This window comes from Phalaenopsis equestris, unplaced genomic scaffold (assembly GCF_001263595.1).
Source record: "Phalaenopsis equestris unplaced genomic scaffold, ASM126359v1 Scaffold000504, whole genome shotgun sequence".
Lineage (NCBI taxonomy): Eukaryota > Viridiplantae > Streptophyta > Magnoliopsida > Asparagales > Orchidaceae > Phalaenopsis > Phalaenopsis equestris.
The window spans coordinates 522,103-576,993 of record NW_018164944.1 but is presented as its reverse complement, the minus strand read 5'-3'; the positions used below and the strand labels follow the sequence as shown (position 1 = coordinate 576,993).

The 54,891-nt window shown below is 34.1% G+C and overlaps 2 protein-coding genes across 2 annotated transcripts in view; both read right to left on the bottom strand.

Moving 5' to 3' along the window:
* Positions 1 to 13,034: 13,034 nt before the first annotated feature.
* Positions 13,035 to 40,019, bottom strand: LOC110028205 (COP9 signalosome complex subunit 1). The gene is made up of 6 exons (XM_020729959.1): positions 39,500 to 40,019; positions 37,716 to 38,036; positions 32,014 to 32,130; positions 31,779 to 31,864; positions 13,605 to 13,839; positions 13,035 to 13,526 (listed from the first exon to the last, which is right to left on the bottom strand). The coding sequence occupies exons 1-6, from the start codon at positions 39,917 to 39,919 to the stop codon at positions 13,350 to 13,352; spliced, it is 1,356 nt and encodes a 451-aa protein (XP_020585618.1). The 5' UTR covers positions 39,920 to 40,019; the 3' UTR covers positions 13,035 to 13,349.
* A 13,734-nt stretch (positions 40,020 to 53,753) lies between these two features.
* The window catches only part of LOC110028217 (cytochrome P450 87A3), a 4,698-nt gene continuing 3,560 nt past the window's right edge, over positions 53,754 to 54,891 (bottom strand). The window contains exons 7-9 of the mRNA XM_020729971.1: positions 54,533 to 54,639; positions 54,104 to 54,234; positions 53,754 to 53,855 (exon numbers count right to left, since the gene is read on the bottom strand). Of these exons, the coding sequence (XP_020585630.1) occupies positions 53,765 to 53,855; positions 54,104 to 54,234; positions 54,533 to 54,639 (329 nt within the window). The 3' untranslated portion in view covers positions 53,754 to 53,764. The remainder of the gene's footprint in view (positions 53,856 to 54,103; positions 54,235 to 54,532; positions 54,640 to 54,891) is intronic.

Here is a 54,891-nt window from a genome sequence, read left to right as displayed (position 1 = left end):
TATATATATATATATATTGGGTGGTTCACGTGGATTACACACTAAAACAAAAGTTTCTTCAATCGACAGCTGCCTTTGTAATGTTTAGCCACCTGAGTTTGTGCCACTAGTGTGACTCAAATTGGCTGGGGACTAATGGCCACGAAATGTTATTATTTGATTTATTTCTTTAATTTTTCTTTATTTTTCTATTCTATTTTTGTTTGCATTTGTTTTACAATTTGTGCCTGTTTCTTTCAATGCTCAAAAGGAAAATTTTATTATGAAGGAAATATTATAATGAAATTATTCGAATTAAATGTTTAAATATCATGAACATCTGAAGTATTATTGTTGAATCATGATCTATCAGTGAATCACAACTCAAGGGTTAGAGCGTATGGGTGGAGGGAGAGAGAGAGAAGTGCATAGTGATGAATAGTAAAATGTCTTGTTTATCTCATAAAATGGTCTCTTATTTATAGTGGATGGGGTACAATATGTAAAGTTACAATTTGACCCTACTTTAATTTTTATATTACATTATATTTTAGATATTTTACATGTATAAGTCTGTGACTCAACTACCTTTTGATTCAATAAGCTCAGCTCGGTGAGCTTCGGTTCGTTAAGGTTTTCATGTTCGGCTATGTTGAGTCAATGTTGTTGACCTGTCTTTGATAGACTTTGGGTCAGCATGACTAGCTTGATTGGTTAGAATTTGTTGATCGGTTGATCTAGTCTGAGTGTCGTCTTTCAATTCTTGGTGAGGAGCTCTTGTTAACTCAGTGATGATAGGTTATTGAGTGGAGGGTGAATCACAATAACCGAATAGGTAGCTCACTCTTTAGCAAGGAGAGTCAGAGAGTTAATTTAGACTTCTTATAGCATGGTTACCTCTTGATCCGTAATAAGAAACCTATGGGGCATCTCTGGAATGATTGATGGTACTGAGGAGCTGAGTTTTTCCTTAAGTTTGGTCTACCAAAAGGTTGGTTGCCGATTTCTATAGACTTTCTATGGTGGTTGGCTTACATGCCTATATATCATGTATTGATCTGATGGGTTTGGGCTCGGACTATTTGGATGTTTTTAGACTTGTTGGCTCTAGCTCGAATGGCTGCATTCGGTTGGCGTTGGTCTTGGTTTTAGTTTGGGCCATTACATCCATTTAGATAAGTAGGTCTACCAGTCTTGTGTCGATGGGCACTCTTGATGGTAGTTTTTAGGCATTTGAACCATTAGATCTCCTCAAGAATTGTTCTGGCACATTCCCAATTTACATATTTTAGTTCTCTAACTTTCTTACTTCTTAAAAGTGACCACCATGATCAATTTCATGCTTTAGAGTTGTGGAAAGCTAACAAGTCAAAATTTTGCATGACTTGTGAAATACTTTTAGTACCCATTACTATTATTGCATGAGAATCAACTTTCAATGTTGGCGGACGGGTTATAGATGCATATTGCTCATCATTGTGTACAAGCACCCATTCAAGTTCTTAAATGTGGAAAGAATTGATTTAGAAATCATTATGGAATTTAAAAGAAATCAATAATATTATTCTTGATCATTAATTTTTATATGTTTATATTACATTTATCTTTATATTGCATCATATAAATTTTACAACTTGAATGCATTTTTTTTTTGGAAAGACAAGTTGTCTTGCCAGAAGTATCTCTCTATCTCTCTCGCTCTCTCTTTTTAATTTTTATTTAGAACCCACAAATAATTGACAATATGATGAAAATGATTATATATCTTTGGAAAGAGCTACTACGAAGTTTTTTATTCATCATAAATCATAATTTGTATATTCAATGTGAGTGAATATTATCTACATTAATAATCATATAGTGAGAAAATATACTATATTCTTTTCTCTATATGAAACTAAAACATATATTACTCTTTTTTTTTTAGTTGTAGTAAATCATATTGTTTTCAATGGGATAAAAATGATGCAATCAATTTGTGGATTTGATGTACAATTACTTTACACAAAATGTTTCTTATCGAGGCAAGCAATCATAATTTTTTTTTTTGCAAATTATTTAAGTTGAAATTAATTAATAAGACAATAAGTGAATAATGATTTAGAAGGAGATATTTAAAGTTAAAGAGAGTGTCATAAAAGATTTTCTTTTTTTTTTGAGATTTCATAATCCTAAATGTAATGAGGTCATTTTATATGGAAATCACACAACAATTGCAAACATCATCAATGTGGATTGTCTTATTGTTATACTTTTAATAATAATATGTTTAAGTAAATGATCATCCATATAACTTTTAGGTTCAGTTTAGTTGTTCCACTTACAAAATTTGAACTAGTGTAGTTTTATCATTAAGAAGGATGTAGTTAATTAGTAAAATTCAAAGGTTTTATAGTTTATAATAGATAAATTAGTTGGTGCAATCAGATTTGTAAAAGTTTTTATTGACTTTTTATATATTAATCTCGATAGTTGTTTGAAATTTATCTCATTAATTAGTTGTTTATTAGCTCGTTCACTTGTCATACACAAATCTAGTTCAAATATTTAAAATTTTAAACAATTCAAGCTTGAATAATATATGAAAGGTTCGACACAACCTCATGTCAAACATGAACAACTTATAATTATACAAAGTCAAGTCCAAACTATGATAAAATCAAGTCGACTCTTCTTGATTACAGTCCTAGGTGCAGCCAAGTTGATACGGGTTGATGACTCCCTTCGAGAGATGTTGTTCAAGGTTTGATTCCAGAGCCAGTTGGAGTAGTCCCAGCACTGGTTGAAAGCGAGCAGGGCACAATAGACCGCCTAGCCAATTTGCGTGAGATTTGCAGGGAAGCAATTGATGGATGTCATATGTTCCTTCGATCGTTGGCTTGTCTTCTAAATGAGATAGAGAATTCTGATATGTCCTAAAGCATGCTTAATTTCCTTTATATTTTACATTTTTTTATGGATGAAATTATACTTTAAAGAAAAATATTCTTATGTTTTTCTTGTAGTGGAACGAAGTGGAGGTGAAAAGGAGATATGGCCTCAAGTGGTCTGACGACTAGGCTTCAGTTTCAGCCGAACCTCCCAAGAAGCACCAGCTATGCAGGGCTTTGGTGTCAGCAACTACCTGATAGTTTTTCAGCGGATCTTCCATAATTTCGCTGCAGCTATAACTGAAGATTGGTGATGTTTAGACGAAGGCTGGGCAGCCTATATCATCCACTTATCATTCGTTTTCTAGACCTTGACTAAATTAGATACCTAGATCAGGTATTGAACTTCACAGACATATTTGGCCTCTTGCAGTTTATGCACCTCCTCCTAGATTGGTTCTATTAGGGTAACATCTAAGGTCTTGGATGAAATCCAACATCTTATCCTTTAACACCTGGATCTGTTGGTTTGCAAACTCTCTTGTACACACCATGTTACCATCATCTTTATTGTCGTATTTTTCTTTATGTGTTGCTCATCTTTTTCTTTATGGCATGATCCATAATCATCACACCTTTAGGATGTTGAATCATGATGTGTCTGTGATTAGAGCTTAGGACTTGAGAGATATAGTGGGAGGAGAGAGAGAGGAAGAGGGAGAGGGAGAGGCAGAGAGAAGTGCAAAGTGATGAACAATAAAACATCTTGCCTATCTCATATTTATAGGGGAGAGGGTACCATATGTGATGTTACATGTTCTTATTTTCTATAATAGGGGTGTTACCAAAATTTTTATGTTTATTACAAGTATTGATCTATGGCTCAACTACCTTTTGACTAGGTCGCGTGAGTTTTGACTAGGCTGGCTCGATTCGTTAGACTCTACTGATCAACAAGTATAGTATGATTTTCATCCTTCGATCCTTGGTGAAAAACTCCTGTTGGCTGAGCAATACTAAGTTATCAGGCAGAGTGAATCACCGTAATTTGATGGATAGCTCACTCTCTAGTATAGAGAACCAGAGAGATGATTTAAACTTCTTATGGCGTGTTTATATCTTGATTCTTGATAAGGAGTCTCTGGGGTATACGTGGACTAGTTGATGATACTGAGGAGATGAGTTTTTCCTCGTGCCTGGTCTACAGAAAGGTTGATTGTTGGTTATGATAGGCTTTCTTATGATGGATGACATGCATGCCTATCCGCATTGTCTTGGTCGGATGGGTTTAAGCTCAAACCATTTGGATGTCTTTAGCCATGTTGGCTTTGGCTCAGATGGTTGCATGCTGTCGTCTTTGGTGTTGCCTTCGATTCTGACTATTATGTTCGATTAAAAAAAGTGGGCCTCTTAGTCTTCGTCTGGTGGGCCCCATTAGTGGTATTCTTTATCTTTTAAACTGTTAGATCTCTTCGAGATTCATGCTAGCACATTCCTGATATACAGTTATGTTTATTTACACATAATGTAGTTTAAATTTAATTAATTATTCATATTAAAATAAACAATTGTTTGAAAATAAAGTGAATAATGCTCATTTTATTTCGAAAAAAAATTATATTTTATATTCAACTCAAGGAAATTTAATGAATTTAAAATTTATTTTAAGTGAAAATTTAGGCATAATATGATATTTAATAGCTCAAGAAAAATATCTCCCATCACTATATAGATTTTAAACAAGAGAAAATGACATGGAAATATATTAATTTTTAATTTGCAATGATAGATAAATGCCAGATAAAAAGCAGCTCATCCTTCACATTTTATTACTTTTGAAAAAATAAATTTTCACATTTCGGAGGAAAAAAAAAGTGGGATTAAGGGATTTTAATAATTTGCATTGCTTCTCAACATTTGTTTTCACGGACGCAAGTCTTTTTTATTCGCATCCCTATTAGGGGTGTAAATGAGCCGAGCATGAGCGAGCCCAGACTCAGCTCGTGTTCGGCTCGTTTATATTTCGCGCTCAAAAAGTGTATTCGTGTTCGGCTCGTTTGCTTAGCGAGCCGAGCGAGCCGAACACGAGCCGTTCACGAACAAAGAGTCATTTTGACAACCCTAATCACGTTGTCATCAGATATTAAGGATTAAGCCAATATTTAAAACATCATTTGAATCTAATTTAATAATTTTTATTTTATTTTCTTCATTAATACTTTTAATTGATTATAACTCGTTGTACCATTGCAATTAATTAAATTTTTAAAAAAGAATCAAATATATATACATAATTGATTAGTAGTATTTCGAGACAAAACGAGCCGAACGCGAACAACACGAAGTTCGTGTTCGGCTTGTTAACTTAGCGAACGACCTGAACATGGGCTTCTTAACCAGCCGAACATTAGTTGTTCGCAAACAACAAGCCGTTTTGGCAGCCCTAATCCCTATAATTTTTTTTTTTTTGCAGAATTAAATTCTGAAATTACATTGGATTATTTATTCTTTTGAAGACTTCATTACATAAATAATCTTTTTTTTTTTTTCTTATTGGAAAGTTTAATCATTTATTAGAGTTCAGATGAGAGCTGCTCGTGATGTCCAGCTTGTGCATTTCAGGATAAGCAGTTTATCCTGAAACGCGGCTCCAAATAAGCTGGCGAAACACGACTCCAAATAAGCTGGCAAAACGCGCGAACCAAAAGATACGGCAAACCAGCCCTTAACTGGCAGTCTTGTTTTACGATTTGACCTCATCTATTTAGTTGTTCAAGGCTTCTGGATATGATTTATTTGTTTCTTCCATATTTCTGGAGTTTGGAAAGTTTAAAATATTAGTTAGTTGGTGTCAGCCAATAGAAATTAGATGACGATGGACTTCAAATTTAGTATAATATATAATAATTAAGGAAGATAATGCATAACAACTGTTTTAAAAATGAATTTATTCTTTTTTAATATTTTTTTTCTAAATATTTTATTCAGTAAAATTGGGGGAATAGAACAGCTATCATTTATTGGATCTCAACTACAAGGACCCAATTGAACTCGTCTTTATGATATAATATAATAGATTGTGGGGAATTATTTTATTATTTACAGCTTATGTGAGCCTGCTTAGGGGGTATCAATTCAAGTTGGATCGAATTCAATTTGAAAATGACACGATCTGAATAATAAATGGGTCGAACTTGTTGATATGAACCCAACTCCAACAATGTTTGGGTCAAGCCGAACTCGGATTTTTCGAGTCGAGTTCAAGTTTGTTGGCGTGTGTCGGGTAAATTTTTGACATCTAGGGATGTTAGTTTGGGTCGGCGGGTCGGGTTTAAATCCAATAAAAAAATGACCCAATTTGAATCGAGTTAACACAAACCCGACCCGAATAGTAACGGGTTGAATTCTATGATTTGAATCCAACTCGAAAAATACTTGGGTTAACTGAACCCAGATGTTTGGAGTCGTGTTGACGTGTCGGACCAATTTTTGACACCCAAACTTTCTATTGATTTTATTAATATGTTTGTAATATGTTGACAAGGAAATACAGATTTGTAGATATGAATGTTAGTTTTCATTAATATGTTACCAGTTTCACTAACAAGCTTTGTTTAGGCTGTGCATTACATTTTTAAGGAAATGATAACATAGTCATTGTTTTAGAAATATTTTTTATATTTCATTGTACTTGTATGGAAGATTATGGACCTGATTTGTTCGGAGGTGCTTTAGTTCAGAAGCCAGGAATCATCATAGAACCCAAATATATATACATATATATATATACATATATGTGTGTATATATATATATATATATATATACACTATATATACTTCACACAGTACATGCTATATAAATGTTTGAATCCTGATCATTTGTCTGTGAATCAAACTCAAAAAATTGAACACGAACATGACAGAAAGAGACAGAGGAAAATACACAATAATAAATAATAATCTGAATTTTTAATTACTTCTTTCTCATGAACCAATTCTTCTATTTATGAAAGAGGGGGTACAATATATTAAATTACAAGTTCGTACTAACTACTTTAATGGGGGTGTTAAGAGGATATTTATAGTATTTTATATATATAGGTCCTTGTTTCGGTCATTCTATGAATCGATCGACTGATATTAGTTGGTCCTGGTTCGACCAGATCTACTCATTAATCTTCGCTAAATTGGGATCACCACTCAGTCTTTGATGGTTTTCGGGCTAGCGACTTGACTTGGTCAGCTTGCATTTATCGGCCGGCTATGACACTCTTGATCTCTGGATAAGGTGCTCATATCTACATAATAATGTTTGGCTATTAGATAGAGGGTGAATTATCGTAATCTGATAGGTAGCTTACTCTTTTACGAAGTGATCCTTTAGAGATACTCCGTGTGGTTATGTGATGGCTAGTTCTCATTCCCTAGTGAGAAAATCTCAAGGGCGTCTGTGGAATTGCTAGGGATGCTGCATTTTTCCTTTGAATTGGGTTATGATGAAAGGAAGGTCAGTGCCTCCCCTTGGATCGATAGACTTGAGTTTTTGGTTCGAATAACCTTCAACCCCTGCTTAAGGGGGTACACCTGGTCATACAGGTCTTTCGGTATTCCGCTAGTCAATACTTAGCATTCTGATGATGAACACTTAGTTTTCTAGTGATTGGCCCTTGGTCTTCCGTTTGCGGGCCCTTTTTAATTGTACTATTTTTTTAATTTTTGTTTCTTGAATTTTCTTGAGATTTGTGTAGACCTGTATCTGACGTAAATAATTTAGTTCTCCAATTCTCTTACTTCTTGAAAGCGTCAGCTACAATAAAAATAAGAAAATTACATGCAAAAGTAGAATCACTTATTTCGTAATAAGAGTTTTAAATAATTGCACTCCCTAGATTTTTGTGCCCATGACTCTTATTAATAGGGTATGATTGACATATTTGTTGCCACTTTGCTCGTCTCTACTTGTTCTAGTGGGTTGGCTCTTAAAATTACTTCTTTGAGTGCCCGGAAGTCTTCAAACAATACTCCAAGTGCTGAGATGATGAGGAGTCCTTGAGCTGTTTGCATCGTGACCCCATCCAGAGGCAAAGAAGAAGTAAGATGGAGACAAGAAACCTGAGGGAAAGAAAGCACCGGAGGGACTGAAGGCCCCCAAAGTCAAAAGGAGGCCAAAGGACAAGATCCAGAAGAAGAAGCTGGCCTCCAAAAAGAGGAAGGCGACCAAACCAACAAACTCAACATACTTCAAGGACTCTAGATGGAAAAAAGGATTGGGCGAAGGATGGATGTAGGCTAGTAGACTAGGCTACAAGCACATTGACTTAACCTCCTCCAGTGACCTGTGACCAGCTTGATGATCCTTCTGTGCAGGAAGCTGATGAAGCCCCTTTATCTAGGGGCAAGAAGCTGCTGGTGCGTCATCATCGGTCGAGGGACTGAGGAGTGTGATCGCTCTGCCACAGCCTAGTGAGAGCACTTTGTCGCTTCAATGGATTGTGATAGATCGACTTCTGTGTTTGAGGAGACTCAGTTTTTGTGGTTAAGAAAATTCTCTTCATGTTTTCTAGCATTTGTTTTTTGATGTAGGAGAGGCAATCTAGATTATCAACTTGTTGTTAGGGGAACAATGGTTAGGGCCAAACTTTGGGACTAGTTTAGACAACTCTGGCACCATACCATAGCAAGGAGAATGTGCTCAACTGCTCGACCAACCCCTCTGCGACCCATGGAGACACGATCGACAGGTGGAGGATGTCCCCTGGGCCACTGGACCATCGATTGAAGGAGATGGAAGACCCCTAAGCTTAGATCATTGGATGTTGATAGAGGAAGAGAAAAAGCTGTGAGAGGAGCCGGCGGCGCTTCAGTCTGAGTGTGCGAACATCCAGGAGACATACTTGATGATCTGGGTTAAGGTTAAAGGCGACCGTGTAGACATGATTAAGTTTGGTGGTAAAGTTTTGTACAAGATGGTGCTTCAGCGAGTGCTTGTCTCGCCTGATGCGCCGAATTAGTCGCCTGTAAGTTATTTTTTTGGAATAAAGCTATGAGTTTTTTTATTATTTTTGAAATAAATTTTAGTTTATATAATTTTTTTTCTCTCGAATGGTGTGATACATTTTTTGTGATGCTTTAAAATATAACATCATTGTACTAAAAATATGCTTTGAAATTCTTGAAAATTCATATGCACATGGACTGTACAATTTCCAGGTCCCAGTTTCCTCACATGGAGAAAATTTGTATATAACCGAAATATTTTGCTCCATATCACTATGAAAAAATGTGTAATATTTATTACTATGTGGCACCAAAGAGCGCACATGGCACATGTAATTATTAATGGACCTACTTCTCATCCTTAGGGCTGTAAGTGAGCTGATCCGGCTGGTGAGCTGGCTCGAGCTCGGGTTCAAGCCAGCCCGACTCAACTCATTAGCAAGTCAGCTGGCTCGTTTAAGAAAATACTTAAATAAAATATTCACAAAGTATATAAAATTTTAGCACTTTATTTTTAAGATATTAAAAATGTTAGAAGAATAATATTATGTATTGTATATTAGGTGATTTATTATTATTTATCTTATTATAAAGCTAGCTTAAATTAATATAATTTTCTCTTTTTTATACTAAACAAGCCGACTCGAACTCATAAGCTCGATAAAAGCAATCAAGCTCAAGCTGAAGCTTGAGGGTGGCTCTAGCTCAACTCAACTCATTTAGACTCATGAAAATGACAATTTTCTCTACTACAATAAGACGACAAAAAATTAAAAGGGCTGTCAAAGCGGCTCGTCGTTCGCGAACAACTCGTGTTTTGCTCGTTCACTAAGTTAACGAGTCAAACACGAACAAAAATTTGTCCGTTCATATTCGTCTCATTTTGGCTCAAAATACTGCTCATCAATCATATATATATATATATAATTTTTATTCTATTCTTAATTAATACTCTTAATTGATTATAGTTCTTTGTTGCCATGTAGTCAATTAAGAGTATTAATTAAAAATAGAATAAAAATTATTAAATTAAATTTAAATGATGTTTTAATATTAACAATAATTTTTAAATTTTTCCCAAAATCTTAACATTTTATTGTTACGTGAATAGGGTTGTCAAAACGACTCTTTGTTCGCGAACAACTCGTGTGCGGCTCCCCCGCCAACAAAAAGCGACACAAAATTTTTTTTTAGCTCGAAATATAATCGAGTCGAACACGATCTAAGCCTGGCTCGCTCGTTTAGGGCTCGTTTACACCCCTACATACCAAAACGAAAAATTGAGCTAGTTATTTTTATTATAAAAAAATTAAATATTTATAATAAAACAGATCACCCAAAACATTGATTGGTATTTACAAATCAAGCACCTCCTTTCATCCATTTTCAAGCTCTCAATCAAATATAAAAGATCAACATAAAACCTCCACCTATAATTTTCATTTTTATCAAATTCACAATGATTTAATCGTGACACGCGTAAATACATTGATTTTATAGTTAAAATGTGACCCGGGGCTCGATTTGTAAATAACAATGTTTCTTATACTCTGTATATAATTTATCTCTAAAGTTTAATAGATTTAATTTGAAATAAATACAAAATAAACACATGTAATTATTTAGTAGAAGCTGATTAGGAGTAATATCCAACGAACTTAAACTTAATGTTACAAAATTCATTTTCTGACACATTAAGTCGGGGTTACAAGTTTTCAATCTAAAGTTATAGCTGTTAACGGTTCAATTTCGAGCCGAGTTAGTGTCGGCTTAAAATCAAGTCGGCTCGAAGCCAAAATTTGAATTAATTTTTGAGTGATTAACAATCTTCGAGCTAAATTTACTAAATTCACAACCCCTAATATCACTAAGGCTATTCAAGATCGTATTTCGAGCCAACCAGCTCTGCTCGAAATAGAATAAAAAAAATTCGATCCAAAATTTTGACTTGTAGCTCGGCTCATTTATTTCAATTCAATCTCAATCCGAGCAGAAATTCAAATCAATTTCCGAATGATTAACGATCTTCGCGCTAAATTTACCGCCCTATTTAGAGTGGAGTTTCATGCTTACACAAGTATTAATAGTCTCTCAAAGTATTAATAATGTAAAATATTTTTTAGTTTATTTGAAATGTATTTCTATAGGCTGCAATTAAATTTGATAGGGCATCATTCATTTGTTTTTAGTATAAATTATGTTATCTGATGATAGCGATTGAGGATGATACTTGGTATCAATCGCGTTGCCTATATCATGGGTTAACCAAAGCTTCAAGGCATCTTACAATGACAACCGCTATTAAAATCTATATTACTCCTCTAAAATTAAAGGTTTGTTTGGGGCAGCTGCAGCTTATTGGATAATATGCTGACAAGCTGATTAAAAAAAATCTGCAAATAAGCTAGGTACGGTGGTTATTACAAATTTTTATTTTTTTTAGAAAAGTCATACCGCTACCAGAAAGCTGTCACCGCACCTAGATTGGTGCGGTGTGAAACCGCTGTTTTCAACGTTTTGAAAATGCATAAGCTGCTAAAACACAGTTCACCCAAATGGGTCAGGTGCGTTTTCAAGACGCCACCGCACCAAATAAGCTGCCTCAAACAGACAATAAGTTTAACAAATATAAAGTCATTGTACTTAAATTTGAGTAAATTTTAATCTTACATTATTCAAATAGTGAGAATTTGGTAGATATATTTATTATTTATATTTTAAGAAAAATATGCTCAAATGTTTTCTTGGGACTAAGCACCATGTCTTCTATCAGATAGAATCAATATCTTTCAATTATAAAAGTTCCATGATCTTCGTTTTCACAACATCTTCAGCATATATTTCGAAGTTTAGTGATATAAACTTCTCATCTTATGTTCTAAGTACATTCATCTTTGTACAATCTATAGACCAACATAGAAAATGTATAATCTTAGACTCTTGCTCAAATATTATTGGATCAATGTTCTTTAAATCTTAAAAATTGAATGTGTCTTCAAATGACAAATGAGCAGTCTTTGAGCCATCTTCAATCCATAATCAAATCTTCTTTAAACCATCTTTGAATTTTGCTTTAACATGAAAGACCATCTTTAATGATGGTTAGATCATGATCAAGGAAAAATCAAAGGATTAAAAAAAAGTTCGAAAAAGATTTAAAGATGGTTCAAAAATTTTTGAATGTATATCGAATGTGTTCAAAGATTACTCAGTAGTGGCTAATGACTATTCAATGACTCATCAAAGATTGGATGGATTGATCTTGATCCAGCAATGTGCTTCTATCATCAAAGTTTGTTTGATCTTTATTGAAGTTAGTTAAGGTTGATTCATTCAAATTGGTACGATATGTATACATATGTTTAATTGAATCAGATCAGTAAAGGGAATTACAACGATTAGATCACATACATAGCCAAGGTGTTATGAAAAGTTAAAATTATGAAGAAGCTCATACGACCTAAGCCAACAAGGCCAAAACTAACCAGACATGATGTAGACAAAAACACGACTAACTGATTCAATCACGGGTCACTCGACCAGATAAGAAAAAATTGTATCTAAACCAACTACTACAAAAAAGCCAGCCATATAGGATAGCCTAGCCTCTAGTAGAGCCAATCGAACCAGAAAGTAGCTGGACGACAAATATCTCTAACAATCTCATTGACATCTTGGATGCTCCTCACCAAGAATCAAGGATTGACAACTAGACTAAATCAGTCGATCGATCCATACAGCTGAATTATTCAAGAACTCATTCTCTTAATCACAAAACATAGAATTTACAGTTTGAATTCTGTCTAAATTAATCCTAATCTTTTAGCTTAACAAATCTATTAAAGTATGCAACAAGACAGAAATGTGCTTAGCACGTGTTCATATCTAACACCTATCAGACACTACATACCCCCAACATCTACACTGTCTGGCGAATCATAACATCTAAAAAATGAGCCACAGACATTTCTCAAATTTCCAAGCATTAAGGGGCATATAAAGTCAAACTTCCCCAACTTACAATGGACAACTGCTAAATCCCACATTTGAAACCTGCCATTCTCTGCCTGGAGCTAACACACAAAGAGGAACACGCCATTTGACACTAATAATAAAATGGGAGAAGAGAGCAGAGAACTTTCAAAAGGAATGGCAATATCTTGCATAAAATTTGGAAGATATAGATACAATATTTTCAGATTTCAACCATACAATCGCCACCGATTTAGAGCAATTAAAACCAAAAAAAGTATATAAACATTTGGTACAACCACCATGAAACTGGAAGTAGTTCCAACCCAAGATTACTGCTAACTAACAGAATTTAATTGATACCCTCCATAATATGACCATAACCAAAAAAAGAAAAAAAAAAGATTCAATGGTTGGCCACGTTGTAAATAACCACCTTTTTTATCTCATCACATCGGCTGGGGATAGGCAATCAAAACCCAGAGGAAAAAGCTCTCATCAAACTCATTCGACGGATGCTGGTCCCTCGAATCATAATTTCCTAGACCCTCTCTGAGTGTGCTCATGTTTGATAAGATTGGCTCTAAGCAACATTGCTCGAACTTCTCGTTCAAACTCAACGCCAGTTTGAAGCGCCCTTTGAAATGTCGAGTTCCTTTGATCAGTATGTCTGGCATAAAGGATTTTGTTATGCGAGTCTATCCGGGCCTGCAAGATGAGTTGCAATACAATCAAAGAGGTCAAGGAAGTGCACATAATGTGAGGGCCAATAGGGGAAATTAGTACCTGTATTTGGTTTTCAGTAATCAATGCCTCGAGTTCCTTTTGCAGGCCAGCAACAGTAGTTTTAAAGGCACTGGCCATCGTGGGCAGATCAACAGAAATGAAAGGATGTGTATACTGAATTATTGCTTTATGGCGAATATCAGTATATAATATTTCAACGTGATCATGTAAATGAATATCCAGGAGAAGATTTGGCTTGAGATTCTCAAGATAATCCAAGCAGGACGCATACCGGCTGCAAAAGATACCGAAGTCTTGGTTAGGGAATTTAGCGTTTGATGTCACATACATTGGGAAAAGAACTAGCAAAACCAAATTTTCCCTTATTTAATGATGATGAGAGAAATAGCAGGATAAAAGTTTAAAGAATATTTAATGATGAAATGATCATTGCAACGGACCTTAATCAGATAAAAGTACGGGTGTGTAAAAATTACCGGATAATAAAAAAAAGGAATATAAACATGGCCAAACTAAACCGATTACAGGATTTTGATGTACTAATTATTAGGATTCCGAGCCGACTCAAGAAGAAGAGTAATACGGGTTTGACTTGAACGGAATAATAGTTAAATATGCCCGGCAGACAGTTCACATTGCATGCCCCTAATTATCCCAAGTCCAGGAACCAACTTGCATTTGCACCATCTTTCCTAATAATTCCATTCAGCCTGTATGAATCTTATCACTCGGGGCTTCAACGGCCAGATTTTACCCTTTCCACCGAGAATAACAGCAATGATTTGATTGCTATGATAAATCTACTATTTTTTTGGTTAATGGGTTCCGCAACATCCAACTGGAGCCGAGGCATCTGCAATCAGTGAGGATATCTACATGGAGTTACTAATAGACTTTGAAGTGTTAATGAACATTGCAACTAAAGCAAAATTGAGGAAAACAAAAAAATTGTGGAAAACTCAAACACAACTAAAAAATTATGTTATTTGACTAGATTAGATTGCCTACATCACCATTACAAGGCAATTTTCTCTCTTCGAGAGTTGATTTGGCTACACTATTTGTTCCTATTGCATCGAACCCTGCACGACATTTTCTTTTCAGCCCCCACTCATCCAAATAGCAGTGAAAAGTCCGTTGTTCACTCCACCACTAGATTGTTCACCATAACCATGAATTAAAGGGCAGAGTAAATTTCTTTTCTTTCCACTCTCTTCTCCATCTCCTCTTCGTTACATAATTTACATAATTCATTTTTTTGCCTTCACCCAACTCTCTCTCTCCTCTCCCTCTCTTTCTCTCTCTTATTCTCAATTATTCTCTCCACTTTTGATTCCCCCACAAGCAACAAGCGACTTTTTTTTTCCTTCTTGAATTTATTTGGCACATGCATGCCTCCAGTCATCTTTTATCTTCATATATTTAGGAGTTTATGGTGGAACCTAAATAAAAAATTAGTTCAATTTTTATTTGAATATGATCAATACAAACAACATTTGCAACAAACTTTTGAATTAATATATTATAAAACAAAAATTAAGCTCCATCAAAATAGCAAAGTCTTCCTATAAATTCAATTAAACCTTCTCCCATCCAAAATCTTTACCATGAACCCAATCACTCTACCCTTTTGTAGCAGTCATTGTCCCACTTTTCACTCAATACCTCATAAAGAGCTCTAAAATCAATTAAAAAATTTATAAAAGCTATAATAAGGACACACAAAAACTGCTAAAAAATTAACACAAGATAATTTATGGTTTACAATATTAAGTTGCCCATGTGTGGCCTTTGTAACAGGACCAAACGACTAACTAAAATGCCTAGATGAGAAGATATCAATGAAGTTTGCCATACACAATCATAGGATAATTAAAGCCCAACCAGACTTGCCTGCATTATTAAACTTGTCTACAACACAACCACACTTGCTAACACTCATGTTTAAAATGGCAATCAGGCCACCCATCACGCTGCAAGCCTAATCATGAGAGATCTAGTAAGCTCCTAAAGCTTAAGATTCTTTGTTTTGAGGGAGGCTTGCACCTTAAGATGCATACCTTGAGGCTATGTCTCAGATGCACAGCACACAATCAACATTTACTTAAAAAAAAAAAATTAATTATATAAAAGTAGGTTTAAGTTTTCAAAATTAGAGGTTAGGCAGGTTTAGATATAGAGGGTTTTGGTTCATTTTCTCATAATAACAGAAGGAAACCTTAAATTATTATTATTTTTATTTTTTAACAATTTTTTTTTCTTTTTTAATTGAAATTAGTTTGCTTCTGATTTCTTTTAAGCACATTTTTTTCTTTTAACTGATTTTACTTTATTTTATTAGAATTTATTTTCATTTTTTTAATTTGAATTTTTTATTTATTACAATATTCATTAACTTCTTAAAATATTTTTATTATCTTTTAAACTATTTTTTTCTTTTACTCGGTTTGATTTTGTTTTCTTTTGGGGTTTAGAATTTTAATATTCTATTAAGCTAATTGTCGATAATTTATGCCATATTTATAAATTATCATTAATTGTATGTTTATTTTGCTTCTCATTCGAGGCTTGCACGTTGATCTACCTTGAGATTAATTTCTCGCCTCAATAAGATAAAGCACTTCAAATCCTAATTTTATGATTTGAAACCTCAATTGACATCACCATAATTGCATAAATAGAGAGAATTCAGCATGACCACAAAAAAGTAATCAATCAAATTTTCTCATTCATCTCCACCTGATATTCATTTCAATAAAATTTCTCTGGCACAAATCTATCGTCTTCCCTTTCTCATGAAAGCTTTTTTTTTTCCAGAAGAACAACTCCAACGATCACTCATGTATATATAGCTAGAGAGTTTAAGGAGACCGGACTTCCAGTTAAAGGAATGGCTAAGGCACGAATAATTACACCTTACCAAAGAAAACATACCTCATAAGGAAAGAAATATAGCATAATAATAAAGGAATAAAACTAAAATAGGAAACTCAAAATTTCACTCTCCCCCTCAAGCTGAGTCATAGATGTTGTAAAGACAGCTTGAAATTCAGATCAGTGAAGTTGCCTGGAAGTAGAGATTAAGGGAAGACATCAGTGAATTGAAAAGAGTTAGAATGTACACACACCCCCTATTATCCCAAGTCCAAGAGACGATGAAGTTGAAATAAGTGAGGATATCTACATGAAGTCACTAATGGACTTTGAAGTGATAAGAAACATGGCAACTAAAACAAAATTGAGGGTTAAAAAAAATTGTGAAAAACTCAAACACAACAAAAAAAATTATGATATTTGACTAGATTAGCTTGCCTACATCACCAACACACCGTAATTTTTTGTCTTCGAGAGTTGGCTTGACTACGCTATCTCTTCCTATTGCATTGAACACTAAATAATATTTTATTTTCAGCCCCTAGTTATTCGAATAGCAGTGAAAAGTCCGTTGTTCACTCCACTTGCTTTTTCACCTTAATCATTAGTTAAAGAGCAGAGGAAATTTTGCTTTCTTCTCTCTCCTCCATCTCCTCTCCTCTACATAATTTACATAATTAATTTTTTTCTCCCTCCCGCTCGCACTCGTCCTCTCTCTCTGTCTCTCTCTCTCTCTCTCTCTCCCCCGTCATCTTTTATCTCCATATAGGTGAACCAAACAAAAAATTATTAATTCAATTCACAACAAAATTTTGAATTATTATATTATAAAACAAAAACTAAGCTCCATCAAAATAGCAAAATCTTCCTATAATTTCAATTAAACCTTCTCTCATCCAAAATCTTTACCACGAAACCAATCAGTCTCTGCCGTTTTGTAGCAGCCATTGTTCCACTCTTCACTTAATACATCATAACTAGCTCTAAAATCAATTTAAAAAAAAATTATAAAAGCTAAAATGAGGACACAAAAACATGATAATTTTTGGTTCAGCGAGATTAGGTCACCTATGCACAGTCCTTTGTAAAAGACAATAAAATACCTAGATGAGAAGATATCAATGAGAATTGAGTTGTGTTCCCTATACACAATAATAGGATAATTAAAACACAACCAGACTTGCTTCTAGCATTATCAAACTTGTCTAAAGCACAACCACACTTGCACTAACACCCATGTTTAAACTGGCAATCAGGCCACCCATCTCACAGCAAGCCTAATCATGAGAGATCTAGTAAGCTCCCTGAAGCTTAAGATTTTTTGTTTCGAGGGAGGCTTGTCTTTTTTCATTTGAGATGCATACCACTCGAGGCTATGACCCGAGGCAGAGAAAGTAAGCAGCACAATCAACATTTACTTGAAAAAATACATTTTAAATTATATAAAAGAGGGTTTAAGTTTTCAAGTTCAGAGTTTAAGCCAGTTTAGACATAGTGGGGTGCGGTTCATTTTCTCATAAATTCATAAGGAAACCTCAAATTATTTTTTTAAATAATTTTTTTCTTTTTTTTAAAATTAGGTTGCTTTTGCTTTCTTTTAAGCACATTCTTTTTTATTAACGGATTTGACTCTATTTTATTTATTTGAATATTCATTTACTTTTTAAATATTTTTATTATCTTTTTAACTATTTTTTTTCTTTTATTTAAACTTGTTTGATTTTGTTTTCTTTTGGGGGTTTAGAATTTTAATATTCTATCAAGCTATTTGTCGATAATTTATGGCAAATTTATAAATCATCTTTAATTGTATGTTTATTTGCTTTTCCTATGAGGATTCCGCTTTAATCTATCGTGAGATTAATTTCTCGCCACAGCAAGATAAAACATTTCAAATCCTAATTTTTTTCTTTCAAAACCTCAATTGACACCACCATACTTGCATAAATAGAGATAATTCAGCAAGAACAGAAAAAAGGAACAAATCAATTTTTATCATTCCTCTCAACTTATATTCTTTTTGTACAACATTTATTTCTCCTCGCACAACCATATCACCTTCCCTTTCACCTTCTTTACTTTTATCTTGTTTCTTTTCCTATGTTTCCCGCAATCCACAACCAACTTACATTTCCCCTCTTCCTGATAATTTTTTTTTCACAAGAATTCCAACCATCACATTTGAACATATAGTTAGAGAGTTTAAGGAGACGAATTAAATTTAAAGGAACGGAAAAGGGACGAATAATTACAACTAACCAAACAAATATAATTTGAGAAGGAAAGAAATACATCATAATAAAGAGAGAATAAAACTAAAATAGGAAGCTCAAAATTCCACGCTCCCCCTCAAGCTCTGTCATGGATGTTGTAAAGACCCTGCCTGTTATTCAAATAAGTGAAGGTACCTGGAAGTACAAATTTAGTGAAGACATCAACAAATAGAAGACGAGTTGGAATGCAGATTAAGTGTATATGCCTCCACTGACCTTTTATGAGATAAAATGTCTATCATTCTCAATTTGTTTGGTCCTACAAGATGCACAAGATTCTTTGGAATACTAATTGTGGCTTGGCTATCACAGAACATCTTTATAGGATTAGCAGTATGATTGGCAGTGGAATATCCTAAACTCATTTAGCAATCTTTAGATGCTCACTCTTTCGCAAATTCCCAAAGCAAGTGCTCAGTACTCAATTTTTTCACTACTTCTAAAGACTACTACTTGATTTTAGCTCATAGAGACTATATTTCCCCAGACAGAAACAATACCTAGAAGTGGACCATCCGTCTCTAAGTTCTCCTACCCAACTAGCATCAATGTAAACATCTACCTCTCTATTGTCTGATTTCAAAGGAAATATCTCTTCGTCAGGTAGTCTATTTAAGAAATATCAATATTCTGTAAATCATATCAAAATGTTCTTCATTCAAACTATTCATATATTAACTCACAATCTCGATAGAGTAAGCAATATCAAGCATAGTGTTAGGTAAGCAATATCAGGTATGGTGTTTGATGGGTAAATGAGGTTACCCAACAGTCTCAAATATCTACCATTTTTCACTGGCGTCTTTTTTCCCCATGAATATAATTTTGTTAAATTTCATAAGAGTGATAAAATCCGGAATAGAAACTAGCAGCCAAACAACAAATAAAGTGTAATAGAGAGGTGGGGAAACTGAAAAGGAGGCTGATTTTACTAATACCAATAAAAGAAAACAAAACAACGTTGATCTATCGTTCGAGAGGTAGGTTGTCACTCTACAAGCCCTACACGCCACTAGGAAAACCACGAGAAAAGAAAAATTGCACTCCCCCCCAACTAAAACCTTAGGTTAATATACCTAAATATAACTCTCCCAAAAACTCTTCCAACTTACCCCCTAAAATCCCCTATTTTCTCCTCCTTGCATACATGATTAGAACCTTATTGGGCCCGACCTAGGGGTCTAGAATCCTCTGGGCTGCACCATAGTTTTCTGCCCTCTTCCGCTGAACCGATCGGCCAATGGAAGAATGAGGGGCCGATCGACTGGGTCCAGACTGGCTCCACCTGAATCAATTTCGTAATTGGCATAATAATACACTCCTACCAAAGAGGCGACTTGTCCTCAAAGTGGAGTTATGGAAATTGCTTTTAGATCATTTCATAAAGCTCTCACATTGCTTCATAATCTAATAGAACTTTTCACTTAATCATTACCTCCTTTGAACCTGTCACTCCTTGATGCACTCCTTTGACCTGCAACGACTTTAGAATCACCTTTAGGTCCTCTGTCAACATTGGAAGTAGTGAAAAAAAATGATGTATGATCTTCGATAGCATGTCTCAATTGTGAAACATGGAAGACTTGATGTAGTGTTGATGATGGTAGTAATCTCAAACAATAGGTCATTGCCCCAATGCGTGGTCACCTCGTAGGGCCCAAAATATCATAGAGAGTTTCTCGCTCCTCCGCCTGGTTAATGTCTTCTACTAATAGGGCCTCAACTTCAAGTAAACCATGTATCCAAGTTCAATTTACACCTCTCTTATGCCATCTGCTTTCCTCATTATCTCTTGGGCTCTCAGTAGATGCCCCTTGAGCACCGCCAGTATCCTGTCCCTCTCCTTCAAGTAATAGTTGGCACTGGATATCGGTATAATACTATTCCCATAGTATATCAGGTGAGGTGGACCCTACCCCAACTGAATCTTAAACAAGGTGGTTTGAACTGGAGTATGGTACGAAGTATTGTACCAGCATTCATCCCACGCAAATCCATTTGGCCCAAAGCTTTGGCGTATCCAATATAAAACAATAGGTATGTCTCCAAACACTTGTTGATCACCTCCGTCTAACCATCAATCTAAGGTTGATATGTTCTGCTTCTTTTAAGGATTTTTCTTTCTAACTTGAACAACTCCTTCCAAAGTTTGCTAAGGAACACCTTGTCTCTGTCTAAGACAATAAATTCCGGCACACTGTGCAAACAAATCACTTTCTGTATGAACGCTGTAGTGATCGAGGCCGCAATGTATTGGTGCCTTAATGGAATGGAATATGCATGTTTGCTCAGGCGATTGGCTACCAACAAGCTCACTTTAAACCCTTCTAATCGTAGCAACCCCTCTATAAAATCTATCATCACTTGTTCCCAAACCTTCCCCGGTAAAGCTAAGGTCAATAGTAACCCTCTTGGCGTCATGTTCAAATACTTGCATTCTTGGCACACTTCGCACCATGGTACCATGTCCTATACATGTTTGTGCATCCCCAACTAATAATGCTCTATCAATAGACGTCAGTATGTCTTTAGTACTCTTGAGTGTCCCCCAATGACATTATCCTGAAACACTTGCAATAGTTAGGAGATATACTCTGATGGTCTCGACAACATAAATCGCCTCTAGTAGAGTAGTTAATGCCTCCTCAATGCACGACTTAAATGGTTGTTCGAATTCTATAACAAGTCTGCTCGTATTTCCTCAGTTGCTCATCCTGCCCGCTCTCCGATCTCATGGGTTCCCAATCTAGGACCCTTAGTCTTGTCATGGTCACCACGTGCCTTAACTACTCCACATGTAGCTGTGCAAAGAAACATTTCTTCCAGTTGGCGTACAACTATGCTCCCTCAAATTTTCCAAGATTATCCTAAGGTGGCCCACATGCTCAGTCTCCACATGTTTGAAGGCTTGTTTCGTTGGTTCCCTCCACTTGAAATTGTACGACTATAGATCAAAATGTCATCGAAGATGAACAGAACGAATTTATTGAGGTAAGGCTAAAAAAAACTGATTCATGAGAGACTGCAACGTAGTCAGAGTGTTTGTGAGACCAAATGACATTACCAAGAACTAGAAATGCCCTTCATTCATGTTCCTAAACGGTGTCTTGTGCACATCAGCTGGATTCATCATAATCTGGTGGTATCCCTACTTAAGATCGATTTTCGAGAACATGACTACCCCATAAAGTTCATCTAGCAGCTCATCAATCATAGGCATATGAAACTTACTCAATATAGTCTCCTTATTCAAAGCTTGATAAGTCTTGCAAAAATCTCTAGCTACCATCCTTTTTCTTCACAAATAGGGTTGGACTGAAAAAGAACACAATGGGCTTGATAATTCAGGCTTCGAGCATCTCTAAAATCAATTTTTCCATCTCATCCTTCTTAGTCTAAGAATATCAGTACGGTCTGACGCTGATACGATAGACACTCTCCTTTAGGTTAAGGTGCTTGTGCTCCCTTGATGGCGGTAATTTGCTCGACTATTGAAAGATGTCTAGTAATTGCAGTGGAAGTTGTTGAACACTCAGGAAACTTTTGTCTCGAGATCTCGGGTCTCCTCCATGCTCTGCAACTCTACCAAATAGCCTAACCCTACTCTATGTATCGTAATGACCATGGTTTTGAGCGAGACTATGGATCTCTAGCATCTCCCCTCAGCACCACTTTCCTATCTTCCACCTTAAACTCCATCGTCAGGGATTTACAATCCATCTTCGTCTCCCCAGGCATCTGTAAACACTTCATACTCAAAATCACATTAGTGTTGCCCAAGTCCAAGGGAAGGAATTCTTCCACCATCAGTAGACCATGTAGTCTCAAAGCTACCCCCTTACAAATTCCCCGACTTTTCTCCAACTTTTCTCCAACTTCCTAGCTAATCCATGACCTGATTTGAGATGAAATTATGGTGGCTCCACTATCCACCAACACCACAATCGGACATTCCCTGATCCATCCCCTCACCTTAATAGTGTAATTCAGAGTAAATACCCCCACTGCATGGAGGGACACCTCTGCTACATCCAAGTACAAATGCTCCTCCGCCATATCTTCCTCTGACTCCTCACTATTTGTCTCCTCTTCATGAACTAACAAGGATATGAAACAATACTCCTTGCAAAAGTGGCCCGAGGCATACTTCTCAGTGCATCAAAAGCACAATCTTTTAGCTCTTTTAGCTCTTTTATCCCGCACTTCTACATTAGCGAGGCATCTGAAATTGCCCCAAGAGGGGTCCCTATATTCTTCTCCTTGGACGTCTCTTTCTGAAACGACACTGTCTGGATCATCGATGTCATGACCATCAAGGCACTCTTGTAGCATCCCCCCACGTGGTTTCGCCTTTATTGGCCTTCTTCACATATTTTTTGTCTTCCATCACCTAGGCGATTTCTTTCATCTCCTTCAAGTCTCAAAGGTCGGAAAGCTTTAGGCCCTTCAAAAAGTTCCCCTCCAATCCTGCTCAAAAATACCCCTCAAAAACCCTGACAAAAGCTCAAACCTCTCTTTGTATTTAGTGATCGTCTCTTCCTACATCAAAGCATAGAATTACTCGTGTATCCTTCTCAGATGGCTTCGAAATGTTTCAACAGGCACAAAAGCTTGAACCTTTTTTGTATTCAGTGACTATCTCATCCTATGTCAAAGCATAGAATTACTTGTGTGTCTCCTTCCCGGATAGCTTGGAAATATTCCAACAAACAATGTTTAAAATCTTCCCACAAATACATCGAGTACTCACCTCCATCCATTGAAATAATGTTAAGGTCTTTCTCTCCAAACATAATCATGCTGCTATGAGCTTCTCTTCCCCAGTTAACTCATTCACCGCAAAGTATTGATCCACCTGATACACCCACCAATGTGCATCATCCCCATTGAAGATCGAAATCTTCAGTTCCCTTACCATGACATCGCCACCTCAACTTCTTTTCCCTCTGGCATTTCTCCCCAAGTGTCTAGGCTGAAACTCTCTCATTCGGTTATAGCCTCCCGCTTCTCTCATTCCTTCGTCATGCTCCTCCATGCCCCTTGTCGCACCCCTCCAAATTTCGGCACATGCCCCTGCCTCAACAATTTCCACCGCCACCCCCCTACTCTTGGAGTCCTAAAAGGGAGCTCTTGGTGATAGATGTTTTCTCCGTCGCCGCCCTCTCGTTCGATCAACCTCTCGTTCGATCTAGCCAAAGATTCTTTGATTAACCCATGGCTAGGGTTTGCAATTTGAGTCGTCGATGGGGTCTTGGATTGCATCTCCAGAAGCCTCTTCATCATTTCCTCCATGCTCCTAAATTGATCCTACATTTGGATCTCTATGGAAAAAAAAAACTATCCTCCATGGAGATGATTCTTTCCTCCATTCCTGATCCAATTTGCCCTATTTCTCCTTCCAATACATCCAATTTCTTTGTTGTTATTTCTCCAAGATCTCACAAAAATACCAATTTGATACGATCTGAAACAAAAAACGACCTTATAGAGATTAAAGTGCAATAGAGAGGCGAGGAAACTCAAAAGAGGACTAATTTACTAATATCAAAGAAAGCAAAAAAGATACAATGTTGATCTACTGTTCGAGATGTAGATCACCTCTCCACAAACCCTAGACGCTAGGAACACCACGAGAAAAGAAAAACTACAACCCCAAATAAAGCATTACTTAAACAATAGGTAATGATCCCTAATATAACCTTCCCAAAAGCTCTTCAAATTTTCCCCTGAAAACACCTAATTTCTCCTCCTTGTGTATGTGATTAAAGCCATAGTGGGCCCCACCTAGGGACTAGAATCTAATGCGGCTACATCAGGGTTTTCCACCACCTCATGTTGAATCATTCGATCACTGGAAGGCTGGAGTGGGTCAGTCGGCTCGGTCCAGATCGGCCCTGCCTAGACTGGTTTCGTAATCGGTATAACAAAATCTCAACAGGTTTTCATCCCAACATTTACGTCTCTTTTAATCGGTCTAAAATATACTTTCTATGGAATATCACAATACCCATTTTTGAACTAGCCATATTCATGCCCATAAAGTATCTCATCACACCTAGATCCTTAATTTCAAACTCAATGGTAAGAAACACCACAATTTTCCCAATATTTCTTTAATCATCACTTGTCAATATCATATCATCTACATAGAAAATAAGTATAGCTTTCTTATCTTTCTGGATATATTTTATGAATAGTGCATGATCCGCTTGGCATTGGATGTACCAGTTAGATTTCATCGTCTTGGAAACCTTGTCAAACCGAGTCCTTGGAGATTGTTTGAGGTCATAAAGTCACTCTTATTTTACAAAACCAAATATTTTTTTTAGTTATTTTACAGTCCTGGTGGGATTTTTGTATATCCTTCTTCCTTAAAGTTCCCATTTAGAAACATATTATTGATATCAAGTTAATGCGGTTCTCACCCCCTATTCACTGCCAAAGAAAGAAAAACACTAATAGAATTTAACTGTCACTAAAAAAAAAGTCCCTTGATAGTCTATCTTATAAGACTAAGTAAAACCTTTGGCTACCAACCTAGCTTTGACCCTCTCGATGCTCCCATTTTCTTTGTATTCGACATTGAACACACATTTGCACCCAACTGATCTTTTATCTGAAAAAAGCTTTACAAAGATCCATGTGTCATTTAGGAAGAGCATCGGTCTCCTCTTCAAACATTTTTTTTATTGTATTTTGGACTTTAAAGTGCTTCATGAACAAGCTTGGGTATCTGTACACAAAAAAAAAAACTTGGCTATCTGCACACTATCAAGATTAGATATAAAAGCTTTATAGGTTGATAATAACTTCCCAAATATGACATAATCATCGATAGGATAAATTGTGCAATTTTTCGTCTTCTCCGGTGAATTCCATCTCTCTTGGAACTTCAGAGATGTGAGAATTCAAGTTTGGCAGTGAACAGTCAGTCTTGTGGTTGCATATTGTTTTTTATCTTATTCAGTAGATTTCTTTGTCCTAGTATACACATGAAGTTGATTGTTGTCAATCTCGGGTTGGATTTTCTTAATCGGTGGAACTTGAGAAATTAGATGGTTGGAGGAAAGTAGAATAGGTAGTGATGACTCTAAATCAATGTGGGTATCCAAAGTAGTGTAGGAAAGTGAAATAAGTTGTGATGGCTCTATAGTGTCCCATGTCTGATATTCACCCGTATTCTCCTCCTGAATATCAAAGTTGGGGTAGTATGGTTGGTATTCAAAGAAGATAACATCCATGGTGTTATAATATTTTCTTGTAATGGGAGAAAAGCATTTGTATCCATTTTTGTTAAAAGCATACCCAAGGTTTATACATTTAATGGATTTTGGGTCAAGCTTTGTGTGATTTGGTTGGTGAATGTGAACAAAAGAAACAATGATATATTTTAGGGGAAGATTAGATGAGAAGGCCCTTATATGAGGATATTTTTCCATCACAATATCGAGAAGGGCTTTAAATCAAAGAACTCTGCTTGGCATTCTATTAATGAGGTAAGTGTTTGTGAGCATAACAACTCCCTAGAAAACTTTTGGGACATTATGAGAAAGCATTACAGACCTAGATAACTCGAAGAGGTGTCTATTCATCCTTTCAACAATCTCATTTAATTGTGAAGTTTCAACACAGGAACTCACATAGATGATAGCATTATTTGCAATATAGGGTCCAAGGATAGAATTGAAGTATTTGTTTCGCATTATCAGTTCTGAGAATCTAAATTTTGCATTGGAATTGAGTAAAAATCATTTAATGATAGGACTGAAAATTTTATGCAATTTCAGATTTTTCTTTCATGAGAAATACTCAACTAGTTCTAGCATGGTCATCCATAAGGAGGCAGATCAATGTATTTCATCGATGGTTTTTAATTTTGAGGGTTGGATGATAGAGAATGGCAGTGAGTGTTTGTATTCAGACAAAGGGTAGACAAGATGAGTATGTTTAGCCAATTGATTGTTTCACACCGATAAAACTCAGAATTTTTATTAATAAAAAAATGATACAATTTTGCAACATAATGAAACTGGGATGACCCAAACGACAATGTCATAACAAAACTTGACTTTCAACAGACCCAGGAACATGGGAAAAGAATAGCAAGGAATAACTGAAGTGTTGAGGTAGCAACATGGGCTTGCGGTTTTGGTCATGAGGGAATAAAAAAACTATGAGTGAAATTAGGAGCTAGAAGAAATGGCCAAGGCTTATCATACTTCCAACTTGGTTCGCTGATGTATGGTATAGATAGTACCTAATATACAGTTCATGCAAAAGGGGGTATGAAGGTAAATCCAAAATTTGGGAAAGATACACTGCAAGGCTATGAAAATGGACTATGCACTATTTAAAAAAAAAAAATTAAACATATCTAACTTCAATTTAGCAATGTTTATATGAAATTGCAGGCATTGTTGATGGCTTGATTTGTTTGATGATTCACTCAAATAAGTGAAGAAGTATTGCAAACTATATTTACACTGAAGGTGGTAAGACTATCAATTGATTCTCAGTTATAAAAGTTAGTAGGCGGTTATCAAAAATTGAAGTTAAACATCTTGTGGTTATTATGGCCTGCAAATAAATAGTGTGGTTAAAAAATTTCTTGAAAGAATTAGGAAAAAATACAATGACTGTGCTCTTTTTTGTGATAAAATGTTATACATCAAACCAAGAATACAACATTTCATTCAAGTTGAGTTTCAATTCATCTGAGGTTAGTTTGAAGAAAATGTCTTATATGGAGCAAAATGTAGGGATTTTGGTGACAAGCTTACAGAGATGGTCATAGCAAACAAACTTAAGGCTTTGTAAAGCCTAGTTATCCTCCATATATAAGTGAGAAGTGCCGCGGAGTTAATTTCTATAATTTGGCATATAAAAAATTTGATCCACAAATGGGAGATTGTTAATCTTGTGAGGCACCATTCTATCCTAAAAAAATAAATTAAAATGAAATAACTTTTGCTTTTGAACAAAAACAAGTTCAAAATTGCTACTTTTAGTATTATAGACTAAACTCAAATAAAATATTTCTTCAGGTTTTTTTTTCACCTCCATCACCATTACTCAAATTTATTGTATGCATTGGAAAAGAAAGAAAGTCATATATTTGGGTCAAAATTACAAAATTAAAGATAGACGATTGAGAGAGATGGCTGCTGCATGCAAAATTATAAAATAAAAAAATTAAGAGAGAGAGAGATGCAGAGGGCGGAAGAATTACAATAGGTTGAAAATCAAAGAAAATAGAGGGATCAAACAAATGGTGAAAAAATAAAAAGAGGAAAACAAAAGGGAAGGAGGCAAAGGCGGAGAAAAAAATAAAAAGAAAAATCAATATTGTCTTCTTTGTGCAAGTACGACGGTGCCAAAGTCAAGTAGGGATGTCTTGTAGGCAAACGCAAGTGTTATACAAAAATGTGATGGTCAATATGTAATCGAAATTGTTCTGAGAAAAGAAGTCAAGTAGTCATTCTGGATAAAATTATGGTGGTGCCAAAAAAAAATATTGCAATCAACATGGATACAAATAAGACTTCTTTATATCAACTACTCAAAAATTGATACGGTTTTACTTGGTCATTTATCATCCTTCTCACAAATTTTAGAGGATTAAATAAAAAGTATCTATAATGTATATAGCTTAAACTATAATGAAATATTTTCTCTGTGGTCATAAATGTGGATGAGATACTGTGGTAAAACAAGCAATTTCTTCTCATGACTTTGAGTTTCATTGTTTTTAGAACACGTCACAATCTCAAAATAGGTTGTCCCTTTCGGAGGACCTAATCAAACTAGAATCAAACTAAATCAAACTTGTTCAATTCTCATCCTAATTTTAAGTTAGGTATCCTAGAGATTCAACTTGTACGGCCAAAGCCCATCAAAACTGATCCAAGTTGCACTCTTAAATAAAACTACTATAGATTTCAACAAAAGAGTGCTGCATTTGAAAGGGTTTACATGGGGGAAAAAAACAAATAGTCATTCTAAATAAAATTATGGTCGTGCCTAAAAAAAACACCTCTATGAACATGGATACAAATCAGTCTTCTTTATATCAGCAACTGCAAATCTGTTAAAATTATATTTAGTCTTCAGAGGATTAAATAAGGGAAAAATTATAACGTATGCAGTTTACACGATAATGAAATATTTTCTCTATGCAGTCGTTAATGTGGCCAAGACAGTCATTAAAACAAGCTTCTTATCATCAACATTGCGTTTCAATGTATTTGGAACACATCTCAATGACAAACTAGGTTGTCCCGTTCAGAGAACGTAAGAACAAACTAGAATCAAACTACGTCGAACTTATCCAATTCTCATCTTGATTTAGGTTAGGTTCGTTCCATACTATCAAACATTCTCAAAACACAATTTGTAGGGCCAAAACCCATCAAACACGATCCAAGTTGCACTGTTAAATAAAGAAATACAATAGAATTCACCAAAAAATATTGCATTTTAAATGTTTTACATGACACTCAAGTTCTTCCCATAACATTCTAGCATATGGATTTCTCAAGAACATTACGCGAGCAACATAAGCCAATGTTAATTGAGCCTATGAAGTATTAACAGGATACAAAACATGTAGATATTATATAAGATATAAAAAAAACATACATCTTGGGTAAAAATAAAATAAGCAGAGGTGCCAGGATATATATATATATATGTGAGACTCGTGCTCTATAAGGGGAGTGACCATGCACTTAATTCCTATATTGCATTACCACTTTATATAGCCTTCAAACTCAAGATCACACTGCTGTAAATTGTCATTATAAAATGAAATTTATTCATAGATCAAGATTCATCAAGTTTCATAGTAGTTTAATTATTTATCAAGCATGCCAGAAAAATAAGATCAAACGCAAATGGACATCCATATAATAATGCTCATTTTATTCAGCAATCAGCAATCTTAACCATCTAATACACTAAATACTATTAATATGTCTAGTACTTAATTCTAAGCCAGTTTAAAATGTCTACATATTGCAAAGCACAATTACGTTCTCACAAAATTGGAGCAATCCATTGAGAAAATTTTGAATGTTCGTTCAGAGTTGATGAATTATGCATGACACTACTTTTAATGAAATTAAAAAAAAAAAGAATAGGTGGATCAGATCTCACATTTCAAAGGTATAATATTAAAATTCAAAAGGAAGATGAATGGTCATTCTTCTCCAACGCCAAGAAAAGTAGATCCCTCTTTCTTTGTACAAAATACATTTATATTAACACAAATACAAACATACTTTATGCATGTGGATCTGTACGACCACAAAGCAAAAATGCATCACACACATTGATACACTAAGAGGATATCAAAACGAATGAAAATGTACAAGTCAGGAAAATGCAGTAATGAATGGTCTATTTAACTACAGGACAACTAATTTAGGATTATCATCTCATTTGTCAGAATATTTAAACCTATTACTATCCTTTTGAAACTTAAACAGAAGAATCAATACAGGTATCAAATTCTTATTAAACTGAAGCCTGACATGCCCTAATAGCTCCTTTCATATTGTATATGCTGTAGTATTCAAAAGTACAGCAGATATACGAGACCATTTCAACACAATCATTCTTAATAGGCCATGCTAATAATGAAGTTAATATTTCTGTTCTTTAAATCCGTCCGGTCTCCAGAAAGTGGGATTAATTTTACTAGAAATTCTTTGTTTCTCACTTCCTATTATACGTCTGCTAGATGCACACAAATGATGGAAAGAGATTTATGATAATTAATCAATCTGTAGATCAAGAACAAATACTAAGTAGGGCAAGGGAGGGGATCGATGAGCTGGATAGTAAAGGGAAGTCGTCCAATATTTTATTTTAACAAAAAAAAAAAGATAGACTATCCACGCATGAGTGGCATCTGAAAAGCTAACGTGGACTAAAAAGAGTCTCATAAATGTGAAGAGGAAAAATGAACAAGAACAATAAAACATTTTTATTTTATTTTAAAAAATGTCATGTTGAGATTGTTCCGCAAAATGGTAAAAGCTTTATGAAATCAACCTATCCATTAGTTTCATGGTAAATTCAAAAACTAGGTTCAAGATTGCATTTAGAATTCTACAAACAAATAGCATGTGTCCACCTTAAATTACCAGTCAAACTAAAATACTAGCCAACTATAAGAATTCACGATGGAATCCAAAATCAGCACAAGTAGGTGACAGTTGAAATGCAACACATCTTTAAAAAAAAAAATAATTAATTAATTATGGAATAAAAAGCTTAAATAGATTATTTTAAAAGAAAAAATAAAATCATCATCGCCACTGTTATCTTTATCCTTCAATTAAATAATAAGATGCATGATGTGATTGCTAACTATTAATGTGTTTAAATTAAAATTCAAACCAGTCGGTGCCATTTGGCACCTATACTCTAAATGCCACTTTCTGGTTCAATTTACACTACTCTAATATATATAGATATATATATATATATAAGTCCCCTCTGGTCTGGGATTCAATTTCCCCCGAGTGTAGGGTGTGTTACTTGAATTATTAGGCGCATGAGGGATGGTCAGGGCTCGTATAATAGCCTCCGACCATTCCTTTTAATATATATATATATATATAACACTTAAAAATCAGTTTTTACATATATGCCACTTTGCCTATGAATGAAAAGGTGTATTTCACTTTGTAAAATTTTAAATAGTAGATTTTGATGCCATATGAAAGATTTGGTATGAATATAAAAGGTAAAATTTAGGTGTTGATGGCAAAGGCATTAGATAATTCTCTATCTTATCAAACATTTGTAATATCCGATAGGAAAAGTCCAAATCAGCGGTTCTGTCATGAAGCATGAGAAGTTTCTAACTAATGACTGAGTGATTTCCATCTCTCTGTGGTAAAAATATGTGTTTGATTAAATTACTAGTAATCATACTCTTCGGAGTTACCAAAAACTAGTTAAGTGGAGTAAAAATTGCAAGACAGAATTCAATCCGGTAAAAAGCATCATAAATGATCAAAATAACTGATAGAAAAAGGGTTCAGCCTACTCTTACTACCTTGCATAGAAGTCATTAATAAGTTCCCTAACTTCAGGCACCAACTCTAAGAAATTTCGAAAGCTGATGTTGTCTATGACTTTGTTCTGTTAAATTTGAAAAAAAAAAGTTAAGTCTCAGAAGAAGCCAATAAAGGACAATAGTCCAGTTTTTTATTCTTAAGAGATTCAGCAGACATAGCGTTTTTAGTGGTTGGATGGATGCAATAAGAAAATCAAGACATAACATTTCATACCTTCAGTTCTGTCCGGTCAAAAGAAGCCAATGCACAAAGTCCACCATAAGTAGCGACATCTTGAGGTGCAATCACTTCGGAATAGTTGTTTCCCAGTTCTGGTCCAGTTTCAAGAAACTACAAAGACAAGGCTATAAATTAAATTGATGTTTAAGTGTACAGCCTTTCACAATCAAACCATCCACACTCCATCCAAAGCAGCACCAAAATAAAATAAAGAAATTCAACAGCGAGAAATGGAATGTTAGTAGCACAAATATATGTATGTGTGTGTGTGTGTGTGTGTGTTGAGATTTAAATTTTGTAGCATAAAATAGTTATTAAAAATGTATATTTTAAAGCCATAAAAATAAAATTAAAAAAACACGTACTCGCTTATAAAATTATGACATTTAAAAGGTGAAAAGTAAATAAATATCTAAGATGCCTCTCAAGAAAAACTTTTAAAATTGAATCTAACTTGATTTGTGTTAAAATGGTACAAGTTTGTTTAGAAATATTGTCATGGAAATTAGTGAAAATATTAGAGCTAATAATGGATAACAAGAAAGCTTATAGCAAAAATTACTGAGGTAAAGAAATACTCTTGCAAAATTGACGTTTATAAAATACTATTGAAACATACAATAATAATATAGAGGCTAGAAGTTTCACAAAGATACAGTTAACAAAGTTTAAGTTAAAACTTTTTATGACTAGTACAGTAGGCTAGGCACCAATAAAGGGGTAAACATATGTGTTTAATAGCCAAGTCAAGACCAAGAAGATTTAAAGGATGGTTAGTTTAGAAATCAAAGGTTAGGATAATGAGAATTTAATTAAAAAAGGATATATAAAAGACATGAAAATGTTATTCTGAAATTATTAGACATAAAATTAAAGAGAAAATTTCTCTATAAGAAAATAATCATATAATATACTATAGATTAATACAAAAAATAAAATTGTATGAACTTTAAACAAGATGGTTACAGGTAATGCTTGAGAACAAACCAGAGTTAAAAGAGGCATTTAGTTAGTTGAGCAAGCAGATATTTTTAATGAACTTTTAAAGACTAGATGAAATGCTAATGAGTGGAAAAAAAAATTAATAACGAGTTCAGGATTGTACTATGAGAAAATTGTGTTATACTGCTAAATTATCCAATGTGATGGGGAATAAAAGCATAAAAAATTAGAATGGCACAGAGAAAAAGCCATAAATTGGGCCTAGAAGATATAGTGATAATGAAAATATATATAATCAAATACACAGAATAAAATCGGTTGATAACAAAGAAAAAATTTTATGTAAAATGAAATTGCAAATTATGTGTAGTGTAACAATGAATGATTAAAATTAGTAAAGAAACAAAAATTTAGAATTACATCATCTATTGACATTAATCTTGTATTGACATTTTGAGTTAGTTACGGAGATGGTCATAAAAACTATAAAATGAGTGATAACTTGATATATGCTATTTGTTGACAATTATGTTATTTGACATATGAAACCACTTTTGAGGTTATTGAAAAGCTAATAAAATGAAGAAATATTTTTAGAAGATTAAAAAGCTTTGAATTAATAAAACAAAGACTGAGAAGATGAAATGTAGTTATGAATTGGAATTGGGTATGGAAGGGTTATTAAATCAGTAAAAATTATCTATATGATGAGATTTAGATTTTCCATGTAATGTATTGAGGGATAATGGTTTCCTCATGGTTTTCTTCATTAAACAATGAATTCAAATTTTTGTGTTACGAAAAAAAAAAAGACAGCAGCAACTATGTGTTGGACAGACTTCCAGCAGCTGATTATATGAGAAACTAGGCAAAAAAGTTTTGGAGACCCGGAAAGAGGATCAACAGATTCAATTTTGATTCCTACAACTATCCCTGTTATAAACCAGTGCTTTTCAAGCAAGGGAGGCCACCAATAGTGTTAGGACAACAACAACTGAGAAGGTGAGAGAGAGGACACTAAGAATAGGAAGTTGAGAGAAGAGAAACAATAGTTCCATTCAATTCCAGTTCAATTCAGATGACCAATTTGATCTTATTATGAAGATCCAAAAACAAATTGAGAAATTTATTCAAATTCAAAATAAAATAGAACATAAAATCAATCAATTAAAGTAGTTTTCCAAGATTTCTTCTTATGGATTCAACCTTTAATATAAGGAGGAGAAATAGGTGAAGAGAATTGAGATTAGTTTCCTTGATTGTCTCCATTTTTTTATTTTTTCTCTCCTCTCTCCAAGAGAAAATGGAATATTTATGTGTAGTGCCATTGAATCCTTATTATAATCCCTTAGTATAATGGCCTCTTCATCTCCTTTAAAGGTGGAAAAAAATACCTCGACATTATACATGTTCTCAGCTTTTACAAGCACCATCACACAAATATGAACTATCCATCATCACATAACATACATCTAGTAGAATAGCTTAATAGAATACCTCATCAATAAAATTTTCAGAGAACTCTTATGAAACCAACATAGATAATCCAAGATTCTACTAGATGTATGTCTTCACACAATGTATTTTTTCAAATCAATCATTTCAAGTTAATACGGAGATATTATTAAGAACTTTTATATTATAAATGCCCTTTTTAATTCAATCTGATCTTCAAAATGAAAATATTTTCCCCTCTTGGACCTCTTCTTTTTTCTCTCTTGCAGCCATGGGCTTTTGAGTAGGCAAATGGCTTTTGAATAGGTTGAGATAGTTCATTCTCGTTCATTGGAGCAGATCAACATTTAAGATGAACTCATGTATTTATCATTAGGAAGAGAGCCATCGAACCCTTATTATGATCCATTAGTATGGTGGCTTCTCCATCATCTTCGAAGGTAGAAAAAAAGCCACTACCTCATAGATGTTTTTTTCCTTTTACATGCACTATCACACAAATATAAATTATCCATCATCACATGACATACATCTAGTAGAACAGCTTAATAGACTGCCTCATCAATAAAATTACTAGAGAACTCTTATGAAACCAACTTAGATAACTGAATTTTGGACGTTGGATAGTATTAAGCCTAGTCTTCCAACCAAGACTGCAAATATAGGTGTTAGAAATCAATGTTTTTCCGAGAAAGGAACGCTGACAATAGTGCTAAGGATAACAATAATCAGAAAAGAGAGATATAAGCGTTGGTAATTGAAAGGGGACGTTTTCAGAAGAAAGTATACTTCTACCCAATGCCAATTGAATTTGGATTACAAATTTGATCTGTACTAATAATAATCCAAAAAAATTAAAAATAAATATTTAAATTCACATAAACTAGAAATATATTTCCCCTTAAGAATAGATAACTACTTGAATAAGAAAAGAAATGGGTGGAGTGGATTTTTCTTACTTTTCTTGATTTTCTACAACTAATTTCATCTATTCTCTCTTACCGGCATCTAATTTGAATTCTTTAAATTGATATTTTGCAAACTTTCACTTAATTACTAATTAATCATTTTCAAAAAAAAATCCAAATTAACCCTTTCAAATAATTTTGAAAGCCTTATGGATCAAATTATGAAAGTGATTTTCATGATAATTAGATTATATTGCTAAAATATTAAATTTGATTGGGTGTGATAAGTACCTTGAATTCATTTTATATAAAACACTGGTCGATAAAGAATTGTTGCCATACTATAGGAGCATTTGATAGAGAGTTAAAGGTAAACATTTAAATTTTTAATAAAATTGATTATGGTTCATGGATTCAACTGATTGGAAACAAATAAATCACTCATGCGCATCAATGACGAATAGTGCACAAAACACAAGTCACTGTAGATTCATCACGCATAATCATGACACAATGTGTGCAGTTATAAATATAAGAGAAATAATAAAGCATTATAAGTAAAAACAAAACTAAATATTAAATACTATTTGATTGATGAATAAACAACCATGATAATAAAAAAAGCCAAAACCATGCTTAAGATCAAGTGATCAATGCCAAAACAACTTCAAAATCGAAATATTACAAAGTTATTTCTCAAGTCTAATGTTTTCTAAAAAAGTTATACTAGTCATCTTGAAGATCAACATTATAAGATTAAAAAATCTCATTCTCAAGTCTAATGTTTTCTAAAAAAGTTATACTAGTCATCTTGAATATCAACATTATAAGATTAAAAAATCTCATTCCTTTCATCAGTTTCTCTGTCAAACTCATCATACCCATGTTCAATTGGACATGTTAAGCATGAATGATATCCTGTCAGCATTTAGATTACACTCAAATATAGTAGTTTATTTTATAAATGCCATTGTCTTTTGAAAAAATAATTCATATCATATCCTCCTCACCAGTTACCAATTCATTATCTTCATCAAGCTCATCATCCATTTTTTTAGAACGCACTCATTAGCATCATTTATATTATATAAAAAAGAGATAAAAATGTCATGATTGTTGTAACCTCAAATCCAAACCCTATTATATTTCATATAAACTAAATCTTTGAGGTGAATATAATTCATCTTGTTTCTTCTTTTATCATAAAGCTATAAAAAATGATTATTAATATTATTAAATTATTAAATTTTACGATAACAGTTAATAAACAATTTCTTTTGTACTTACATATTCAAATACACTCTAATTACATTCACATCTAGATAAACTAGGGCTAAGGCTAAGCAATTTAATCACAAAAGCTTAAAAAAAAATGAAGCTCATCAAACATACGCTAGCTAAAAATAAGCTACGAGTACTTAACAATTTTCATAATTATTTAAATATCAAAATAATATTCAATACTAGTGTTATCAAAACGCAAAGCACAATGCGATGCGCAAGATTTTATTTTTGCTTCAAAGTGCAAAGCGCATAGCGAAGTGACGCTTTTATTAACCAAATTGTTAATAGATTATATAAAACTATTAATTTTCATTAACAATTATAAAATATAAAGTATGACATTAAAGTTAAAATAAAATAGAAAAGAATGTGATACAATATTTAACTTAAAAGCAAAAATTGAGGTTGAACTTGTACATTAAAAGTTCAAACTATTCTAATAGTTTGCTACAATAATTAAAAAATTAAAAATTACATAAAAAACCTACACATCGACTTCAACGCTTCGAAGCGCGCTTCAGTGAAGCAAAGAGAACGTCACACTGATTTTAAAATATTGTTCGATACTAACTATAATTTTAGTAAAATGATATTAATTGGTGCTTGAGCATGTCTTGCAATAAACGAAATACCAAACAATCCCTCACCTCTAATATATCCACTCAACATAGAGTTAATTTTCACTTCTTCAGTGGCATTATTAGTCAATTTTTTAATGCATGCATATAACCCACCACTTATATTCTTATTTTTTGCAATATAAGGGTTATTGAAAAATATTTAGGATTTAAGAGAAGTGCAAACACATACAAATACAATGGACTAACAATTCCCATCTTCTATCAATGATTCAAAATTCTGCAGATTCTATCACAACTAGTAAAATTTCTAGCAATTAACTTTTTATCAATGCCTAACATTTTACAGCTCAAACTGAGTTGGAAGACAAAATAAAACCAAGAAATAGTACTGCAACCCAATATTTAAGCAACTCAAGCACAAGCTAAGCTCTATAACCACAACAATTACTGAACACAAAACACTGACTACATGAATCACACAAGAATATAGTAGAAATCAGGCATGAGAAGATCACACTAGACTGACCTTGCGAGCAGCAAGCTTGTACTTCTTAGCTTCCAAGTGAGCTAATCCAGCAGCACATCGTAATTTTGCAACAGTGATCGGATCCAGTGAATCAGGTGTTTGCTCGGCTTTAGATACATAGTTGGAAACATGCATGAACTGGCCCAGCTCAATACTAGCAAGTATCACATTTAAACACATTTGAATTATATGCTTTGAAGTAGTACAATAGTCACGAGTTCGAACATAATTCTTAAATGCATCACCAATTTGACCATGAGCATAATAGAAATCTCCAAAATCATTGTAGCCCATTCTGATGCTTTCTTTAATCAAATTTGTCTGGAGAAAAAAATTTGTTGATAATAAAGGTAAGAAGCTGCTGTCTATTGGTTTTAGAGCTGCTGGACAAGATGATAAATAAATACAAATATTACAAAAATTTAAAACATATATTTTGCAATTGCATTTATTATGCAATGAATTTTGCAGATATAGAAAAGAAAAGGCTCCTAAAAAAAGTTGGTTGATACAAAGCCTGCATGAGGTGGCTGGAGAGGTGGGTGTATGTCAACTTCAAAAAAGCTGACAGTATGCACGGAAAGTAAAATCTGGAATTTCTAGGAAATTATGAAAACAAAACATTTTTTCAACTCCCACCTTAATAAAGGACTGACATTTACAATCCTTCAGTAAACAACATTTAAATGCAAGTCACATGTTATAATCAAGCTTTTATTGCACAGAAATCATCCCTAAAGCAGTTAAGCACTCAACAACCTAGCATTAAGGAATTTATGGGTTTGAAAAATAATATAAGCCCACACCTATGAGATCAAAAATTAGTAGATTATGTCATATTATATCTACACATATCATACGATATGTGAGCAAGCAAACAATGGTATTTAGAAATTGCTCAAAGATCACCTAGGAAAAAAATATTTTTATAATATGTTTCCACTTCCAAAGGAACAACACAGGACTCATAAAGCTGATGCCTACGCTCATATTGCTGCTCATGAACTGCAGTCAATAATAGAAGCAATAACAACAACTTTCTACTTGTTACACTACCTAAATTGCACTTCTTACTAGAACATGATCCAAGTAGAACTTATAAATCTCACATCAAATATTTTCCTATAGTAGAATTTTGACATGCGGCTATCAAATTTAGAAAGAAAAATTTTTAAAATATCCTTTTTATATGGAGTGAAGTTTCACAAGTTCTAAAACAAGGTCCTTTCCCGATTTCCCAAAACCGCTTTTCCAAGCATGACCTATTATTTCTAGCATCATGAAAATTTCTACCCAAAAAAAAACCTAAGTTTATTGGAAAAAATTAAAGATTCAATCCGATTAGAATAAATAAGCTGATTCAGAATGGCACAAACGAATTATAAATGATAACTTTAGAATTATCTCTTGATTCTTCTCAAACCAACCAATGGCCAGGCAACTAATTTTTCCAACATTGGAAAACAATAAACCTCAGAAACATCCGAAAGCACCACTGCCAGCACCTCAAACATTACTTCAAAAAAAATAATTTGAAATGCGACAACAAACTATTCTTTCTCACACAGCTTGACCAGCAATTGCAGTTTGTCCTATGCCCCCTTTTAAAAATGTATGGTAATTAGCAGTGTATCGATTCTATGTATGTAATTGCCCAAACAATAAAATAACAATCAGCACCAACAGCTATCAATTATAATTTCTAAAACAACTTTCAGGGCGGATAGAAAAAAATGCTAGAAAAACAAATAAAAATCAGTCAGAAAAACTGGAAAAACACGAACCCTATAACCATTGAGCTCATTCTCAAGCTTCTCTTTTCGCTGCTCGGCGCGGCGGTCAATAGCGTCAGCCCACGACTGATCGAATTCGTAGTGCGGTCCTAATGCTGCACCGATCTTCTGCGCCACCTGCCGGTAAAGATGGGAGTCTTCACCCTTTCTGACTTCGTCATTGGCCATGCGGAGAGCCTCCAGCTGCATGCTCTGGTTCCCACACTGTTCCGCGATAAAAAGAAGCCTAAAAATCTTCGTCCTTCCACTATAGAGAGATATATAAGACTCGATGTCCATCTGTTCGCCGCTGATCGCGGACTTTCCGCCGCTCCTCGGTTGGAGCTGCTCCTCCTCAAGTTCTTCAATACCGTTGGGCATCATGGCCTCATCGCTCATCGGCGCCGGAGCTGCCTCGTCGTCAGCTTCCATCTACTTTGCTCCGGATACTCCCTGCGCTCCCTCTCACTTCAGGGAAACCCTAGCAGAATCAGTTGGCAATGATGGGTCTCGTTCGGGAGAAATATTTGCGTACTACCCTTAGGCAAACTAGTTCTAACCAGTACATTTTTATAAGTTACACATAAGTTATTAAGAGATTATAGTAAAAATGAAGAGAATGTAAATCTCAATATCTTCTTTATAACCTATCAGACGAATGTCTTACGTACGCAAATATTTCTTCTGGTTCGGGTTGCAATTCTCGGCCGAGAGGCCGCTCCGCGTTAATTTGTTTGTAGCAGGTTCGAGAGAGGCGATTGACCCTTTTAAATTTAAATTTTTTATTTATTTGTAAAAGATAATTTGACATTTGCCGCTCTACAATATTACTTCGCCCTTCCTCCTCTAGATCATTGGCTTTAGCAATCCATAACAATATCCTTATTTTTTTATTTTATATGAAGATAAATACATAATATTTTGAAGTCCACTATAATATTTAATCTTTTAGTAGTGTTGAACATGATGGGTCTTTTTGAATGACATAAATTTGTTTTCTCTATTTATGATACCTCTTTTATTTATTCTCTCATCCTTAATTAATATTTATTGTAGTTTTTTTTTTATCATTACAGTTGACATTAAAGTTTTGGTCTGAAAAATTTTTAGTTTTTAGAATGAAGGATGAGGAAATCGAATAGATAAATTTAATAGTTGGGATTAAAGGCAATAGAAGATGCTTATAAGGGACTATGTGTAAAATAAAAAGCTCTATGAATCATTCGAGAGACTAATATTACAAATAATTGATTAGAAATAATGAAAGTTGATTAATAAATAAGCTTTAATGTCGGTCACTGAACACTTAGCATGAGCATTACCTTCAAGATTCTTAACATGACAAATATCGTGATCATTATAAAAGTGCTCTCTAACATTTCTAAAATGTTGTTAATAAGCTATATAAAATGCATAACATTTAAATTTCAAAAAGTTAGAAAAAATATTGGTGATCAATGAATTTAAATATATCATAAGGTAATTAAACTTTTTTTTGAAAATAAAGTTTAATAATATGATCCATGCATTAAGAAAGCTCACATCAATTTTTAAAGGCTAGGATGGAGTCATTACTTCAAAAAGTAGTTCATGTGGATGGTCTTATATAAAGCTTAGTGGTGTTAGAGATGTTATTCTCAATGAGTGCATTATATGATATAAGATATAGAAAATTTCATGAAATTTTATATAAATATTGTAAATATAAACATCTTTCAAAATTAGGGAAATAAATAAAGGAAAAATAAATCAAATTCTCACAAAAAGAACCAAGTTATGTGATCGCCCAAGTGGATTCTAATAATATGGTAAGTCAAAACACATAGTGAAAATTGATAGGGAAAAGAAACATTAACAAGAGTAAAGCAAAATGAAGAAAAAGTGAATGTTCTATTGGAAGACACTATAGATATATTGGTGCTCGGTGTAGATAGTTTAATAAAGACCAAAAAAGTGAATGTAGATATTTTATTAGGTTTTTTCATTCTACATGACAGGCGAGTTAGGTTAACTATCTTTGATATCCACATATAGCAAGAGATATCATTGACTTGGAGGTTTTCATTTCGACTAAACCAAGAGCAACCATTAATATTCATATTAACATTGAACCCGCTCATCAAGAAACAGGATTGACAGGTTTATGTTTCCCACTTGATGCAATCGATGAAGAGCTCAATCTAGAGGTTGTCAGCGACGAATACGAAGAAATTAACCTCGGTGATGAGTGTCGGCATCACTTTTGATGTAACGATTGTAGGGTGTCCACATGCACGATGCGAGATAGTTTATGATATATTCGCAGCTTTCTGTTGCTTAATACACCCATCTAGAACTCTCTAGCACTTGTTTGAGGCAAGGAGCTAGGGTTGGCAGTGATTTAGCCTTAATCAAGAGAACTCACCATCAGAGGGGCTCATTTAGGACACGAAACATATTTTGTGTCCATTCTGTTGTTTAGAAGTCATCGTAAGTTCGTCTAGAACTCCCGTGGAAAAGGGAAGTCATAGAATCCTCCTACGCGCACTGCTAGAAAGTTAATGTTCGGGATGCTCTACCCGTTTCGTGGCTTAAGGAGACTATTGACGGTGGTTTCCCTAGTGAATGGTTGATCAAAATAATCAATTTTGAATTTATGGGACTACATTTCAGTCATATGAAGTTTCCTATATGTTTAAAACCAAGCCCACATAAAGTAGGCCTGGCGCCTAAGTGCCAGGATTGCGATGCCTAGGCGTCGATTCATTTTCGGATCACAAAAAAGCTTGTTTCAGACACTGATTTGACATTGGTGTACCTCCCAATTAGCCGGGATGACTGAGATCTCCTTCGGCTTGAGGATATATGCATAGGGGTGTTGAATCAATGGGATTAACCTCATTTGGCATGCCTTAAATACCCCTCATTAGCCATTTTTGGCTTAATTAAGGGGGCATTTTTTTGGATTTGCATAGGGAGGCTAGTTTAACTTAACCTCTCCACCTCATTTAAGGTCTCACTATTTCATTTGGATTTTTTTGGTTGGTGATGAGAGCTTGAGAGTTTTAGAGGGCTACTTCTTCCTCCTCTTGGTGGTGAAGAGCTATATAGGAGATTTGGTAAGAAAAAAATTGGAGAGGAGCTCAAGCAGAGGGGGGGGGGGGGGGACTCTTTGTTTTTTCCCCTCTCCTTCTTCTTCAACTTCTTCTTCTTCGTCTCCTTCATTCTTCCTCCATCATTTTTCATGGATGTATGAGGAGATATTTTTGAGAAAGAGCTTGGCTAGCAAGGGAGAAAAGTGTGTACTCTCCTACACTAAAGCATAGCTTCATCTTAGCTCGGGGAAGGATCGCAGGAGCACCACCAGAAACTTCTCTGAAGCTCAAAATGTCTATGTAATCTCGCCGAACTCTACTTCTAAAAGAGAATCTTTGTTTGTTAGAGGAGTGGAGCAAATCTTGCTAGAGCTTCACTAGAACATCGCCATCTCTCTTACCACCGGTAAAGCTTCATCCTATGAGAAGAAACACATCTGTAACTTTCACGGTGTTGAGATTTTAAAAATCTTTCATGTTTTCTTTCTTATCTAACCCTAGGATTAGATTTTGGTTAGGTATTGTGGGTTCAATAGGTCACACTTGGCAATTTGATTGGCTAACGCTAGTCGACATGGCAACACAAGTTTGGATTGGTTGTTGATTTCCAAGAGGAAGCCTTAGGTTAAGAAGCTTTCGTTAGACACCTTCCTAGCAAATTTGAGATATTCCCTTATGAGCCTTAGATCTATACCAAGGTGGGTCGGAATCATAACTTTCCCAAGTTTTTGGCACTTCTAACCTTCCTTGGAAGGTTTTGGATACTTCAATCTTGAAAAATGGGAAAATCTTTATAGTAAGCCCTTTCTACAAGATCATGGGAGGTTCGTAGGACGGAAAAATCTTTATAGCTATTCTGCCTTATGAACGACTGATGTGCCTAAAAATGTACTAATTATCATGTTATATTTTATGATGATATTGCACTTTAAATGTATGTTTTCTTGTATTTTTAGTTATAGGTACATCAAATTGAAGAATTTGGAGTGATTGGAGCAAAAAAAAAAATGGACTAAAACGGAGCAAATCGGGTCGAATCGAGGCCCACCGGAGCCATGGGGGCCGAAACTTTGCACTTAAGTGCCTCTGCTCGGAGCATAAGTGATCCCAAAATTGCTTATATGCAACAGTATAATAATGTCTCTAATTATATTTTCATTTATGTTTCCTTACTTTGCAACAGAGTCAAAACTTGATTCTGAAAAAAAATAAGAATTAAACTTTTCAATTTATATATATATATATATATTAGGATACTACGCAAGTATACGTATAGTTATCAAATAATATAGGACTTTTTGATTAAGACCTGAATATCGAACCCACAAGGAAATTATGTAATATGCTCTATTGAATAGCAAATTTTCTATTTAAAAAAGACAATTAATTAAACTAGAGATGTATTCGCAGTAATTAAAATTCAAATATTTTTGATATTTTTGATATTTTGACAAAACAAGTAACAATTTAAAAAAATAACTTGAGTTTATGTAAAAGAAAAGCACTGAATTTGAAAATATATTTTTCCTTATCATGAATCAGTTCTAAGCATAGGAATTCTGTTGTGGAAGTATGTAAATTGTGTTGTGTTAAATAGGAGCAATTATATTATTTACCCTTACTAGAGATGCTATAAAGAACATTGGTTAATCTAAAGTTTGAATAGTTCTGGAGACCGGCTAAGCAGGGAAGATACTAGCTCTCACTTTAGAGTTTCCTCGATTCCCTCCACTTAGGGGCTAACATCTCGTATCAGAACCTAAAATAATAAACTAAGTTGGGGGCTTTAACCTGTCATTTTAGTCCTTTTAAAGTCCTCTAACTCTACACCCTTCAATAATTATTTCTCTATTTATTAGCACTAAATCATATGAATTACATTTTTATTCATACAACCTCATGTGATTCTTTCCAATTGTTGACTGAGACAATATCAGCCCAGTTGTTACATCTTCTTACAACAAATTTTAACATCTCGATAGACCGAATTAAGAAGTAAATGAAGTTTATGGATTTAAATCATCACAACTTCTTCCAACATTAAAGATTAATACTCTCCACAACTTCCATCCAACACTTTTATTACTTATCATTTTAAGGAGAAAGATAAAAAAAACTCCTCAGAATTCATGGAGAAAACAAAGTGCACTTTAGTTTAAAAGTAGAAATCATTGTCAAACTAACTCAAAAAGTCTCAATTAAAACCAAAAGTAGTTCAAAAAAAAAGATAAAAACTTATCTTAAATCCTCAACAAAACTCTTGAAGTTCATTTTAATCTCTTCTTTCTTACAACACTCTTAACTCTCAAAATAAAACTAAAAACAAAAAGGATAAAGTAAATTTTTGTGGTGCTTGAAAATCTCTTCAAAACTCTCTCAAAAACTCCCCCTTTCCAACACTTTTCAAAACTTTCAAGCACCTCTTTCAAATGTCTCAACTTCCTTCTTTTATATTTTCCTAAGAGGTGCCTTGGAAACTCTTTAAAATATGTCCAAATTCGATGTATTTTCTAAGGGATGTCTCCTTTAGCAAATCTTTTAATAATATTTTTGTTCCTATTGGTCATAACCACCCTCTTTACCCAATATGCGCATCAAATACCTCTTCAAAATTTGGCCAAATGAAGAAAATCGTCAAATAACTGCCTCTGGCGCTTAAGCGAGGGGATGAGGGGTGTGGCCACCTCTTTTAAAATGTCGCTTCTTTTCTTGTGACATGCTTTAGATCCATTGAATCTTTAAGACAAAGCAAATGTGGTGACCCCGTCAAAGGCATACAATAACAAGAGACTTTACCCTGAGCACTTAGACACTTTATGTTGGATGATGTGTTAGGCTAGGACTAGGATGCAGGTGGTATTTTCGACACCTTTGGTTATAGTTTTAGTTGTCTTGTTTTTTCTAGCCAAGCATCACTTTTGTGTTTTTGGTGTGTTTGTGTGTTCCAATTTTTTACATTCATGGTAGTATATTAAGTCGATCTTTTGCAATGATTCATGCCATTTATATGCACACACACAAGTACAATAAAAAGAAGTACCATTTGATGAATTACGTGATAGCTTTTGCATGTAGGTGCTGCTTATCTCCCCCAGCAGACCTGACTCTAACAGGTTGGATGTAGATAGCTTTTTGTGATAACATATTTTCGTGTAGGTTCAATCTTTTTATTTAATTTTTCTATGTACTTTTTAGAGTCCTCAAGTAGAAATAAGATACGTGCACTAGTCTCAAGGCGTTTTGGTGCAGGAACCACGTGGCAAGGGATCAAAAGCAGCAACTTGTGTCCCGTATCTGAATTTTGTATTTGATATCAATGTACGGATTTAGGATCAGACATGTACATGCAAAGTCTAGCTGTCTTTTTATTTCTGAGATATGTTGCCGACTCAATGACACCATCCTTTATTTATATTTGACTTATTTTACTGCTTTACTGCATGTATGTATGCTTGGATTATTTTTGCCATTTTTGGATTGTGATTTTGTGGAATCCAACGTTATAATTTAGCCTCTTTAAGGAACCTAATATTATAAAATTTTTCTAAAAATCGAAATAAAGATTTAAGATTAATCAAAATTCAGGATTAAAATATTCAACTATTTAAAACTAGTTCTTTACTTTCTTACATGGCATTCGTGTCGGTTTTAAAATGGTTTGCATAGCATGACTAAATCCCAAGTCATCTCTAATAGGTCATTCAAGATTAGGACTAGATAATTGTATCATATTGCATGTCTCGAGGAGAAGTTCTCGTGCTTCTTCAACCCGACTGATCAAGCATAAGTTTTGTGTACTCAGGTGTTTGTTTAGCTCGTTTAGGATTGGAAGCTTCCCCGACCCATATGGATAGTAAATCATTTGTGGGGAGTGCTTTCAAATTTATAGATGGACCTTATCTTTCCTTTCTTTTTCGTGGCATCTCCGCCATTTATTTGGCAGGTATGAGTCCCATCTCATGAGCTCCACCATATATGTCATATGAGTAGAGTTTCCTTCTTTTGACCTTAAGGCTACCGAGATTCTCGTAGATGATGCCACTCACAAATTGTTGAACTGGGATCTCTGAACATGTTGGGCCAACTACCTTCATGACTGAGTGGACTTAAGGTCCTAGTAGCTTAGGATGGCGGGTCTGTGGTACGCCGACCGACTACCTCTACCTTTAAGATTACTCTACCATTCCTCTTGTCAAACTTCTATAAGCTCTGTCGTTCTATTGACTTTGTTGATATCATCTTGACGACCTAATAAAAATGAGTTGTTGTTTGTTGGGGACATGATGATTTACACTCTGCTCATATGGCCCAATGGCCTCTAATGCATAGAGATATTCCTGTCAAGGTGATTTTGGTTATTTCATATGTTATGATGCTGATGAGTCATTACCCATTTAGGATGTGGGAGACTTACTCTCTACCTGTGACTTAATGAAAGCTTTGAAGCATCAGGGTGTTCACATACGAAATAATTATTCTGTGATCTTCTATTCTTCAGGTTCATGAAAATATAAGTTTAATACTTTTTATCAAGAGTATTCTTGAGTATCCCTCAGGATGTAATTAACCAGAGGGATACATTCCTTTAGGAGAATCATGGCCCCAAAACAAAACTGTTCTTTTTTGTTCTATGGTTATGGGTGGCTTATGTAGGGATTATCTTCGTGGATATTATGTTTCAATGTACTTTGAGCTAATCCTATTTGGACATACACTTTTGATCCATCACGCAAAGATTACCCATATATCAACCCGACCAGTACTGGATTGATGAAAGTTCCCGTGCAACCCAGGTAATTCAAGGGCTAAAACTATTTGTTGTTAATATATGCAAGCTGTAATTGAATGTAACTACTTTTTTTTTTGCAGGAGAGATTCCAACAGTTGAAGGAGAGCTATTCATAGGCATCAAGAGGTATTATGATCTGTGGGTGTGATCCTTTCGAGTACGACCTATGGTGGGAGGCTGCTAGAGGGAAGAAGAAGGGTAGAGTCTACGGGCTTGATTCGCAAGGGTTTTGCGTACCACTCTCACCCCTCCACCAATGCATCTACAACTTCTACCTTTACAGTGTAGGATGAGGATATCTCCCAACGTGTTGTTGCATTCCCTCTCGAGATGGAGGCTTGTTTTGCTCATAAGAGGTCAAAGCTGGCCAAGCTGAAGGCCAAGCTAGATTTCTTCTGACAGCAGATGATGGAGTGTGGCAAGAAAGAAGCAACATTGGAGGAGCAGGAAGTGACAAAGGACAATGAGGATGAGGATGATGATTAGGAGGTACTTTTTTTATGATTATGTTGAAATTTTTTACGTATATTTTCTTTGTGAATATTAATATATATATTCTAGATTAAATGTATTTGATTTGTATTGTTATTTGATTAGATAATTAAATGTTCGACTGCTCTTCTACTTCTTTAATTGTTTGGAATTGTATATTAAATATTGTAATGACAGGTGTGGTAATGTAAATACTGAAGGGGGAATCTCTTTTTTTGTGCTAAAGGTTTTTGATAACTTACCTTTAGAATTGCAACAACTTCTGACATATCTATACCTAAAACTGATGGTTAGCTAATGGAATTATTTACCGACGCTTAATTGACACTTAACCTACGGCTTAAGTGTGTCACAAGAAACTGACGGGTGAGACACTTCTTCAATAGTTTAACCATCTATTTTAATAACCAACGCCTTACCGACAAAAAATGACAAAATGCTACGCCACATGAAACTGAAGGACGAGACACTTTACCAAAAATTTAATCGGTTGGTTGAAGTGGAGGAATGCTTCGGGCCTTTTGTGTGATAGAAAAGTACCGCTAAGACTGAAAGGAAAATTTTATAAGATGGTGGTGAGACCTGCAATGCTCTATGGCGCTGAATGTTGGCCTTTAAAAGAGAAGCATAATAATAAGTTAAGTGTTGCCGAGATGAGAATGATTAGGTGGATGAGTGGTGGTCATATTAAACGTCGACCATTAGATGATCTGATTAGGAGAGTAGATGTTTTAAATTCAACCTGTGTTAAGAAAGGCAGAGGTAGACCTAGGAAGACTTGGGCTTATTGTATTAAAAATGATCTTAATTTACTAGAACTTAATGAAAATATGACACTAAATAGGACGCAATGGAGAAAAAGGATTCATGTAGCCGACCCCATGTAGTGGGATTAAGGCTTTGTTGTTGTTGTAGCTCACTTTCCTAAAGGATTTATTATTATTTTTTTTGTGTCCATTGTTAGGATTAATTATAACTTTATTTTATTATTATTTTTGTTTCCATTATTAGGTTTGGTAGATGATTTATTTCATTCTAAGAGCTTAACATGTACAATCAAGCTATATCATAAGCTTTGAGTCTAGTGAAAGGTTTTTCAAAATCTTTCCACTAAAAATGATTTAAATATCAGGAAGTCATTATCCTGTGATTGTATTGAATTGATTTTATGGCTCCATTCATAAAGTATCAAGCATCAATTGAGATGGAAGAGGAGTTAGAGAATTACATAGTGCAGATGGAGTCTCTTACAATTGATTTTCACGAGGAGGTTTGCCTGAAAAGGATAAATAATTTAACCATAAATTACCACAACTCTAGACATTGGAAGAAAAATCTCAATGATTGCTACAGTAGTTCATGAAGGGGATCATCATTCTCATGTTTTATTGGGAAAAAAATGGGGAAGATGAGTATTTAATGGAGTTTCTTGAAGCTTGTGAATTATGTTAGATGTTGTGAACTGAACCCAGGCCATTAAATTGAGGCCTATTTATATTTTAATTTAAATGGTTTGGTTAGAAGGTGGGTAGAACTTATAATTTCATGTAGTTTTTGGGCAATCCAATGAGATGCGGTAATGTGTCAGAGAAGATTTTAGGAGAAAATGATAGTTGGTTTGGCAGGTTAGAGCTAGACTATCCCTTGACTTATTCTTGATCTATTCAAATTGGAATGCAAGTGGTTTCATGACAATTGAATAGGCCTTACAAAATAAATAAGTAATGCTTAAGAATGGATTTAAACCGATTCCAAAGGTTTTGCTGGTTTGATAATCAATTGGTTCATTAATATGAACTAATTAAACTTTATGACTAGGTAGTTTTAGGCTTGATTTAAGTGGTCTGATAGTAGTTGATTACCATGAGTAGGTTGCTAAGTGTTTTAATAAATTCATTAAGTGCGGTTTAGTTTATAATTTGATTGGAGTTTTATTTAGATTTAACTTCTTTTGGATGAATTTTAATTTTGCATTAGATTTTTTAGTTTTGATTGAGCCAACCAAAGCTTTCTTAGTGCTAGGGTTCACTTAAATGACATTTCTAGTAACTATAATAAATATTCAAAGTAAATAATTTGATTTTTGATTTAAACAAGTCAAATATACGAAAATTTTTTATGAGTTTATAATACGTTATTAGTGGGTTAAAAAAGATTAAATGAGTTTTTCATCTCAATTGGAATCCAAATGCGATTGGTTTGGATTTTAGGTAAGTGATCAACCTAAAGCTTTTAGAAATTATCATATTGATTCGATTTAATAATAAATTGTTTTTTTTTATTTTAATCTAACTACACATACTACGATTGTGCTATATTGATCATAAGACCTAATTAACCATAACTGAAGTTAAAGGAACCTTGAGTTTGAGTCTAATTGGTGGACTTTAGGTTTTTTAGACCATAATTAATATGATCGATTAATTATTTTGAGCTATTTAAGTTGACTGATTTGAAAAGGTTCCTAATAGGTTATTAATGATTCATGCTAATCCACTTAGGCAAAACAGAGTCTTGTTTTTTTTTAATTCAAATTAAAATGATTGCACTAGATATGGATAAGATTTTGGTTTCATTTGATTTGATTTAATTTTCATCTAAAATTAAAGGGTCCAAAGGGTTCTAAAAGGGGAATTTGACTTTGCTCCTAGCTCTAGATGACCTAACTATGATCAGTTTAGTTCAATTAAATGAGTTTAGGGTTGATATGAGCCCTACATAAACAATGGGGAGTTGATGGCTTTTGTTTTGGATTTTCACTTAGCCATAACTTTTCCTTTTTAGGAAGTGTATTGAGAAAATTTGTAAGACTGGATTCTAGAGTCTAGGATAGGATGGAATAGAGAAAGCATTAACCTCATTAAAAATGAGTTGAACAACAACATATATACTTGTGTATACTATAAACACATATCAACAATGGCATGTCGATTAAAATATTTAACTTTGTCGAAGGCCCCCCTATGTTTCGTAGATCCACTTAGGTTAGAGCATCTTCAAGAAGCTTGCCAGATGATTCACCATCAAATTATATGATAAGATCTTCAATCAAACTGTCATTAGAACGAAAACTCAAAAGGCCAACACACATCTTATTGGTGAACACATATTTGCATAACCAATTACATGTTCTTTAGGGCTAAGAGAAAGATTTCTAGAGAGAGTTGTTACTCCATTTCATCTCCGATTGAGTCATTCTTCTCACTATAGAAATCAAGCACCACATTCAGATTTAATTCACTTGTACTATCAGTGCAGGGATGATCCTCTCCTACATAGTGGTTACTTATGAGTTCACTGTACGTAAAATTGATAACAAAATGTATTATTTAATCATGAGTAATATTAACACAAATTTTACATTATCTTTGATCTGTATCCAAGGACATATCACCAAGCCCCTTCAAATTTGCCCTAATCTAGTTCCAACATCGACAAATTTCTAATATACTCTAGCACCAAAAAAGTCTCCTATAGAATGACAACAGTAGTGGTCTAAGTCATAAGAGTAACACAATCATGAGATGAGGTCAAGGTTTCCTTTGACTATTTTGAAACTTTATTTATTCTCTCTGAGTAGCATTCCCTCCCCCACTTAGTGAATAAACATTTAAGGAGATCATATATGGGACAATCTGTACACTCTTTTGGAATATTCTCTATCCAAACTAGTTGAAAGAGTAGGATGCAAAGTATGTTATAGAGAAAAATAAGCTTTATGGATGGAAGAATGAATTAAATGGCACCCATTCACCCAATCTATATGAAATGAATGGTCCAAACTTCACATCATTAATATGATTAATTAATATTATTGATTCTATTAATATAAGTCGTTATTACAATTAGTATAATTCAGTTATTCATTCTGTAACTTTTCTATTAAAAGATAATATAATTGATGAACTAAATATGTCTAGTTGCATGTCACATAACGGAAATCAAGCTCAAAAGTAGTATAGTGTGCAAAGACAGACTACCAAATTCCATTACCCAACTCATCTGACCCAACTATCTTGCCAAGCAGATGAGTTGATATATATAAATAGCCCAATACTGGTTGTCAAGTACACACCGAGTAATAGCTCTCAAGTGCAAGTTTTCCATGTGCCAATAATGATTAGCTCACCCATTCGCTGAAGGGACCTGCTTCACCTCATTGTCTAATAGATCAAATCAGTCGAGAAGAGTAACTTGCCTTGAAGTAGTTTTGCTCAGCATAAAATTATCATAAAGGCTGAGTAGGATGAAAAGAATGTGACTTGAAAATGTTTTATAGAAAATAGACGTTGAGATATGAAATTGCAAGAGATAATTTTAATTATGTTGTAAAAGTCAGAAGAACATAAGAAGAGACAAGTTAAATAACTTTTGAGATCTTAGTGTAATAAGTATATATATAATTTTTGTATTATACGAAAGAATTCTCTATAAATAGAGAAAATTCCATGTAAAAAGGGATGGATCAGTCACCGAAGACTTTATCCCAAATTGCTTTTCTCCCTTATAATAACTAGTGATTTGACTATCATCGAGCTCACTCTTCTTTCTTCCTAACTCTTTTCTTGAGGTGTGAGTCCACAAACAGATCAAGATCCAACATTTATAAAGTTCATATGTAATAAGTATCAATGAAAATTTGCACAAATTTGTTGATATTTCTTTTTTAATCTACGATGAATTTCACATCAATGATTCTGATAGAAATTGTGGGTCGCAAATTTTCATTGGTAACAGAGCATTGTCTTGTACCGAACCTTGTTCGAGTATAATTTAAGTGAGACCATGTACTCAAGTAGATTTGTGAATTTCTATATTCAACAAGAGAATGGTTTTTGTGCAACTTGAGACTTTCATAATTATTTCCTGTCAGGGGGGTCAATATGGTGCCCTTTCAAGCAGCTTAAATTAAACTTGTAGCTACCACCTTCAATCCTACTTTTGAATGTTGATAAAAACTCATCTCTTATTTTCTTTAATTCATCATGTAGCTCTAAAATTGCATAATACTATTAAGTGAATTTAGTTATGATTATTCAATTTACTTTAATGAAACTTAGATTTACTTTATTTTAAATTTATTTAATTATATGATAAGTTCAAAGTTATCACATAATTAACTGTCACTTAATTTATGTTGAGAAATTTTAATCTACTCTTTATCAAAGGAAATAACATTTAAGCTCACTATTTGCCTAGCTTATCTTCTGTTCCGGTCAGGCCATAAGCTAAAATAAGCCATATATACAATTACTTAGCTTAAAAGGAGGTCAAATTATCAAAATATCATATTTTGAAGAGTCTATTTGAGGTCATTTTTTTAAATTTTTTACTTTAATTTTGCCTTTTTCTTTAGAACCAACGTTTGTTTAGCGCATTATTTACGTGTGTTTTTTAACGAATTAACTTAAATTTAAATCTACTCAAAATAACTAGGTGAATTGAATAATTTTAAAAATAACTATCATCATCAAATATATTTTATTTCAAATCAATGCATAAATAAAATAAAGTAAACTTCAATCTCAAATGGCCACCTTACACTTCTGTATGGCTTCAGTAGAGTCAAGCACAAACCTAACAAACAACCCTTTAATAATGTATATAAGGCTCATAAAATAGAATAGGAAAACTCAAAACTTGGCATGAAGAGAAGATACATATACTGCACCAATCACACATGTATTTATCTTGTTGCCCCCGGAAAAAATATTAGATGCACCTGCGGGCAACCAATAGGAGTGGGAAGAGAGAGAGGGGAAGGAGAGAGACTGTTTCCCTCCCCTCTATCTCTCTCTCCTCCTATTTGTTTCTCGCAGGTGCATGCAACGCTCCTCACCAACAAAAATGATCACCTTCAACCTAGTCCCAAGTGTTCTCCAAGTCTGTAAATATAACAATTAGGCCCTAGTTGATATATATTCATTCTAGTGGGAAAAGTTGAAGATGGAAGCCATCTGGAAATCCTAATCCTGGTGTCCGAATTATATTCCCTCCTTTGATAGCTTTCCACCTGCCCACGAAACAATTCCAAACATGCTATAAGAAAATTGAACATGTTTAGAAACACATCTGAGGAAAATGAGTAGGTTATAATGACAAGGTAATAAACACATTTTATAAAATTCTATATTCATAACACATTCTATAAAATCTAATAAGCATATAAATTTAATTACTTTATTCTATAATATGCTCATAAATCAAAGTTATAATAGCAAGGTAATTAAGAACTAACCACAGTTTTCTAATACTAATTACCTGTACTTAGTAACTAAGCAATGGAGGAATACAGCCATTTGCAGCTTACTAAAGTCGGCCCCAACACAGAACCTCATCCCTCCTCCAAAAACCATAAAATTTTTTGTTCCACCACTAAGCTCCGGTTTATCCTGAAATTAACGCAAATGCTAGTTTAAAAATTAAAAAAAAAAAAACTACTATGAAGATATAGGGCCCGTTTGGGCCCGTTTGAGGCAACTTATACAGTTTGAAAAACACGTTTCAACAGCTTATCCGAAAACGTGATTGAGTTTTTATACTAAACGAAGGCCGCGGATCAAACCTTGCAAGCCACCCACAGACTGTGTTTCAAGATAAGTTGCTTATCTAAATAAGCACAAGCTACCCCAAATGGACCCAGAATATAAAACTTATGGGTTTCCAAAAAATTAATTGAATATTTCAAACCTTCCATCTCCATGGATTGAAGGCCAATGGATCCTCATATATCTCAGGGTTCAAATGAACAGCCGGCGGACAGACCATAATCCCCCATCCCGCTGGAATGGTATATCCTGCATCCATTATTCTATGTACAGTTATAACAATATCTATCATAAAACTATTTATTTCTTTTAATTTTGTTTTAATTTTAAAATAATATGATACATTACCATTCAGATATCTATTTTCATAGAATTGATGTAAAAATATATATTTTTTAACAAATTTACACAAATTGAAATTGATTCGGCCATTGCTACTTCGGCAATTTTGAAGATTATTGAGTGTAAAGTAGCATGGAAATATATATATGTAATAAGTAT

Bases quoted from the DNA above. Each gene is read 5' to 3' on its own strand.
- LOC110028205 (XM_020729959.1), bottom strand. From the start codon at position 39,919: ATGGAAGCTGACGACGAGGCAGCTCCGGCGCCGATGAGCGATGAGGCC. The intron at 38,037-39,499 runs GTTCGTGTTTTT...TTTTTTCTCCAG, and splicing joins ATGAGCTCAATGGTTATAGG to ACAAATTTGATTAAAGAAAG. The intron at 31,865-32,013 runs GTATGAAATGTT...CAAATTTAACAG, and splicing joins TTGACCGGACAGAACTGAAG to AACAAAGTCATAGACAACAT.